Source organism: Anguilla anguilla, chromosome 14 (assembly GCF_013347855.1).
Source record: "Anguilla anguilla isolate fAngAng1 chromosome 14, fAngAng1.pri, whole genome shotgun sequence".
Classification (NCBI taxonomy): domain Eukaryota; kingdom Metazoa; phylum Chordata; class Actinopteri; order Anguilliformes; family Anguillidae; genus Anguilla; species Anguilla anguilla.
This window is the reverse complement of record NC_049214.1, coordinates 746,242-818,330: the sequence shown is the minus strand read 5'-3', so window position 1 is coordinate 818,330 and position 72,089 is coordinate 746,242. Positions and strand designations below refer to the sequence as shown.

General features: G+C 48.7%; 1 protein-coding gene across 1 annotated transcript; it reads right to left on the bottom strand.

Annotated features, from left to right (window-relative positions):
* Positions 1-15,310: 15,310 nt before the first annotated feature.
* Positions 15,311-64,261, bottom strand: rai14 (retinoic acid induced 14). Its single transcript, XM_035392267.1, has 18 exons — positions 63,984-64,261; positions 62,833-62,904; positions 33,726-33,856; positions 30,810-30,898; positions 29,782-29,846; positions 28,124-28,181; positions 27,094-27,164; positions 23,358-23,464; positions 23,025-23,212; positions 22,072-22,097; positions 21,500-21,586; positions 20,225-20,323; positions 19,552-19,686; positions 18,853-18,954; positions 17,131-18,402; positions 16,570-16,710; positions 16,222-16,287; positions 15,311-16,041 (listed from the first exon to the last, which is right to left on the bottom strand). The coding sequence occupies exons 2-18, from the start codon at positions 62,866-62,868 to the stop codon at positions 15,964-15,966; spliced, it is 2,751 nt and encodes a 916-aa protein (XP_035248158.1). The 5' UTR covers positions 62,869-62,904; positions 63,984-64,261; the 3' UTR covers positions 15,311-15,963.
* Between the last annotated feature and the right edge of the window lie 7,828 nt (positions 64,262-72,089).

Sequence of the window (72,089 nt, the reverse complement as noted above, 5' to 3'; positions counted from 1 at the left end):
CACTTCCTCTAAATCCTGCTTTCCAAGCTCACTTCCTCTAACTCCTCCTTTACAAGCTCACTTCCTCTAAATCCTGCTTTCCAAGCTCACTTCCTCTAACTCCTCCTTTACAAGCTCACTTCCTCTAAATCCTGTTGCGCACGATCGAATGGATTTAGAGACGTGAGAGTCTCTGCATTCACTGAGAGCCAAGCAAGACTAGAGGAGGTCTGTTCACCATAAAAACAGGCCTGCTGTAACACAGGCACATATCAGTATTTCTTTACTCCTTCAGTACCTTTGGTGCCACTACCAATCTTTGCTGGCTACAGTATTAGTGCTAGACGTAAACACCATGTAGATAGTAATTGCAAAACTACATTCTGGCAGTGCTGTTATTATTTATGGCTGGTATTACTCTGATGGGGAAATCTGCTTTGAGTTATTACTGCTGTTGTCATCCCTGCTGTAATTACAACCTCAGACATGAGCACAATGTGTTAGCTTGGGTTTGTAATTAAGAGGTCTCAATTAAAACCAGTCTCCAGAGAGGGAGGGTGAGGGGAAAGCCAAGCTGTACAGCAGCATTAATCTGCCTCTAATTGCTTTCAGATTGCCGTGGAAAGGATCATATTAATAACACTGAACAGAGAGGTGATCCCATGGGGAATTAGAGAGTGAGAGAATATAAATAAAACAATGCATATAAAACAATCTGCTGTGGCATGGATTAAATCTGCTCTATTTGTCAGAAAGGGCTGAAAGTGTTCTCTTAGCTTTAGCATGCACTGAATGTGTTCTCTTAGCTTTAGCATGCGCTGAATGAGGTATATTAGCTTTAGCATGCGCTGAAAGTGTTCTCTTAGCTTTAGCATGCGCTGAATGTGTTCTCTTAGCTTTAGCATGCGCTGAATGAGGTATATTAGCTTTAGCATGCGCTGAATGTGTTCTCTTAGCTTTAGCATGCGCTGAATGTGTTCTCTTAGCTTTAGCATGCGCTGAATGTGTTCTCTTAGCTTTAGCATGTGCTGAATGAGGTATATTAGCTTCAGCATGCGCTGAATGTGTTCTCTTAGCTTTAGCATGTGCTGAAAGTGTTCTCTTAGCTTTAGCATGCGCTCAATGTGTTCTCTTAGCTTTAGCATGCGCTGAATGAGGTATATTAGCTTTAGCATGCGCTGAATGTGTTCTCTTAGCTTTAGCATGTGCTGAATGAGGTATATTAGCTTTAGCATGCGCTCAATGTGTTCTCTTAGCTTTAGAATGTTCTGAATGTGGTATATTAACTTTAGCATGTGCCAAATGTGTTGTATTAGCTGTAGATGCACAAGTTAGTTATATTTTTCACATTAACATTTGACCAGATGACCTCAGTTAAATGTAGTTAAATATAAAATGGATACCCATATCCCCGTATTACTTACATACTGCAGTTCCAAAAAAAGAGTCATTCTTCTGCATTTCCCCTTACCATTTCAACTCAGAGTTACATAATTCTATTTTAATCTTATTACTTTCTTTTTTATTACAGTGGGTGGTCTAAATCTCTTGAAGATTTTGACATGTAGGCCAAACAGAATTTCTTTGGGTTACAAATGTGTACCTCCTGAGTGTAACCAAGCGGTAACCGTATCTAGGGCAACATGGAAGGAAGGACTGCAAAACACTGAAAATGCAGGGGGGAGGGGCCTCAATAGAAGCCTAACACAGCAGCCAATCAGGAGGGCGTTAGGTTACCCTGTCAAAATGGATAAGGGGTTTGCTCTAAAATGGCAGCCTTGATTGCTGGCACTGATTTTGTATTTAGCTTGTGTGCCATTGAATATTTCCCAGGCAAGTTCACAACTTGATGTCAGTGTGATATTTTAGTACACTGTATGTTCATACATTCAGAATAACAGTCGCAATAATAACAAGACATTTATGCGTATAGCAACATGTACAAAGACTTTTGGATCAGCATTCTTCACAGTGTGAATGAAATTAAAATAGAATGTTCAAAATACAACATAATGGAAGTAAAAATAAAAGCAAGAAAAAAAATAGAAAAACGTAATTCAAAAAATGAAGAAAACTTTGCTAATCATGAGCGAGCTTCAGCTAAGCTACAGTTAGTGAAACTGTTAAGGCTTGGATAAATATCACTGAAGAGATGAGGAAGCTATTAGGATAATCAAATGTCTTTTTTTCATACTTTTCATTTTATATATTGTATTGTCTCTTCTATCGGACATATTTGACAGCCCAGTGATGCCAATATATTCAATAAAAATTTGTTCACAAAAAATGAGAACATGAACCATTAGAACAAACTCAGAATAAAACAGTTATGAACAGAGCCACACATCTGGACATGATGGTGTGATAGAATAACTACCCAAACTATACAAAAATACAGTTACATCCAGTTACATAAATACCCACACATCAGAATACAGAATACAGTTCTGTTCGACCACATCTGAAAAATCCTTCACATTTTTATTCACATTATTTTGACTTTAGTCAAAAATGGATCATTCCAGAATCATTCTATATGACTGAACGAAACATGCTCTACCTTACAGAGTATTCACATAACTGCTCAGCATTCATTATGTTATGCACTGTTGCATCAATGGCAGTATAGCTGTGTATGAGTCAATTCATACATTATACAAATAAAATGTATTATTATTATTATTATTATTTTTATTTAAAGATTCTTTAGAAGAAGGTTATTGATGTTTCCATTAAAGTTGCGTGATAGATTTAGTTATGTCCAAAAGCACAGAAACCATGTTCAACGCCCTCTTAAGCAGTGTAATGGGACACCAATGTTCTCACTGTGAAAAGGGGGTGGGGGGGACGGCCAGAGAAACACGATTAAAGGTGAAACACAGATTAACTTTTCAGAAAAATACCTGCCTGAATGATGGCAGAATAGTGCTGTTTTTTCTCAATTTTGTTCCCACCTTTTCTTCCACATTGTTGCTGCGTTGTAATCTCGTGAAAACTCTGAGGGATTACGTTTTTTTTGTTTGCGATCTCTCTTAATCCAACAACAAGCAGCTACTGTACCTGCTCATTACACACATTGCATGGTTAGACACTGTATTCTGATACACACATTCTCAAGAGGGTTAGAAATGTTGGGAAATGCATAATAGAAATTCCACAGAAACTGCAGGTGGAACAAAGTCTCTGTACTTTCTCATGAATGTGAGCCATTAATTCCCATGTAACCCTTGTAAAAGTATAAAGGAGTTTAGCCAGCAAAAAATGTCAAACCAAATGCCTCAACACATCAAAAAGAAAAAGGTGTTTTCGAGACCGCAAACAAATGACTAAAGTGTACTATTGACACTTTGCCAAAAAAGGGAGTTTATAGATAAAGAAGTTTAATCAGATTCAGTTGGGTATAGTGCCAGGGAAAGGAGTGCCTCTCATTTATATAATTAAGGAAAGAAGTTTAGCAGCCAGATTTAAAAGACTAGGACGTCTGCTCTGTTGAGCCTGGCCATGAGCTAGCATAGCTCTCCCTGCACTGTTGTGAGGTGCATTTTATTTAGTCTCCTTTTTCAGAATAAAACATCTGGCAAATTTGCTGTGGAATCCACATCTGCTTGTGTGTCATGCTGAATTACTGCACACATCATCCGCACCATGTCCTGTTGCTGGGTTACATATGGTGGAGAACGCCGGCAGCAAGCCCAGGTAAAGATGGAGGTGCTGCAACAGCTGGTACAGGTGACATCACAGGTGAACATCATGCAGCGTCAGATAAACCACAAACTAAGCAAAGACCAGAATGCATTTCTTCATCAGGAGGTCCAGATATTTTACAGCTAAGGCAAGAGAAAGGAAAACTATGACGATTTCTGGACCTAACCCTGACCAAGTCCCGCCCAAAATGACAGAAGAGGACACTGAAGTTTGAGGTAGTTGCCACAAGGCATTACATTACATTACATTTATTTGGCAGATGCTTTTATCCAAAGCGACGTACAAAAAGTGCATTTCATGGTCATAGACAACTACTAAACACAGGTTCAGTAAGATACAATACTTATTTTGTACAGCTATTTCTAGCCAAGAACACAGTTTAGTTCACACTATTCAGACCTAACCTCTGCAAAGCCAACTAGGCAGAAGAATAAGCTACAGATGGCATGGGGGGCATGGGGGGCAAGGCGGGGGGGGGGGGGGGGGGGGGGGGGGGGGGGAGGTGGGTTGGTAGAGTCTGTCTAGGTGACTAGGCACAACGTTTGACTCTTCTTAAAGGCTAAGAGATTTCCCACTGCGTAACCACATCCCAAGCCAAATATTATCGCCTTGTGTAAAAAAAATATATATTCTGGTCCATTATGCCTGCAGTCATCAAACTTGGCCCCCAAAGTGTCTTCCCTGCCCAGCTCCATAGAGGGGAAAGTCTGTTCACTGAGGCACTACCACCAGCTAGCAACTGCTGCTTTCACTGAGTGTTCTGGAATAATTTAATTTTCCTTCTTTTTCAAAATAAAAGCACTGTTGAACTGGCTGTGCGCGCCACATCTGCGTGTGCTGTTCTAAATTGTGTCTCCCCTCCCCTATGGCACCCGTTATTGCTAGGTTACAAGATTATCAAATTAACTTTGGATGGAACAAAACATTTATTTTGTCCTATTTTTATGCGACAATTTCAGCAGTAAACGGGCCAATCTGTTGAAACGTTTTCCCCAAGGTTATCCGGGCAGCTGAGGAACAAGTTTAATGTGCGTGTGAATCAGTTTCCCAGTGGTATGAAAATAGCGCAGGAGCTAATTTGATATTAATATTTACCGTCAGGTCGACTGAATTAGGTGTGTAATACGAACCATGTACCGTGTTAGACAGCTGTACTGCACCTTGCATGCTGGCAGACCTGCAGCAGACTCACTGTGCAGAGGAGGCCCACTATATAACTGCCTGCTTTCCTGAAGGAGCTGAATAGGAGCAGAGGACACTCAGTCGTTAGCATGACATAGCACCTTCATAAGCATTACATTAGCATCTATACATCCTTATGTCAATAACCAGTGTGTTTCCATCCCCACTGCAGCCAATCAACAAACAGCCGTCCACACGACCAGCTGTTTAAGCAGATAGTCATTTAACCAGGTGTTACTCCAGCCATCCACATAACCAGGTGTATTCCTGCCATCGGACCCCAAGCCAAAAAATATATTTTCCCTGCAAGATACTTCTTCATGAATTAAGGCCCTCAATTGAAATGTTTGTATTCTTCTAGCTACTGAATAGGTACTGCACTTAAAAATGCTCAGCTGGGGAGGACCATTAGCATAACGTAGCACTTTCATAAGCATTACATAAGCATTCATAAAGCATTGTCAATAATACAGTGCGTTCCCATCACTGCTATTCTGTATTATGCTTGTTTAAAAAGTTACTCTGGTGCTAAGGAACACTGTAAGGCACTGTACATGCAGATCTGGCAGGAAGTGCAGGCATTTCTTCTTCCTCCTCCTCCTCCTCCTCAGCAGTAACTGTCCAGCCCGTTTATGTTATCATTTCCAAAAACCTGGGAATCAAAACTGAAGTGTTCCAGATATTAAATTTGCTACAGGTCAGAGGGAATGGACAGATATCAAAACTCCAGCAGCTGATGTTTATTGAATTTTGTTTTGGTACAAGAATTGACTCATTTCTGGATTCAAATCAGATAAAAGGACTTCTACTACAAGTCTTTTTTTTTCTTTTTTCTCTGTTGGCTATTTGCAGCGATGCGAAGCAGCGGCTGGTCAGCCATGTTGCGCTCATGTGGAGCCAATCAGGCGGGGAGGTGGGTACTGAGCCCCCAGCCATGGGCCTGCTCCTGTCCCCTTTATTACCCCCCCGCAGCAGCACCCCCGTGCAGCTGCACACAGACACAGCCGCCAAGTAACCCTCACAAACTCGCCGATAACTCGGGCGAAACAGTCTGCTGCTAAAACCTAAACACGCTTGGGCCTGAAATCGCGTCCTCGTGGAACACGTTTCAGACGAGAGCGCACTTACTACTGGGAAAAAATAAAATATCAATACGCCTTCCCGGAGACATACACCTCTCTGTGAGAGCAGATCACTCAGACGCGCAGACTGAGATGTGAGGGCAGCAGCAGATGCGCAGACTGAGATGTGAGAGCAGCAGCAGATGCGCAGACTGAGATGTGAGAGCAGCAGCAGATGCGCAGACAGAGATGTGAGAGCAGCAGACTGAGATGTGAGAGCAGCAGCAGATGCGCAGACAGAGATGTGAGAGCAGCAGCGGATGCGCAGACTGAGATGTGAGAGCAGCAGCAGATGCGCAGACTGAGATGTGAGAGCAGCAGCAGATGCGCAGACTGAGATGTGAGAGCAGCAGCAGATGCGCAGACTGAGATGTGAGAGCAGCAGATCATTTAGATGCGCAGACTGAAATGTGAGAGCAGCAGCAGATGCGCAGACTGAGATGTGAGAGCAGCAGCAGATGCGCAGACTGAGATGCGAGAGCAGCAGCAGATGCGCAGACTGAGATGTGAGAGCAGCAGCGGATGCGCAGACTGAGATGTGAGAGCAGCAGCAGATGCGCAGACTGAGATGTGAGAGCAGCAGCAGATGCGCAGACTGAGATGCGAGAGCAGCAGCAGATGCGCAGACTGAGATGTGAGAGCAGCAGCGGATGCGCAGACTGAGATGTGCGTCTGCGCGGTTGTGAAGGCGGGGGGCCTGGGATCGTCAGCGGCGATGTGGGCCGAACTCCTCCTGCAGGGAATGTTTAGTCTGCTCCGGGGAGACCATCTGCTCCACAGCTGGCCGTTTAATTGGAGAAAATGTTAATGTCTAATTACACGCACAACATTAAGGGCAGATCAGAGCCGAGCGGGGGCAGGGGAGGTCCTGCGGGGGGGGGGGGGAAATCAATACTCAGGTATTACGCAGGAGTTCTGCAGGGGAGCTCAGTGCCAGGTCAACGTGCTGTAAACAAAGCGATCAAATCAAATCAGCCTTATGTGCGTAGCGCTCTCTACGGAAAATCATCACAAAGACACAGTGCTACAGGGTGGCAGAAAAGAGCAAGAGCAGAGCGATCAGTTTCATCTCTGCAAGGGTGGACTGCTCAGATCTCTGAGATCTCTGTGTCAGAAAACTGTTCTAGAACTAGAACTCAAACTATTTAATTGTTTATAAAAACACTGCACATCACCTTTGGGCGGTGGAACTATTCAGGTCCACAGGTCCAGCAGCCTTGGGTTCAGACAGGCAAGCTAAGGCCCCGCCCACGTCAGCTATTGGTTCAGACAGGCTGACCGTGGCCCCGCCCACGTCAGCTATTGGTTCAGACAGGCTGACCATGGCACCGCCCACACAAGCTATTGGTTCAGACAGGCTGACCATGGCCTCGCCCACACAAGCTCTGGGTTCAAACAGGATGGCCCTGCCCACTCCAGGAACACCCTGCCAGGGACCCTTTCACACGCGGCTGACGGTTTTCCTCCGGCGCGGCCGGGCCGTTTGAAGTGACTTTAAGAGCGCAGTTACTCCCCGCTCCAGACAGTACACTCACTTCTCACCTTGTTAATGAGCCGCTCAGACGAGCGCTCGGGTGCTCCCCCCCCCCTCCCCTTTTCCTGCCCCCCCAAAGTGCCCGAGTGCTCTGTGTCTGTGTCACAGGCTGGCGATGGCCACAGGCCCCTCCCCCTGCCCCCCCGGCACCTCTCAGCCTCATTCTGAATCACTGCTAATGACACTTCCTCCCCTTTCATGCTGAGTGAGTCAGGTGTGACTGCGCGCGTAAAGGGACAGCGCACCTTTATTTAGGCCCCGGGTGCGCTGAGCCGCTCACCGCTAATCATGTGATAAATTGGGGGACGCGTCGAGCTCAAAGCCCTCCTGCCTCGCGCATAGCTCACTCCCGGTTAGCCCTTAGCTTTGTTAGCCACATTGATTTAGTGGGGCAGCGAAGCCCCACCTGGCAGCCATTAAACTAAGACATTATTAACAGAGACGCTCTCTCTCTATGGGATAAACTTGCTTGCTTGCACAAATACTTCTTGTAATCAAAATGTGCCAGCATAGCCCAAGAAACAGTATTGTTAGTCACTGCAGTTTTAAAAACACACACGTTGAAAGCAGCCACATCACAGAAGCATTTAAGAGCAGCAGTACCTGGCAGCTGAGGGGGGTCACCAGGAGGACAGCGCTGGGCCGGGCCGGGCTGAGTGGGTACTCCCTCCAGGCTGGGCTGAGTGGGTCAGGCTGAGTGGATTCTCCCTCCAGGCTGGGCTGAGTGGGTTCTCCCTCCAGGCTGGGCTGAGTGGGTCGGGCTGAGTGGGTTCTCCCTCTAGGCTGGGCTGAGTAGGTCGGACTGAGTGGATTCTCCCTCTAGGCTGGGCTGAGTGGATTCTTCCTCTAGGCTGGGCTGAGTGGATTCTCCCTCTAGGCTGGGCTGAGTGGGTCGGGCTGAGTGGGTTCTCCCTCTAGGCTGGGCTGAGTGGATTCTTCCTCCAGGCCGGGCTGAGTGGATTCTCCCTCTAGGCTGGGCTGAGTGGATTCTCCCTCCGGGCTGGGCTGAGTGGGTTCTCCCTCTAGGCTGGGCTGAGTGGGTCGGGCTGAGTGGGTTCTCCCTCCAGGCTGGGCTGAGTGGATTCTCACTCCAGGCTGGGCTGAGTGGGTCGGGCTGAGTGGGTTCTCCCTCCAGGCTGGGCTGAGTGGATTCTCACTCCAGGCTGGGCTGAGTGGGTCGGGCTGAGTGGGTTCTCCCTCCAGGCTGAGCTGAGGGGGTCGGGCTGAGTGGATTCTCCCTCCAGGCTGAGCTGAGTGGATTCTCCCTCCAGGCTGGGCTGAGTGGATTCTCCCTCCAGGCTGGGCTGAGTGTGTCGGGCTGAGTGGATTCTCCCTCTAGGCTGGGCTGAGTGGGTTCTCCCTCCAGGCTGGGCTGAGTGGGTCGGGCTGAGTGGATTCTCCCTCCAGGCTGAGCTGAGGGGGTCGGGCTGAGTGGATTCTCCCTCCAGGCCGGGCTGAGTGGGCTCTCCCTCTAGGCTGGGCTGAGTGGATTCTCACTCCAGGCTGAGCTGAGGGGTACCTGTGTTGGGCTGAGTGGATTCTCCCTCCAGGCTGGGCTGAGTGGGTTCTCACTCCAGGCTGGGCTGAGTGGGTCGGGCTGAGTGGATTCTCCCTCTAGGCTGGGCTGAGTGGGTTCTCCCTCCAGGCTGGGCTGAGTGGGTCGGGCTGAGTGGATTCTCCCTCCAGGCTGAGCTGAGGGGGTCGGGCTGAGTGGATTCTCCCTCCAGGCTGGGCTGAGTGGGTTCTCCCTCCAGGCTGGGCTGAGTGGATTCTCCCTCTAGGCTGGGCTGAGTGGGTCGGGCTGAGTGGATTCTCACTCCAGGCTGGGCTGAGTGGGTTCTCCCTCCGGGCTGGGCTGAGTGGGTCGGGCTGAGTGGTTTCTCACTCCAGGCTGGGCTGAGGGGTACCTGTGTTGGGCTTTCTCATGCTTGTTCTGCAGAGTTTCTCCCCGGGCTGAAGTCCCGTGTCATTAATACTACAAATCCATCTGTTTGGAAATGCAGCCACTGCATGTGTTTCAGTTTAGACTCATCAGAACCTGATGTGGAACGATGACTGCCTTAGAGCAACCTGAACGTGCTGACGCAAATGTCCCATTGAGAAACAACTATGCATGTACACACCAAACACAACAACATACACACCAAACAGTCACTTACATACACACACAAAACACAGTCACCCACAAATACACACTAAACACAGTCACCTACATATACACACTAAACACAGTCACCTACATATACACACCAAACACCACAACATACACACCAAACAGTCACTTACATATGCACACCAAACACAACAACATACACACCAAACAGTCACTTACATATACACACCAAACACAACAACATACACACCAAACAGTCACTTACATACACACACAAAACACAGTCACCCACAAACACACACTAAACACAGTCACCTACATATACACACCAAACACCACAACATACAAACCAACACAGTCACCCACTAAACACAGTCACCTACATATACACACTAAACAGTCACCCACATATACACACCAAACACCACAACATACACACCAAACAGTCAGTACATACACACACAAAACACCACAACATACACACCAAACATAGTCATCTACATACACACACCAAACACAATCATCTACATACACACACCAAACACCACAACATACACACCAAACACAGTCACTTACATATACACACACCAAACAGTCCCCTGTACATAAACAGAAAATGCAGTCATCTGCGTACAGTATACACACTATGGTGTAGGTGCTATAATTTTGTAGAGTGTGGATGCATCACTCCCAGGTCTGATCATTCCTCACGATTACATCATTCCCATGTGACCTCCCAGCCCGGTAGCACATTTGGGATGCAGGATGGTGCGCTGGAACACCTGCGGAATTCAGGCAGGTCTTCCCAAGCTCGAGAGATCGCACTCAGTGACGCAACGGTTTCCATGAGGCCAGACATCTTGCAGCAATTCAGCTGCATATGTGCCCCATACAGTGAACACATTAATCAGATATCACTGTAGCTGCTTCTGTCCCAAACCGTGAACACATTACTCAGATATCACTGTAGCTGCTAGTGCCCCAAACAGTGAACACATTAATCAGATATCACTGTAGCTGCCTCTGTCCCAAACCGTGAACACATTAATCAGACATGGTGCCTTCAGAAAGTTCACCCCCTCCCCCCCATTAATTATTGATCTTGAAAAGTAAAATTAAAATATAAATCCAAGGGATTTCTCGTCACTCCTATATAAGTAACTCTACAATGTTGAAATGAAAGTATTTAGATGTCTTCAGAATTATATTAAAGGATTGCCTTGAGGATTCAATGACCCAAAGAGCATGACAGGAATGGCAGAGAAGCACTGGCTAAACACAAAAAGGTCAGTATTCTGGAAAATACCCCAAACTTAAATTCCATTAAATCTGTGATATCACTGCATTCAAACTTATTAGGTGTAAGGACAGATTGTAAAAAGTTTGAGATGGGTGAATACTTTCTGAAGACTCTGTTGGTTTAACTACATATGTGTGTGTGTGTCTTTTTTTTCAGATTCAGCTGTACACAATAAAATGTTCAGTGTTAAACTCTTACAGAGTGTGCACGGGTTCACTACGGCCAGAGTGGACTCATATAAACTCTGTTAGAGTTAAATGAACACTAGAGAGTTTACTGTGTATTTTCCCCATAGGGTGATATTTTAGCCTGATAGATTTAGCTGCATATGCCCCATATAGGGAATACATTAATCAGATATTTCCCAGCATGCACTCTGCATTAATCAGATATATATTCAGCTGCACCTGCCCTGAACAGTGAATGCATTCATCAAATGTAGATTTAGCTGCACGGGCCCTGTACAGCCAGTTCATTCATCAGGTATGCGTTTAGCAGTACGTTTCCCATACAGCGAACACATTAATCAGACATGGTTTTCTGGGGGTGTACAATTCCCATTTCCTGTTTTGTGGTACGGAGGCGAAGCATTTTGCACACAGGATATGACATAAGGATCAAAGACCTGAAACGCAGGTGTGGAAACGCTATAAACCTACGGCTCATTATGAGGTTAGCGGAGCTCAGCTGGCTCCCCCTACCCTCGAGTCCGAGGCTCGCCTCGGTTCTGGAGCCTGTGAGACAGAACCGGCTCCGTGCTCATTACAGGGGGAAGAACACAGTAAAGGGGCTGTTTGGGTTTGAAGCTGCTAGCTGCAGTATTGCTTTGATCCATTTAGCCTGTTAGCCACTTCAGGTCAGTTTTCCACACACACCTTGCAGTAAAAGAGCAGGCAGAAGGAACAGTAAAATACCAGAATTCTATGTTAGGACTTAAAGGCACACAGACTCTCTTAAACATTTTTTTTCTTTTATTGCGCATGTTCTAAAAAGCAGGTTTGACTTACAGGACAGACAGGAGTTTTGGAAGAAAGAAACTCTGTTGGGTTTAGTTTTAGTTTAGTCTATACTGCCACCTAGCTGTGGGCGAGGGTACTACTCACACACTTGCTGTCCGATCCAACAAACTCCAATTTACTGAGGGGAATGGATAAAAAGTGTGTTTAAGTCTGTGTTTGTGTGTGTGTGTGTGCATGTGCATGAGTGCGAGTGTGTGTGGATGAGTGTGTGTTCAGCATCCAATAGCCTGAATGTTCATGCTCATTTTAAATCCCAGAGATCAGTGAGTATCTGCAAGAGGCGAGGGTGCTTTTGGGAGCGAGTTTCAGAGGACTCCTATAAACCTCGGGATTGTGATTTATCTTCGCATATGATGGGTTTCAAACTTAGAGACTAATTCTGGGGGTGTTTGGGGGTTTACTGTCCTTACAGGGGTGACAAACGGTCCCTCTGAAGAGGGTCCCTCAACGTTAAGGGGGGAACACCGAGGTCCCCATCAAGCCTCCAGCCCAGCAGCACTGGGCCATGCTACACACACAATGCTGCGACAGCACTCCAATAATGAAAAATGTTTTCTTTTTTTTTTTACTTTCTTTTGGGCTATTTTGCAGAAATTTCAAACTAGCTCCGAATTCCCCAAAACAGGAACATCCATAGGTGGCCAGTGAGTCATATTAAATCTACTGTACCTGTTCAGAGTTCTTAAATGTTTCTTTCTTCTCCTGTGTTCAACAGCAGTGACAGACACAAAACCAGAGTTCTATAACAGTTTTATTAATTCAGAAATGCTTGTATAGTTGGGGGGAAAAAATTGGCAAACAGAAACATTTTTTTTCTATTTCATTAAAAAAGGTAGCACTCAAAAAATCCCTTCTTTCAAAATACTTGTACAGCCTAGACAGTTCAGCCTCAACATAAATCCACCCCTCCCCCCACCCCACCCCACCCAATTCCTCATCCCCCCTCCATTGCCATTTCCTGTTACAAAAATTACGCAAGCAAAGCCTGATGGGAAATGCACCTGGGTCACAGTACAACTTCACTCATTCATCAATGCGTTCACCCGTTCATCACCTTGTGCTGAGTGTCGCTTAAGGCAGAGGATCCGTGCTGCGCGGAGTGAGGACAATCTGTCCGCCTTCGGGAGATTTAAACATGGCGAACAGGCAGTCAATAGGAAAATAACACATTCCTCCCATTACACTAACCCAGGCACTGCACACAGCGAGCCCTGCACAGCATGCACAAGCATCTGCACTAACCCAGGCACTGCGCACAGCGACCCAGGCACTACGCACAGCGACCCAGGCACTACGCACAGCGACCTGTGCACAGCATGCACAAGCATCTGCTTTTAACTGCAGCAGGTGCATGTGAGGTCCTAACCCTGCACTGTGGACTCGTGTTAAAGATGACTGCAGTGTGCGTCACTGCTACTGTACAACACACGGGACATCCAGCACGATCGCCTGCGCTCCAGAGGTGCGTTCAACAACATTCATCTTCCAGTACAAACCTGCTCAGAAAAAAAACTGAACATTTCAACACTAAAGAAGGTTCATAAGGCCATTTAAGCCAACACCGACATGTTATTCTTGTAATGTTATGGTTTTGAGGAAGTGAAGTGAATAATTGTTTCCAGGTAACACACTTTGTCTGTAGTTGAACACACCCACTCTGCTGTCAAACCACTCTTTGAAAATGTAAAACAAGCGTAGATACATTAGCTCATGTTAGCTACACTGTTAGTTAATGTAATATGTGTTATTATGAAGTAAACGTAATTCATGCTGAACTGCTTGTTGAACAGTCAATATTTGTTCAACCATAACGCAAGGCCTACAGATTGCTGTTTACACAAGGCTGAAGAGCTGCACATCCCTCTGTGCCAAGCAGGGCTCTAGTGCAGGACGGCCTAAACGGCAATAATCTGCAATGGCACATGAACACATGCAACTGTTTGTGCTGAAGCTGATTAACTATTTACCAAAGCTGAAAAGTGAAGCTGTTTTTACTGAAGCTCATAAATGAAGTGGTTTTATTGAAGCTCATAAATGAAGTTGTTTTTATTGAAGCTGATGAATGAAGCTGTTTTTACTGAAGCTGATGAATGAAGCTGTTTTTATTGAAGCTGATGAATGAAGCTGTTTATACTGAAGTTGATGAATGAAGCTGTTTATACTGAAGCAGATGAATGAAGATGTTTATACTGAAGCAGATGAATGAAGCTGTTTATACTGAAGTTGATAAATGAAGCTGTTTATACTGAAGCAGATGAGTGAAGCTGTATTTGAAGGAAATGGCTGAGTTGCAGTACCTGACTCAGCTGCTAAACAACAAGACCCACAGAACCCTAAACCCCAACCAGCACTGCGCTTAGTGTGCAGGTACCCTGTGTGTGTGTGTGTGTGTGTGTGTGTGCGTGCGTAAATGGACTGCATTTATATAGCGCTTTTATCCAAAGCGCTTTACAATTGATGCCTCGCATTCACCAGAGCAGTTAGGGGTTAGGTGTCTTGCTCAGGGACACTTCGACACGCCCGGGGTGGGGATCGAACCGGCAACCCTCCGACTGCCAGACAACCGCTCTTACCTCTTACCTCCTGAGCTATGTCGCCCCATGTGTGTGCGTGCGTGCGTGCGCACGTGTGTTCACGTGCATGTGGGCGAGTGTGTGTGTGTAGTGTGTGTGTGCGTGCGTGCGTACGTACGTGTGTTCACGTGCATGTGGGCGAGTGTGTGTGTGTGTGCACGCAGTAATGTTTATAACACACTAATCATTCCTCTTTCCCTCTAACAATATTGCAAGTAAAAAAATCAGCCTACAGAGAATACTGACATGTTTTTTCCCTCAGTACACGTGTGACGGGCAGCGTGGGCGACGCTGTGCAGACACGGGCACACGCTACTGCACACAGCTGCACACGCTACTGCACACGCTACTGCACACGCTACAGTACACGCTACTGCACACGCTACAGTACACGGCTGAACACGCTACTGCACACGCTACTGCACACGCCTGCGCTGGTGGCCACCGTGCAGCCAGGACCTCCGCGGTTGCCATGCCAACGTTTTTACGGTTCTGCCCTCTGAGGGCTTCCGGAACTTCTAAACCACATCTTTCAAGTACTTGACCGCTAAATAAATACCAGCGTTAATACAGCCTGGGGCGTTCGGCTGAGAAAAGGGCTCTAGAGAGTTAACACTACTCAGTTCTGAAGGTGTTACAAAGGGGCGCACTACGGAAAGGTGTTGGGGTGCCAACCTTCCACCACGTTCCTCCATCAGACTACAAAATCTGGGCTCAATATTACGCCCAACACACAACCGCTTTATTCAAAATGCAAAAACGCACAAACTAAGGAATATTATAAAAATACAACTACACTCTACACAACTACACTCTTTCCTCGTCTGAATGTCAAAAAAGTATGAGTAGCTACAAAACAGGCATACTCTGTAAAATATTGATTTTTATATAAATGTACATGCTAATAGGAAAATGTTAATAGAAAAAGCATAAAAACCATGCATTTTCAGAGGTCTGAGGAACTTCTCATACATTGAATGTGCTTTTTTTAAATTTTTGAAATGCATAACTGCACTTTTTCAACAATCAAAAAATAAATAACTTCTTTTTTAAATTTTTTTGAAAATACGTATTAAAATATTTTAAATGTGAATTTTAACCACGTAATCACCCAATTAACATGTCAAGCACACCCAGGGGTCTGTCGGTGAGCTGCAGGGACTACATCTCCCATGATTCTCTGCTTCAGAGCTGCTGCACACAGAAGGGTTGATTCGGTGCTACCGTTCCAGTTCTGTGGGCTGAGGGTCTCTGTTGGGGACAGCCCCAGTCAGGGACATTTAAGGACGGCCCCAGGACTGTCCGACACGCCTGCTGTTCAGCGGGGCTCAGTCCTGCGGTTCTTGCGGGATGGGGTCAGTGCACGGGTACGTTTTGGGCAGAGAGACAGCACGCTCCGTCTGCCTCAGGCAGTATGTAAACTTTAACTCCGCAGTCTCACTTGGCTTCTGTGGGCACCTTGCACATCATCAGTATCTGTTTCAAAGCCTTCTGCACGTCTTCATCCATCTGGCCCTGCATAAACACATTAATACAATTACATTTATACATGACGGCGCTGGGCAGATTCAGAATGTGGGTGCACGGGCTCACACAGGAAGCGGGCACGAGGCAGAATGAGGAGGAAGTGGGCACGAGGCAGAATGAGGAGGAAGGGGTCGCGGGCAGGGTCAGAATGCGGGCACGCGGGCTCACCTGGACGGCGTAGAGCAGGTGCATTCTGTAGACCGACACGATCTCATGGTGCTGCTTCTTAGATTCCTGCGGAGAAAGAGGAGCGAGGTCATCACCGGCCAACTTCCTGCCACAGCCACAGCACCACAGAGCAAAAGGCAAACAACACAAAAGCGATCCCCAGTCTGCTGAAGCTCTTTTATAAATCTTCCTCCTTGGGTTTTAAGCTGTCTGAGGAGCAGAACAGGAAAGGCCCCTGAGCCAATCACAGAGCGTTAAACACCGCCCAAATGACCGTGGGGAGAGTAAAGCGAGACGTGGTTGGCTGACAGTGACCGTGGCAACAGTGTTTTTGGGCACGCGACTCACCGTCAGCTGGTACTGCAGCTGTTTGACCTGCTGCTGCAGGGTCTCCACCTGGGAGGTCTGCCTCTTGGGGGCGTAGGAGAGCTGCGAGAGGCTGTTCAGCGCCTCCTTCAGCCGACTCACCTCCTTATTCAGCTCCTCGATCTGCAGGCATGAGTCAACTTTAACCCAACCCAGCATCTGCTCCTTTTGCCCAGCATCTACCCGTCTTGCCCAGCATCGACCCGTCCAACCCAGCATCCACCCGTCCAACCCAGCATCTACCCGTCCAGCCAAACATCCGCCCGTCCACTTCTATTAAAGAGTTCATCAATTAAATCATTAACATTCTAAATTGCTTGCTCCTAATGTCTAACCCAAGCAATGTGTATAAAAAAAAGGAAGAGCAGAGGTCCTAATGCTGACCCGTGGGGCACTCCACCTCCCATAATACCAACATAATACTCATGCTAATTTTTCAGTCCTACCCTGGACTACATTTTAAATCTTCATTGAGACGCCACATCTCATTTCTGCTGGTTTCAGTTAAGGTTGTAAGGAGAGGCGTGTCTCAGCCTAACTGACCTTCTTCTTCTTGTCCTGCTCAGAGGACAGGAGGGCCTCTGCTCTGGAGCGCATGTCAGCGACGGTCTCCTGAGCGGCTCGGCTCCTGCTGTTGAGCTGGGCCCTCTCCCGCTCGCTGGCCTCCAGCTGCTCCCTCAGCGCCTCCCTCTCGCTCCTCCCGTCCCGCGCCTCCTGCCAGGCCGCCGCCGTCTCCAGGGCCATCTCGTCCTGCTTGCGCAGCGCGTCCTGCAGCAGCAGGGTGAGCTGGGACACCTGGGCCTCCAGGGCCTCCTGCATCTGCTGGTGCTCCAGGCGGGACACCGAGTCGTCGGGCGTGGCGTCCTTCTCCACCGTCAGCCGCTCCTTCAGCGCCTCCACCTGCAGCGTCCGCTCCGCCAGACGCTCCTTCAGCTCCTCCTCCCGAGACTCCGCCTCCTTCAGCGCGCCCCCCAGCGACGCCACCACCTGGGTGTGGTCAGCCAGCGCCACGGTGGCCTGGGCCTGCGCTTCCGCCTCCCGCCTGAGGAGGGCGATCTCCTCCTGCGCCTCCTCGGCCTGGCGCCGCAGCGCCTGCAGCTCCGGGTCGGGCGTGGCGCGGGCCTCCAGCTGGGAGCGGGCGGAGTTCAGCTCGCCCTGGGCCTCGCTGTACGACTGCGACAGCTCCAGCAGCCTCTTCTGCAGCCCGTCAATCACCCGCCCAAGCTCCACCTTCATCTCCTCAAAGTCCCGGGCGGCGGCCTCCACGGGGACGGCCCCCTGCAGCGCCTCCTGCAGCATCTTCACCTCCTCCTGCGCCTCCTTGTAGCTGCTGGCCAGCTGGGCCTTCTCCAGCGTCAGGCTCTCCACCAGCATGGTGTAGGAGGTCTTTAACTGCTCCACCTCCTCAGAGCTCACACGGTCGGCCCCGCCCTCCAGCTGAGCCTGCAGGGCTCCCATTCGCTGGCCGTCCCGCTCCTGCTCCTCCCGCGCCCGCTCCAGCTGCTCCCGCAGCTCCTGCACCTCCTGCTCCAGCGCCTCCTTCAGCCTCAGCTCCTCCTGCAGGGCCTGCGCCTCCTGCAGGGTGCGGTTCTCCTGCTGGGACTCCTGCAGCTTGGCCTGGAGGCTCCCCAGCGCCTCCCTCAGGTGCCGGATCTCCTCCTCGCTCCCTCCCTTCCCCTCCTCCTCAGCCTTTTTTGGGGAGAACTCTTTGTCCTGGCTGGGGGGCTCAAATTCGGCGTTGGTGGAGTGGTAGGAGGCGTTGGAGTCGATGCTGTTGGGTCGGGAGTGGTCCTGGACCTCGTCCCCCTGGCGTTTCTGTGTGAGAGAGAGAGACATGGGGTGGGGGGGACATTCACAAAAAATACCCCCTCAATCCCAACATCACACTCTCACAAAAATACCCCCTCAATCCCAACATCACACTCTCACAAAAATACCCCTTCAGTCTCAACATCTCAACACTGTCCTCTGAGCTGTGGCCATGACAGTGACAACATCAAGTCAAGCTTGCTCACATCCTGCAAGCTCTGAGATGTGAGCAAGCTGCTGGTTTTCCAGAGAGAGACCGCTCTGAGACTGACTGACCTTCAGGATGTGAGCAAACTGCTGGTTTTCCAGAGAGAGACCGCTCTGAGACTGACTGACCTTCAGGATGTGAGCAAGCTGCTGGTTTTCCAGAGAGAGACCGCTCTGAGACTGACTGACCTTCAGGATGTGAGCAAGCTGCTGGTTTTCCAGAGAGAGACCGCTCTGAGACTGACTGACCTTCAGGATGTGAGCAAGCTGCTGGTTTTCCAGAGAGAGGGCAGCAACCTTCGCCTGCAGCGTCGCTACCAAGGACGGCTCATCACTCCCACAATTCCCTGCCTGAACGAACGAACAAACAAACAAACAAACAAACAAACTTCACTCAGAGATGGTCTCTCTGTACAGGAGCTAAAACAGAGAATGTCATTAAACAGCAACTCCGGCACATAAACCTCCAAGTGCACAGTGTCCCTGATGTGTCTGCCTGGCAGGTTTCCCAGACAGAGCAGAGGTTCTTCAACAATCCAATTCCTATTTTTCTATAACAAAGAAAACTCAGAAGAAAATACTTTTGATAAGCCTGAAAAGATCAATAACCTGAAGTCTTTCCTGATAGCCTTTACAGATCAAACATGGAACATACTTAGCCTTCTCACTCTAAACCTTCATCACTATTATCTAACATACGCGAGAGACACACACACACACACACACACACACAGACACACAGACACACAGACACACAGACACACACACACTCACACTCACACTCACACTCACACTCACACTCACACACACACACACACACACACACACACACACACAGACACACAGACACACACACACACACACACACACACACACACACACACACACACACACACACAGACACACAGACACACAGACACACACACACACACACACACACACACACACCTTGGGCTGCGTTTGCTCTACGATCTGCTTCAGGTCCTCGATGGTCTCCAGCAGCATGCTCTTCTCCTCCTGCAACTTCTCGATCTCCTCCTTCAGCACCTCGCTCTTCAGCACCTCGCTCTTCAGCTCGTCCTCCTGCCACAGCGACCAAAGACCATCTTTCTTTACATTACATTACATTACATTACATTACATTACAGGCATTTAGCAGACGCTCTTATCCAGAGCGACTTACACAACTTTTACATAGCATTTTACATTGTATCCATTTATACAGCTGGATATACCTATGCACTTGTTGTACGTCGCTCTGGATAAGAGCGTCTGCTAAATGCCTATAATGTAATAATGTAATGTAATGATATATACTGAAGCAATTCCGGTTAAGTACCTTGCTCAAGGGTACAACGGCAGTGCCCAACCCGGGAATCGAACCTGCGACCTTTCGGTTACAAGCCCAGTTCCTTACCCACTGTGCTACACTCCATCTTTCTCACAGAGAACAAAGTTTAAAAAACCTCCTTATTCAGAGACCAACATTAAAACAACCTCCTTTCTCACAGAAAGAGTCAAACATTACAAAACCGTTGGTCACAGAGCGAGAGGCCAATGTTAGAAAAATTCACACAGAAAGACCAACACCAGAATAAGCTCCACAGGGAGAGACCGTTACCTGGTAATTAAACTTCCTGGGCGTGACGTTCGTACTCGATGTTGGGGTTTGGCTCGGGGTCAGGTAAGGGGGAGACGCCATTTCAGACAGCTGAGGACTCTGGGAAAACAATATACTCATTTAATATATAAGTGATATAATATACATCACTTATTTACTGTTTTACTCCTGCAAATCCTTCACCACACACACACTCACGTGCGCTTACACACACACCTGCACAGACACACTCACGTGCGCTTACACACACACACCTGCACAGACACACTCACGTGCGCTTACACACACACACCTGCACAGACACACTCATGCGTGCTTACACACACACACCTGCACAGACACACTCACGCGTGCTTACACACACACCTGCACACGCACGCAAATATCCCTCCCACCCCCCCCCCCACCCCACCCCCACCCCCCACATACACACACAGAATAGACTGTACAATAGCAAAAGCATACCAAAACTGGGTAAGTCCAGGTCAATTCAACACATATCTGGACTCCAAAGTCACAGATTTTAATGAGATTTGGCTTATTTGCCCAGGATCCTTATTATAAGAGAAATGGGCTAACAAAGTTTGGGCAAATTAGCAAAACCCCATAACTTTCGACTTGTCACATGTACATTACTATAGGTCACAGAGAAAAGGTTCTTATATCATTTTAGGGTTCTTATCCAGCTCTATCTTTTACATACATTACGTTCTATGTTGACCCCAAAATTTAAGGTAACCGAGTTACGTGAGATTATAATAATGACAGTTGGTCTGTGAAATGCAGGTGTTTTCATGGAGTAGCGCTAATCTGACCTGTGTTAGCCCATATCTCCCTTAATAAGGATTCTGGGTAATTTCAGTCCCAAGGGTTTCTTATCAGACCAAACCAGCCAAATCTCATCAAAATCTGCGATGAGACAGTCGAAAAAAATGGGCAGAAGTGACCCAGACTTATCAAAGTCCAGGAGACAGATGCACATCTCAAACAAACACGTGACAAATACGCAGACAATTAATGACCCATCACGGATTCATAACGCACACTTCCTACCCATGTACACGGCATCACATTTTCAAACACAATATCGATTATATTCTGAGATTTGAGTCTGGAAAGCATTTCAGTAGATAAACAGAAGTGAGTTACTGGCAGGAGACAGAGAGCACACAGGCATTTAAACAGAGAGGGCAAAGGCCCAGGATCCTTCCACACAGACGGAAAGACAGACAGATGGACGGACAGGTGCACAGACGAACAGGTGCATGCCTTTACCTGAATGGGGCTAAAAGGAGGGGGCGGGGCTTTCCGCTTTTTGGGAGTGGTGCTCCTGTCTCCGTCCCCCAGAGCCAGCGAATCATGCTGAGAGTGAGTGAGAGAGTGAGAGTGAGAGAGCGAGAGTGCGGAGAGGAGAAATCAGCGAGTCAGCGTTTTAGTCCGGTTAGTGAAAAGAGTACAAGAGTCACTCAGATGGGCATCGACCGTGCCAGGGGCAGTGTTTATGTGTTTATTTATGTGTTTATTTATGTGTTTATTTCTGAGTTTATTCTGGAAGAGGGAGGTTTCAGGCCGTCCGTAGCGCGGAGGAGTTAGACACATGCTCATGCTGAGGCCGCGGGATTTGAGCTCAGTTCAGGAAGCGGGGGGATTTTTGGCGGGAAGATCTTTGCCGCGTCTCCGTACGCTACGAGCGCGCGCGGGGAGACGGGAACGCCGCCTCGGGGGGCCGAAAGGGCGTGGCCGCTCGGCAACCGATACCCTGCTCTTCTGATTTGCTGAGAGCAGGTCAGCTGACACAGGCCAGCTCAGCGTGTCCGGCAGAGCAACACAATAAACCGTTTCCTTACCTGGAGTGGTTTTGGCGACATCGTATCTGTATCAACAAAGAGAAAAAGAACATTAAAAGCTAGTCAGTTCATTTAATGAGAACAATTAATCAGCACATTAAATCAGTGTACCACCACTTCTAGAATTAACACACTATTAAAAACACATTTTTCAACACCACAGTAAACATGAACACAACAAACAAACGCAGCGCCTGCTCCTGTGCTGTAAATGACGCGAGTGCTTTTGAGTGGGCTTGGAAACAAAATTTAATATCCTTATTTCTCAAGCTGAAAATTCAGAAGACTCTAAATGGAACCCAAAATTTAAAGATCTCCAACTCCACTCCTGTCTGGCTGCAACACCTGCAGTTCCCTCCACAGAGTGGGCAGGTCAGGCCTCAGGATTATGGACTTAAAGCACTTAAATGCATGAACACACAACACCCAGAAAAAGGTGGCCCTCTAGGCTTTGAGTTTGACATCCCACCTCTAAAGACTAGAATTAGGATGTCATTATTAACCATTAGGCTGATGTCATAATCATGAACTAAAAATCTCACTGTGCTCACCGAATGGCTGGAGTTGGTGCTAGCCTTCCACCAGCCAGCAGGTGGCAGTGTTTCATTGAAAAAGGGTGGAATAGAATGCACTCACATCTTACACTGCAACAGCGCAACTCCCGCTATCTCACGAGCCGGTGTCCAACCCTCACCAAAAAAGAGACACTCACTGAGATACAGAGAAAAGCCTCCAGCCCAGAGCACTAACCACAGCCTGGCCGCTTCCCAAGGAGCACAGGCGGTCTGCCACAGTCTGTCACCGTTACGTGCTAACGTGCTAATTCACGTGTCTAAACTTGGCAATTCCAAAATTCTTATCCCATCATTCCGAGCCAGGAAGAGAGAGTTCTGCTCTTCCTAAAAGGCAGAGGGGGGCTGAAGCGGAACCACAGGAGGTGGGGGAGGCCTTACCGGAGTCCTTTCTGAGGCGCTGTAGTGCACTGGAGAGGAGAGCTTTGATCTGGGAGCTGCCCGAGAGCTTAGCGTAGTGCAGGACATCGTGGCCCAGAGAGTCCACCATCAACAGGCCTGCTCCCCTCTGCACCAGCATCTCCACCGCAGCGACACTGCTGCTCTCACTGGCCAACATCACCGCAGTCCTGAGAGATACACACACACACAGGGTTTATTAACTAACCCCACACACACACACACACACAGGCAGACACACACACACACACACAGGCAGACACACACACACACAGGGTTTATTATTAACCACAGAATCACAGGCAGTGCTGCTACCTGCCACTCTTGTCACAGGCGTTCACATCGGCTCCCCAGTCCATCAGGGTCCGGCACACGTCCGCATGGGCATGGCGAGCAGACAACAGCAACGGAGTGCAGCCCTCCTGCAGGACACACACACACACATTAACCCCTACTGCAGAACACACACACACACACACATTAACCCCTCCTGTAGGACACACACACACACACACACACACACATTAACCCCTACTGCAGAACACACACACACACACACACACACACACACACACATTAACCCCTACTGCAGAACACACACACACACACACACATTAACCCCTACTGCAGAACACACACACACACACGCACATTAACCCCTCCTGTAGGACACACACACACACACATTAACCCCTCCTGTAGGACACACAAACACACACACACACACACGCACGCACATTAACCCCTCCTGGCAGGACACACACACAAAACACTGCTGTTTTTCTGCTTTGAAATGAGTTGCTGTAAAATATCACCACAGTTGTGTTACAGTGCATTCAGCTTCAGCACAGAAGCCCTTTACAGTGAGTGCAGCTTCAGAAGAGAAGCCCTTTACAGTGAGTGCAGCTTCAGAAGAGAAGCCCTTTACAGTGAGCGCTGCTTCAGAAGAGAAGCTTGGTGTAATTGAGTCTATTAGAAGAACAGAAGCTCTGTGCTGACAGTCTGAACAAAAAGTAAAGTTTGGGAGATTCTCAACACAACGCCGCAGATTGTGCACAGTCTCACACACTGTCTCTCTGCTCTACACTGGAATAAATGTCCAGACCACCGATCAGAAAGCCTCTGCAAGAGTTTGCAAACTTGCATCAAATGATGGAAGGTTGGAAACTAGCCGCGAACTTTGCGATGTGCTAAAAATGCGAGACAATTACATCAGCCTGTACGGCGTTTACCTCGCCCCCCCCCACCCCCCCAGTCTGCCCCTCGCTGTCTTATCAACCCCGGCGAGAGCAGCCTCAGCTCACATTACATCAGGGAGCGCGAATGTTTTCACAGCGCTGCGTTTCAGCACGGGGGGGATGGGGGGGGGCAATAGGACTCAAATAGAGTTCAGTACAGGGAGGGCCGGCGGGCATCGTTACCGCGACAGCGCGCTCTGCCAGAGTGACTCACGCGCCAGTTAAAGGGGTTAGCAGCGCTAGCGCTAGCGCCGCGCGCTCCAGAGAGGGCCATTATTAACATCCAAACTAACACTGCGCACTACGCCTGTCAGATTCATACTCCACACATTCCTGGAATAGGGGGGGATTATGCTTTTTGGCACATGTGCACACTGAAAATCCAGCGGGGTCTGTGATTTGATTATCGGTTGTTCTCCGGTTGCACACATTTAATCTAATTAATAAGGCCAAACTGAGTCAGAAATAGGCTCTGCGTGCCATGAAGAATACGTGCCCCATATTCACATCCCGCCATTTTAACCAGTCAGATCAACCATCGCTAGGACTTTCTGTAACGTGCCATATGCCACAGGATCCCTTAAAAAAGGTTCCATTGAACAGTGAAATTTGTGGGGACCGAACAGAAAGTAGACAGTCCGTCACTGAAACTAAAACATTTCTCTAAAACTGAGGTCAGATGGAAAGAAAAATTTGAAGTAAAAAATACTGAAAGAGTTTAAATAAATTAAACTGATCAAGAGCCCAGCATAAAAAACTGAATAAATAAATCACAGCAGAGGCACAGAAGTGAATCTGACACGCCCTGCATTAGAAACCCAGGAGATGTCAAAATGAATGGAATGAGCGGAGTTTCTGAACACAGACAGGTGGGGGGGGGGGGATGACAGGCCAAACACAAATCGAGCTTCGCCCCAGCGCACTGCAGCAGAGGGCGCTCTCTTTGGGACTCAAAGGTCTGTTAGCAGCACCTGGACCCAGACCCTGACTCTGTAACAAACACTCAGCTCTGACAAGAGCAGAGATCTGGACCCAGACCCTGACTCTGTAACAAACACTCAGCTCTGACAAGCACAGAGATCTGGACCCAGACCCTGACTCTGTAACAAACACTCAGCTCTGCCGAGACCAGAGATCTGGACTCAGACCCTGACTCTGTAACAAACACTCAGCTCTGAGAAGAGCAGAGATTTAACCTCTATCTGACACACAGCCAAAGATGTGAATGCAAACCTCCCTCAATCAGCCAATAGGCCAGCTATAACTGGGGCTATGTAGTCCTACGCACCCACGCACGCACGCATGCACAAACCCACAAGCGCACACACAAACACACACATACACACACACACACGCTCGCATGCATGCACCTACCCACCCACGCACACACAAACACACGCTCGCACCCACCCACCCATGCACACACAAACACACGCTCGCACCCACCCACCCACACACACACAGGTCGCAGCCAATCCCGCGCAGGTTCTCCATAAATAGCATGCGCGCCCAGACATAACAGCACAGAAACCGACACTGGTAAAGTGGGATCCAAACAGATTGGATTATAAAAAAATAATAAAATAAATGCGTTTTAATGCTCTGAAAAAAACAGGACAAACTGCCAACAGGGTGCTCTACATCGTATGAAACAAAACAAGAGAGCTAGTGATCAACATTCTGTCTCCTTTATAAAGTGTAGATAATTTGTGATATTTTTGTAAGAAAGACTGACAGATGGCGTGCTTCTATCTCCTTCAGTAAAGAGCCAAAGAGAACTGGGTCCATATACACACATACACTCAAGCTGAGACAACCTGGTTCAGAACAATGAGCTAACCAATCAATGACCTCGCTTTGCTCTGAGCTAACCGATAACTGAGCTCGCTGTGCTGTGAGATAACTGATCCCAGAGATTCTGATCTCATCACTGATAAATGTATTAGGATGAATATGATCACATTCTACAGTTTACAAATGGGTTTGACAAACTAAGTGCAATTTCTGTAACACAACTACTTAAAAAAACATGTTGGGAGGGTCCGTGCCACTGCTGCTCATGTAACGCAGGAGGATGTAGTTATGTTCTGTCACCCTAAGTGCCTCTGGTTCAGAGAATCAGCTGAACGAACGCAGTTCTGTGCAGCTTTAAATTGCGAAATGACGAGCTGGTGCGCTGAGAGGAAACTCCTACACTTCCTGCACGGAAGGGAGTCCGTTCGGGGAGTACCAGGCCTGACAGACACGTCAGATGGATGAAGACGCATGCGGCCGTCTTCACGCAAGATTAAGATGAATGAGTCTGAACTCTACATGAGACTCCCCCCCGCACCCATGACAGTTTCCTCTCAGCATAAAATCTGCCTGAGAATCAGCAGTTATTTTAGTCTTATTTTAGTCATTGTGCGATATGTTATTTGTATTGCTCCCTTTCACATGAATTCAGATGACACAGCAGTGAGAGAGCAGCTCACTGTATGCATGTTTATGAATGCCTATGCGTGTGCATGCGTGTTTATGAATGTTTATGCCTGTATATGAATGGTTATGCATGTGTATGCGTGTGTATGAATGTTTATGTGTGTGTATGCGTGTGAATGCATGTTTATGCGTGTGTATGCATATTTATGCGTGTGTATGCGTGTGAATGCATGTTTATGCATGTGTATGAGTGTGAATGCATGTTTATGCGCATGTATGCCTGTTTATGCGTGTGTATGCGCATTTACGCGCATGCATGCGTGTATATGCGCGTGTATGCGCGTGTATGATGCTGGAGCGTATTCAGTGCGATCAGTGGCTCCCATACGTACCGCATCCTTCAGGTTCACAGGACTCTTGTGCTCACAGAGCAGCTGGGCAATAAGGACACTCCCACTGGCCGCTGCATATGAGACAAACAACAGCACTGAGTGCACAAAGCCCCGCCCCCAACACAGAGTCCCACCCACGACACAGAGTCCCACCCACAACACAGAGTCCCACCCACGACACAGAGTCCCACCCCCGACACGGAGCCCCGCCCCCAACACAGAGTCCCGCCCCCGACAGAGCCGTGCCCAAAACTCAGAGCCCTGCCCCAGACCTAAAGTCCTGCCCCCTGCAAGTCCCACCCCAACACCGAGCCCCATCCCCAAACCCAGTCCCGCCCCAAAACCCAGAGTCCCACCCCCAAACCCTAAGTCCCGCCCCAAAACCCAGAGTCCCACCCCCAAACCCTAAGTCCCGCCCCAAAACCCAGAGTCCTACCCCCAAACCCTAAGTCCCGCCCCTGTCACAAAGCAGCACAGACACGCATTACACACCAGCAGCTGCAGCCGGGCTGCGCACAGTAAAGGAAACGAGGAGTGACACTTCGCCCCAAGCGATCACTGCCCCACTTTCCCATAAAGAGACAGGGGAACGGCCACGACCGCACGCACACGCCTGCTGCACGGAATCCTGGGTAATGTGGTACTGTAGTGTAACGGGTAAGGAACAGGGCTTGTAAACTACAAAGACAGCAGGTTCTAATCCCAGGTAGAGCACTGTCATTGTACCCTTGAGCAAGGTACTTAACCTGCATTGCTTCAGTATATATCTATAGCTGTGTAAAGTTGCGTGTGTAAGAGTCTGTTAAATGGCAACATTGCAATGTAAGGTAATGTAATGTCAGGTAATGTAAGGTAATGTAATGTAATGTCAGGTAATGTAAGGTAATGTAATGTAATGTCAGGTAATGTAAGGTAATGTAATGTAATGTAAGGTAATGTAATGTCAGATAAGGTAATGTAATGTAATGTCGGGTAATGTAAGGTAAGGTAATGTAATGTCAGGTAATGTAATGTCAGGTAATGGTCTTACCCGCGTGATGAAGAGCGGTCTTCCCTGAGCTGTCCAGCATGTCAATGACACATTTACCCTACGGGAAGGAGAGCAAACGGATTTTACACAAGGTATAATCATACTTTGTTTTGTTTTTCAACAGACAAAAAAGTTTGCTTTTCACCAGTTATAAATGTCCCCCTTTTCACCAATCATAAAGCAATCTTGTTTTTCGCCAGTTATAATGATGAAAACAGTGTGTCAGTGTGTTTTCTTCCAGAGGAACAGACTGCTTTTAAAAATGGAGCACATTGGTCAAAAAAACACCCACATGCTCGTTATAAAAGAGCAAGAAAGACAAACTGCACATGCTCAGACAGGCAGACGCCCTCCTCCACTACAGCCGTCAAATGTGGTGCCTAGTAGGAGGGATGCAGACCTGGATCCGGTCACACTGAGAACAGAACTAAAGAGCGGTTTATAGGGTCACACTGAGCACAGAACTAAAGAGCGGTTTATACGGTCACACTGAGCACAGAACTAAAGAGCGGTTTATAGGGTCACACTGAGAACAGAACTAAAGAGCGGTTTATAGGGTCACACTGAGCACAGAACGAAAGAGCGGTTTATAGGGTCACACTGAGCACAGAACTAAAGAGCGGTCAGCCATGCCACCAGAGGGCAGTGTGAAATACACACAGTATGGCAGATCAGCTCAGGTCACAAAATTTCACAAATGAGATTAAAGACGTGAACTAAACAATATCTCTCAGGCGAACTTTGGTGTCAGTGCTGAATATATTCTTGCGTTCCATATGGGCTGAATGGACTGTTCTTATTGCAGCACATTTATATGCCCTGTCACAGTAATACCATGTCAGGTAGATCACCTGACTGGCTACAGGGCAGCAACCCCAAATTCGCCAGTCATGTGATCAGACAGGCGTCCTCTCCTCTCCTCGTCACATGACCCTCCCAGCCCCACCTCTCTTCAGAAAATACAAAAAAATCTCACGCAATGCCCTGAAGCACCCCTGTGAAATTTCTATTTTGAAGAAATAAAAGCAGAAATAAATCCAGACCTGTAGCCTGGCAACAGTTTTGATGGTGATGTGTCAAAGAACTGGGTTATGCTAATGGGGTAAATTACCATTACATTCCTGCCGCATGCAGTTTTAAATTCTGATAAAAGTAGTTTTGAAAAGAACTGAACCTGCTGCGAACTTGTCATTATGTGTCATGTTCAATTAGTCACCACATTTTTAGTCCATGTCCAGACAAATCAGATTAAGCAGTTAATTCATTAAAGCAGAACCAGAGATACGTGAGCATTAAGAGTCTGAGTCCTGAGGTGCCCTGCACAAACACTACCCCACCCCCCAGAGCCCTGTATTTACCGCCCCCCCCCCCCCCCCCACAGAGCTCTGCTTTTACCCCACCACACCCCCCACAAAGCCCCACATTTACCCCAAACCCCCACTCACAAAGCCCTGCTTTTACCCCACCACACCCCCCACAAAGCCCCACATTTACCCCAAACTCCCACTCACAAAGCCCTGCTTTTACCCCCACCACACCCCCCACAAAGCCCCACATTTACCCCAAACCCCCACTCACAAAGCCCCCCCACCCCCCCCAGAGCCCAGTTTTCTTTAAATGCTGGATTCTTATTGGTTGAATGATCTCATGGCTCTTACCTGGATCAGCCTCTTGGCACACTCCTGGTGGTTATTTTTGGCAGCAAGGTGTAAAGCACTGAAACCTGAGGACAGTAAAAATGAAGTGATAGACTGACCCATGAGGGCAGTAGAGCGACTGTACTGAACCCTGAGGGCAGTAGAGGGCAGTAAAGAGACTGTACTGAACCCTGGGGGCAGTAGAGAGACTGCACTGAACCCTGGGGGCAGTAGAGGGCAGTAGAGAGACTGTACTGAACCCCAAGGGCAGGAGAGGGCAATAGAGAGACTGTACTGAACCCTGGGGGCAGTACAGAGACTGTACTGAACCCCAAGGGCAGGAGAGGGCAGTAGAGAGACTGTACTGAACCCCAAGGGCAGGAGAGGGCAGTAGAGAGACTGTACTGAACCCTGAGTGCAGTAGAACCCATGTACAATATAAAACACATGTTAATGCAATGTTTGACACAATAAAGGAGACATTGCTTCATTAAGAGTGTCAGAAGCAGTTTGTTGAGCCATGTAGTAAGAAGCCGCCTTTCTATTGGCCAATCGCTGCTTTCCTGTAAATATTCCTTCACTGAAGCTGTTTTTCCAAAGTCCTGCCCAAGCATGTTTTTATCTGATGCTTTTCTTAGTCAACAGCTTTTTATTTCCCTGAAACACACACACACACACACACGCACACACACACCTCACTAACCCACACACACACACACCTCACTAACCCACACACACACACACCTCACTAACCCACACAAACACACACACCTCACTAACCCACACACACACACACACACCTCACTAACCCACACACACACGCACACACACACCTCACTAACCCACACAAACACACACACACTCTCACATTTAAATTCTCAGTTTGTAGCGTGTTGGGTACAGAGTGAAAGATTGGCGTGAGGGCGGGGCAGTGATGGGCGTGAGGGCGGGGCAGTGATTGGCGTGAGGGCGGGGCAGTGATTGGCGTGAGGGCGGGGCAGTGATTGCCGTGTGGGCGGGGCAGTGATTGGCGTGAGGGCGGGGCTCACCGGAACCGTCCGTCAGCGAAGCGTCGACTCCGTGCGCCAGAATCAGCGCCAGGCATTCCGTCTGTCCCCGCGTGGCCGCCACGTGCAGACTGGCAGGAGAGAAAACCGCCAATCAGACCTCAGACCCAACAACACAGCCTTTTCATTTCACACTGCTAACATCAATCAGCGCCAACAATACAGCCTTTTCATTTCACACTGTGTACATCAATCAGACCCAACAATAAAGCCTTTTCATTTCACACTGCTAACATCAATCAGCACCAACAATAAAGCCTTTTCATTTCACACTGCTAACATCAATCAGACCCAACAATAAAGCCTTTTCATTTCACACTGCTAACATCAATCAGACCCAACAATAAAGCCTTTTCATTTCACACTGTGTACATCAATCAGACCCAACAATACAGCCTTTTCATTTCACACTGTGTACATCAATCAGACCCAACAATAAAGCCTTTTCATTTCACACTGCTAACATCAATCAGACCCAACAATACAGCCTTTTCATTTCACACTAACATCAATCAGACCCAACAATAAAGCCTTTTCATTTCACACTGCTAACATCAATCAGACCCAACGATAAAGCCTTTTCATTTCACACTAACATCAATCAGACCCAACAATAAAGCCTTTTCATTTCACACTGCTAACATCAATCAGACCCAACAATACAGCCTTTTCATTTCACACTGTGTACATCAATCAGACCCAACAATAAAGCCTTTTCATTTCACACTAACATCAATCAGACCCAACAATACAGCCTTTTCATTTCACACTGCTAACATCAATCAGACCCAACAATAAAGCCTTTTCATTTCACACTGCTAACATCAATCAGACCCAACAATACAGCCTTTTCATTTCACACTGTGTACATCAATCAGACCCAACAATACAGCCTTTTCATTTCACACTGCTAACATCAATCAGCGCCAACAATAAAGCCTTTTCATTTCACACTGTGTACATCAATCAGACCCAACAATACAGCCTTTTCATTTCACACTGTGTACATCAATCAGACCCAACAATAAAGCCTTTTCATTTCACACTGCTAACATCAATCAGACCCAACAATACAGCCTTTTCATTTCACACTAACATCAATCAGACCCAACAATACAGCCTTTTCATTTCACACTGCTAACATCAATCAGACCCAACAATAAAGCCTTTTCATTTCACACTAACATCAATCAGACCCAACAATACAGCCTTTTCATTTCACACTGCTAACATCAATCAGACCCAACAATAAAGCCTTTTCATTTCACACTGCTAACATCAATCAGACCCAACAATAAAGCCTTTTCATTTCACACTGTGTACATCAATCAGACCCAACAATACAGCCTTTTCATTTCACACTGCTAACATCAATCAGCGCCAACAATACAGCCTTTTCATTTCACACTGTGTACATCAATCAGACCCAACAATACAGCCTTTTCATTTCACACTGTGTACATCAATCAGACCCAACAATAAAGCCTTTTCATTTCACACTAACATCAATCAGACCCAACACTTTTTCCATCAAACCCCCCAGCCTCAGAACACACACCCCCAGCCCAGGACCCCCCCATACTACCCACCCCCCCCCCCCCACCCAGCACTGCCCACCCTGCCGACTGCACCTCGAAGCTCGGGCGACAGATTTGCACGCCCACACGTGCTCAAGTGAGGGGGGCGGAGGAACAGACGGCAGATTGCGCTGGAACATCTACGGGCCGAACGTGGGCGTGTCCCGCTGAGCTCAGGTGTGAAATGTTTACGCCCCCCCCACCGCCCCACCCCGGTCCCAGTCCCCCCCCCCCACCGCCCCCTCCCTGCCTGTCCCAGTCCCAGAGACGGGAAACACAGCTCAAAGTTTCATGGCAGCATATTTCATTTGATTGCTGATTTAAATTATGACTGGCTTTCACATGCAGAATGCGCAGGGTCACATGCAGATGCGCAGGTTCACTGCAGATGCACAGGGTCACATGCAGATGCGCAGGTTCACTGCAGATGCGCAGGGTCACATGCAGCAGTTGCACCACAGCATCGTTAGGATCACAGCTCGGTCTTTTCAGGTCTGCAAACGTGGCCACAAACAGCTTTCAGATGGATGTGCACATTCACAACCCAAAGAAAGCCGACTGAGACCCACTCAAGAGAATATCTTGAGTCACACGAGTCAGACATACAGCGGATGGAGAAGGAACGCGGGCTGAACTGCATGCAGTAACGAGCCCAATCTGATCTAACGTTCGCTCTGACATCTCAGAATGACAGGCATCTCTCAAAATGACTGACAGCATCAGGAGGAACAGCTGGGAAGTGATAAGAGTTGGGATGCGAGTGGCGATTAAAAGACTAATTAGCTTCATTAAATCAGCGCAACAGCAGTGAGTGGTGTGGCTATTTTTAGCGAGCAGGCTGGCAAACAGAAGTCATACAGCAGCTGCTAGTTTTTTAAATGTATTTTTTCTTTTTTCTAAGAGGCCAGACAGCGGTCTTCAGCGGCCGGACAGAGAGCCGTTGTGCCGGACAGAGAGTCTCACACACGCGGAGCGCTCAGACTGCCCTGCACTCCATTAACCGCCAGCGGCTGCGTCTGCTCCCCGAGCTGCGCAGTCTGCTCCCCGAGCTGCGCAGTCTGCTCACGATGCGCAGAGGAGGGGGCGAGCCTACAAAGACCAGCTCAGAGACCTGGGCCTGAGGACATGTCTCAGAGCTCTGATACAGCGTGTCATACTCACACACAGCGGCGCAGACGTACCCAGATCTGCGCAGTCGTAGCGATACTCACGCAGACGTGGCAGTACTCACGCAGACGTAGCGATACTCACACACAGCTGCACAGACGTAGTTGTACTCACGCAGCCGTACACAGATGTGCGCAGACGCATTGATACTCACGCTGATTTTCCGTCCCCGTCCAGCTTGGTGGCGCTGGCGCCCTTCTTGGCCAGCAGGGCGGAGACCTTGTCTGCTTCTCCATGCTCCACTGCCGCCAGCAACCGCTCGTCGTTCTTACTCCACTCGTGAGCCTGGGGGGGGGGGGGAGGCGGGGGGGGGCACATCAATCACTGCTCACTCACAGCCCAGTTACGCAGCTGTCATTAACCCTTCGCACACAGACAGCAGGAGTAACCCCAAAAGGCATCACCCCCCCCCCCACCACCCCCACCAGAGGGCGCTGAAGCATGTGATGAACTGCATGTGTCCAAGCGACAGGATCAGGCCCCTGACTGAGGCATCACGCGTCTGAAGAGCTGGATTTCCTCACTGGGGGGGCAGGACTAAATAAAAATAAAAATCACATGCCTGGCCGCCTGACCCACGGATTGAACACATGCTTATTTTCCAAAACAAAACTGCTTGGATGGGGTACTGTTGAAATTAAAATGACAGTTTAGAAGCAGAGTAAACGCACAGGGAGCTTTCTCCCGCCATCCAATAAAAAAGGAACTTTCTGCCACAACCTGAGCATGGAGGGGCCCAATCAAATCACAGTACTGAAATCCCAGCATGCACTGCTCTATATGTACTACAGTCTGGCCTCGCTTCGGCTCCCTAGAGGAGGGAAGTATTTCAGATTCTTACGGTCATGCCAAATTTCCAACAATGCGCAAGCGGGCTCAAACACTAATGGATGTATTTATGCACACAGATTCGACACATTCCTCCTGCCACTGCAGTCCGCACGCCCTCTGAGAACCCATCTGTCAGGAGGGGCGGTGTTTTTGTAAGATTTCTGAGCGGATAGGCCCCACACAGTGTTATTTCAGGGACTGGATGGATTTGTGCCCTGCAGTCAGTAATGGGCCTCATTAATAACCTGGTGCTGGTGACAGGGCTGTGCTCCAGTGACCTCAGGCCTCAGTCATCACACCGCCCAACCCAACCCAGCTCTGCCCCTCAACCAGGCTCCACCCCAATGACCGACTCTCCAGCTCCGCCCCTAAATCAGGCTCCGCCCCAATGATCGACTCTCCAGCTCTGCCCCTCAATCAGGCTCCGCCCCACTGACCGACTCTCCAGCTCCGCCCCTCAACCAGGCTCCACCCCACTGACCGACTCTCCAGCCCCGCCCCTCAATCAGGCTCCGCCCCACTGACCAACTCTCCAGCTCCGCCCCTCAACCAGGCTCCACCCCACTGACCTGTACTCCAGCTCCGCCCCTAAATCAGGCTCCGCCCCAATGACCGACTCTCCAGCTCCGCCCCTCAATCAGGCTCCGCCCCACTGACCGACTCTCCAGCTCCGCCCCTCAATCAGGCTCCACCCCTCTATCCAGCTAAACCCCTCATCCGGCTTTGACCCTCTGCTCCACACTACTGCTCCACACCCAGCTCTGCCCCTCCCTCCAGCTCCACCATTCTGGCCCCACCCCTTCCTCAGGCTCCGCCCCTCTGGCCAGCACAACCATATTCATGACAAAACCACTCAGCTGGTTGTTTGGGATTTTTCCAGAAAAACTGAACCAGTATGCACAGCCTGCATGCTCCTGAACTACAGAACTGAAACACATACACTTCCTGCATGACTCAGAACTACAGAACTGAAACACACACACTTCCTGCATTTCCCAAAACGACAACAGTGTTAGTCTTGCAGTTCCCAAGAATCTCTGAGTCTCATCTTTTAGGTTTGTTTGCCTTCTATATTTTCATTGACACCACATGCGCACACACACACACATATACATACACACACACACACACACACACACAGGGGCATCATCAGCTCCTGATAGCCAGCAGTGGGTAATTTATTTGGATCTGAAAAAGTCTATAGCCATTTAAAAACTAATTTAGGCTAATTACACATTTAATCAAAACAGCACTGACCACCATCTGCAGTACAGAGCCGCACAAATCTGATCCGTCTGAAACCCAATCCGTTTCCTTCAAGGGTCGGAGGCCAGAGCCTCCATAACAGCCCACATTAATTATTAAACCCTGATTCACAGGCTCACCGTACGCTCCCCCTGAATCTCAGGAGGTAAACCCTGATTCACAGGCTCATTGTGCGCTCCCCCTGAATCTCAGGAGGTAAACCCTGATTCACAGGCTCAGGACCCTGCAGTGAGGCGTTTAAGGGGTGAGGCATCGTACCCCCACAGTTCTCAGAACAGAGCTACAGAAACGGGGATCTGTCAGAACCCCAGTCACGCAGCCTGGCCTAGCGACGCAGACGCAGTTCACCCGAACACGCCGACACAGCACGTCCATGTCTACACTGCTGCTCGGAACTCAAACACCGTGTACTCCTCTTAAATAAGAGCAGAATCCTGGGGGGGGGGGGTGGGGTGGGACGGGACGGTGGGGGCTGGGGGGGTAACGCTCTCTCTGACCCCCCTGCTGTAAAGGCACCAGGGCAGCAGGGTGGGAACGCTCATATTTCACAGTCTGGAGTTTTCACCCACGCAGACGGGACGGGGCCTGGGGTCCTCTGCACCGGGGGTGGGGGGCTCTGCACCGGGGGTGGGGGGCTCTGCCCCGGGGGTGGGGGGCTCTGCCCCGGGGGTGGGGGGCTCTGCAGCAGAGCGGACTGACTTCTTACTGTGAGGGGCGATTTTCCTCCTCACTGGGAAATGGGACAAACGGGCAAACTACAAATAAGCTTGGCGGTTGACACAATTTCAAAATGTAAATATGCAAAACTGAATTCTAGCAGTAGAACAAACCATTCTGTTCCCACGTTTTTCCTGTTTTCACAGCGATGTGAACACACACTCAATCATGTCTGTCAGGGGAGGTCTGACAGTCCCAGCATGCACCCTGAGCGAAAGTAGGAACGCACCGTTAGTGCACCCGCGCGTAAACGCTGGTGCTGCGCCAGAATCCCGGTCTCCATTAGAGACGGACATCAGCGTCTCAGCGTGTGCATGCCACGGGCGGTGGGCAGCGGGGAGTGGGCAGCAGGGAGCAGGCGGTGGGTGGTGGGCAGCGGGGAGTGGGGAGTGGGCAGCAGGGAGTGGGCGGTGGGCGGTGGGTGGTGGGCAGCGGGCGGTGGGCAGTGGGCAATGGGTGGGCAGCGGGCAGTCCCCTGGAGGGCTGGCTGTACTGCAGTGTGGCAGAGCGGGGTCAGGCTGAAAGGCTGAGGTGGGCAGAGAGCAGCTCTATTTGCGGAAGGTGCTGGAACCCGACACAGTTATCCCAGCCCCCTGCTGAGCCTAGCAGCTGAACCTGCGAAAGCAGATCATAAAAAACACACACACACACACACGCTCACTCGCACACACACAGACGCACACGCACACAGACACACACACGCTCGCTTGCACACACACACACAGACGCACACGCACACACACACACACGCACACGTGCATGCACGCTCGCTCGCGCACACACACACGCTCGCACGCACACGCTCGCTTGCACACACACACACACACACAGACACACACACACACACACACACACACGCACTCACTCACACACGCACACACTCTCTCACACACACGCACGTACACACACACGCACGCACACACTCGCACACACACTCACACTCACACACACTCACTCGCACACGCACAGACACACACACACTCACACAGACACAGACACACACACACACACGCACACACGCACACACTCTCTCACACACACGCACGTACACACACACACGCACGCACACACTCGCACACACACTCACACTCACACACACTCACTCGCACACGCACAGACACACACACACTCACACAGACACAGACACACACACACACACGCATACAGACACACTCACGCGCGCACGCACACACTCGCACACGCACACACACACACACTACGGTGCTGGAAGCCCACAGTGCTTCAGTTACCCCCCCATCCCCGCAGCTCAAGATGACGCTGAAGGTGACGAAGACCTCCTCACTAACCCAACCCCCTCTCAGCCACGCCCCTCTTCTGAGGAGCAGAAGCACGGCTTCAGCAGGTCTCAGAACGGAACCGGACCCCCTGGGAGGGATCGGGCCACACCAGGACCCAAACGCACAGACAGACAGACAGACTGCGTTGCCCTGACACAGCCTTTGATGTGAGGACACGCCCGTATAAACGCTCCCCACAATGTGACCCTTTCAGAAACCAGCTCAACTTTCAGCAAACTCAATCAGGAACAAGCGCTCCCAGCAACACCCTGAGGGGGGCGCTGTCTCATCTGACTGCAGACGCTGCCCGTGTGTAATGACAGCTGCATTCGCTTAAGGAAACCATCGCCATTCCAGGACCCCCCTGTCCTGGCCCCCCCTGTCCTGGCCCCTCTGTCCCAGAACCCCCCCGTCCCAGGATCCCCGCTCTGCCAGAACCCCCCCGTCCCAGGACCCCCGCTCTGCCAGAACCCCCGGACACGACAGCCCCCCTCTGAGTTACTGCGGCCCCTCTGAGCGATCAAATTTACTCCAGACCCCGATCCTGCCGGACGGGCGAGGAACACGGCAGAACAAGGGGCCGCACGGACAGACCCACGCACGACCCACTCAGCCTCATTTATTATCAGGAACTAATCTGGAATAGAAACGCCCACCCAAAACAGACATATTACACCTCATGTTATCCAGCGTACTCCAAGGAAATGAAAGAGTGTAAAGTGTTAATGAACCAATCCCCAAACAGAACCAGCACAGAGCCATGTGGTCAGAACAGAAATGCCTAAACACAGATCGGGCTGCGCTCCACTTCCTGGCCTGTTTATTTGTCAGCTGATTTTGTACTTGTTACTCAGTGGAGGGGCACATTATTTGTTGCTAGTATTACCCGCCTGGTGTGAAGCAAATGGAGCCAGGAGATTGTCTGCGAGGTGCTACACAAATATAAACCTTATTGTTTATTAATGCTATTTTTGAAACCCCAAATCTCAGACAGAAAAACGGCTGTGATTGCGCTTACTTGCAAAGACCAAAATGTAGACCTATAATCTGCACATCTCAGTCCAAACCCCCCCTATTTTAACTATTCAGTTGTGTGTGTTATGAAATGAACGTGTTTGGAGGTTTAGCCATCCCCCCATGCACAGCGCTGTAGTACAAGCCTGCTGAATGACATGCAGGATCTCCTCAGACATGTTCAGACTCACGGACTGCTGCAGGCACGACTTTAACCACAGAGATTACTCAACTCCTACACCCAACGCTGGCTTTGCCTCGGCTTCTTCAGGCTCCCAGTTCAAATCCAGAGATTACTCAACTCTTACACCAAACTCTTACACCAAGCTCTTACACCAAGCTCTTACACCAAGCTCTTACACCAAGCTCTTACACCAAGCTCTTACACAGGGCTCTTATCCCGAACGCTGGCTTTGTCTCGGCTTCTTCAGGCTCCGAGCTCAAATCCAGAGATTACTCAACTCTCACACTAAACTCTCACACCAAACTCTTACACCAAGCTCTTACACAGAGCTCTTACACCAAGCTCTTACACAGAGCTCTTACCCCGAACGCTGGCTTTGTCTCGGCTTCATCAGGCTCCGAGTTCAAATACAGAGATTTCAAACACATGTGCAGCGGTCAGTGCTCGCGACTGTGCAAATATGACCCCAATCTTCATAAACAATCGCACACAACACAATACTGACAGCACTGACAGGCTCTGTAAGACTTTAAATCAGGGCCCTGCTTAACCCAGTGGTGCCCAATCCAGAGTCTGCACATGGGATTTAACTTTCACCTTCAGTTCACTTCAGACCCAGGAAACCAGGTGAGGCGATTTGATGAGAGAAAAAGTGCTTCAGCTGATCGATAAAGAGCTGAACAACAACAGAGCCCAGGAGGAACCAGACGAGAGACTTTCAGCTCAATATGACAACACCCTGTGATTCACTAACCCTAACCCTAACCCAACACCCTGTGATTCACTAACCCTAACCCTCCTGCTGGGTGTGCAGTCATGAGATTGCAGCAGAGAACAGCAGGCCTCTCCAGCCCCACAGACACTCCCTAAAAGCAAACAGACGGTGATCAACAGCAGCAGATACAAGAGCCAAACAAAGGCCTCTTAATGCCAGAGATTATCACCCATTTACTGGAGAACAGAGCGCAGATTTACACACACACACACACACACACACATGCACAAACACACCTACACACACACACACACAGATACAAATACACACACACATGCACACACACACAGATACACACACAGATACACATGCACAAACACACACACATGCACAAACACACGCACACACACACACACACGCACACACACACAATAAAATAAAACAAAAGTAACTAATCCACAGCTCAAAAGGTGCTTTTGAGCTGTGGCCAGCCCAGTGCCAGCCCAGTGCCAGCCCAGTGCCAGCCCAGTGCCAGCCCAGTGCCAGCCCAGCCCTGAGACAGCCCATGACTGACAGGTGGTAACTCCACCCCCTCAGACAGGACATAGACGCTTCAGGCCCCAGAGGATGCTGGGTACAGCACAAGCACAAACACAGCAAGAGCTCTTTCAGCAGGAGAGACCAGCACCAAGAGCAGCCTTAGACATGGACCGAGGGCGGAGTGACTGATTGGCCAATGGGTGATAAGGCGGAGTGACTCATTGGCTGATGGGCGGTAAGGCAGAGTGACTGATTGGCTGATGGGCGGTAAGGCAGAGTGACTGATTGGCTGATGGGCGGTAAGGCAGAGTGACTGATTGGCTGATGGGCGGTAAGGCAGAGTGACTGATTGGCTGATGGCCGGTAAGGCAGTGACTGATTGGCTGATGGGCGATAAGGCAGTGACTGATTGGCTGATGGGAGATAAGGCAGTGACTGATTGGCTGATGGGCGATAAGGCAGAGTGACTGATTGGCTGATGGGCGATAAGGCAGAGTGACTGATTGTCTGATGGGCGATAAGGCAGAGTGACTGATTGGCTGATGGGCGGTAAGGCAGTGACTGATTGGCTGAGCCACAGGGGACTGGGAGGGACTGCAGACTGCAGTCAGTGCCCGTGTTTAGATTTGAGCAGAGGAACGGGCAGGGCGGCCCCTGGAAAAACAGGAAACACTTAAGCATTATCTAGAAGGGCCCGCGTGAATTTATGAGCGTCCCAGCACAGACAGAGCCCAGCACAAGCCCCGCTGGCCAAGACCAAACTCTCAGCACTTATCTGATCCGGGTCTGCCGCTGCAGAAACAGGAAACGAACAAAACGCAGAGAAATAGCATCAGAACACGGACAAGCTGGACTCCAGGGGAACGTCCACTACAGGAACACACTCCCAGTAAAGAAACACGCCGTGACTTCTACTACTTGTAGAGAAACACAATTTCTATTACTAAGAAGGACACACTGTTTAACTTTCATTACATGAAAACCCTTACTTATACGGACACACTTTGTAAGTTCCATTACATAAAAACACTAACTTCCATAACAGGAAAAGGTCAGAGAGAGAACACTGGCCTGACTTCTGCAATCCTTTCTACAACCACCCTTGAAAAATGTCTAAAATATTCCAACATTCGGTTCACTTCATTCAAGCGTACAAGTTTATTTATTTCAAGGATAGGGTTACCAGTTGGCTCTTTTGTGATGAGTTCATTTTTGAAATTTCTAAACGAGTATTCACACTGCTTTGTGAATTCACAGAAGAGGCTTACGCTGGTCTTATGTAGGTCAGAAAGTATGTGCCACACAGACGCAGATACCACACAGCGTTTGGCTGATTAAAAACACACCAAGGCCACGTGTTTCCACCCACAGAGTCAGGACATATCCCATCAAACCCGGCGCACTCTCAGAAGCTTCCTCTCTTCCTCTGGCTGCTCCTGACCCCGCTCCGGGACTCTGGAGACGGGCAGGACTAATGACCACAGGTGGGAATGGTTCATTTGGGATTTTTCACTCCGTTTAGGAGCCAGTGGTTCAAAGCTCCGCTGAGAGACTCATCTCTGAGGAGTCTGGCTGTCCCGAGCAGGCCGGCCCGGCCTTCCTGTTGTCTTTGAGAGGCAGCGTGTTATTCTTCCACAGCCGAGCCGCTGAGTGAAACCCGCAGCTCCTGCAGACTCCGGCGCGCTTTAAAAATAGACGGGGAACTTATCAGCTTCCTGCGAGAGGACGGCGGGTCGAGGGGGCGCGCGGTCAGGACGGAGGGGGGGACCACGTGCCCTTAAACACGGGACGGAGCGCCGAAAAAACACGCAGCGCTGAGAACACGCAGCGTGAAAACACGCAGCGCTGAGAACACGCAACGCTGAGAACACGTAGTGCTGAGAACACGCAGCGCTGAGAACACGCAGAGCTGAAAACACGCAGCGCTGAGAACACGCAGCGCTGAAAACACGCAGAGAGCCACACGGACATGTTCTGGTTTCCACAGCAACACTGCGGCCTCCGTATGAAAGCCAGTCTGTAAAAACCCGAGAGAACTGAAGGTGGTTTAGTAGACCAGTGAAGGCTGAGGGTGCGCGGAGTTAGCCGAGGCTAACAGAGAGAACGCCAGAATTCAAGTAGCAGAAACTATCACAATGTTTAAGTAAACGACAGCCCATCATCAATGGTCAGTCACTGATCTTGGCATCAGTGACTGACCATAGCCTGAGGGCTATTCAAGCAGATCTGTGCAATCAGAGCAGTGAGGGTTAACACTACTGCTTACCCAGGATCATTTCACATATTTGGACCTTGAGATGCGGTGCTCTATAAAAAGTACACATTCAGGCAAACTGAGTGATGTGGCTTTCACCATGACTGCAGAAACAGGATAAATGCTTTTGCTTTGGGTGGATGCTGTCATCAAAATGCTAGTGCCAGTGTGGCACATTCAAGGGAATTAAAATATGCCAGAAAATCCCTGCTTTACTAAAGCACAGCACAGCAAAGAGATTCAGTGCAGTAAAGCAAGTCTGTTTCAGCACAGTAAAGAGTCTCAGTGCAGCAGCCTTAGTGCAGCAGTCACAATGCAGCAGTCTTAGAGCAGTAGTCTCAGTGCAGTAGAGTCTTAGTGCAGTAGTCTCAGTGCAGTGGAGGCTCAGTGCAGTAGTATCAGTACAGTGGAGGCTCAGTGCAGTACAGTCTTAGTGCAGTAGTCTCAGTGAAGTAGAGTCTCAATGCAGTAGAGTCTTAGTGCAGTAGTCTCATTGCAGTAGAGGCTCAGTGCAGTAGAGTCTCAGTGCAGCAGTGTCTCAGTGCAGTAGAGTCTCAGTGCAGTAGTCTCATTGCAGTAGAGGCTCAGTGCAGTAGAGTCTTAGTGCAGCAGTGTCTCAGTGCAGTAGTCTCATTGCAGTAGAGTCTCAGTGCAGTAGAGGCTCAGTGCAGTAGAGTCTTAGTGCAGCAGTAGTCTCAGTGCAGCAGTAGTCTCAGTGCAGTAGTCTCATTGCAGTAGAGGCTCAGTGCAGTAGAGTCTTAGTGCAGCAGTGTCTAAGTGCAGCAGTAGTCTCAGTGCAGCAGTAGTCTCAGTGCAGTAGTCTCATTGCAGTAGAGGCTCAGTGCAGTAGAGTCTTAGTGCAGCAGTGTCTAAGTGCAGTAGAGTCTCAGTGCAGTAGAGTCTCAGTGCAGTAGAGTCTTAGTGCAGTAGAGTCTCAGTGCAGTAGAGTCTGTGCTGTAGAGTCTCAGTGCAGTAGTCTCAGTGCTGAACCCTCTCACACACGCATGCCCTTACAGCTCTCCTGAGCACTGACTGCCAAATCCACACACCTCTCAACGGGGACTTCAGAGACCAAAGCACATACATCATCATTCCTTTGGTAATTTTGTAATTTTATTTTCTACTGAAACACAACGTAGAAACTTTAAACGCAGTTAAAATGTAAAACAAATGTTCCTGGACAGGTCCAGGGCCAGGCCACTTCCTCTGAAAGCGTTCTCATCGCTGCGCGCCCCGGACCCAGACTGTTCTCCTCAGAGGGACGGGTTCATTCGGGTCCACGCTGATTTAACATCTCTCTGCGGAATGCTCTGCGGCCTCAATCCGCCCAGCAGAGCCACAACGGGCTCTCAGTAAACAGCGCAGTCCTGTGCGCTCAATGCGCTGCACACAAGATAATGACACTGTTACAGACAGTGATGACTGCCATTCAGAGGAACCCTGTCCCACAGGAACAAACATCAACCGCAGCTTATCAACTGAACTGTGTTCACAAGTTAACTAGCACATTTAAACCATTTAAATATTCAAAATACCTTTAAAATTTGATGAATGCACTATTTAATACCATAATGCCAGACCAGTAAGCAGTTTAATTAGAATTTTTTTTTTTTTTAAAGGCCAATTGTTGAAGCGAGCAGAAAAACAATGTCCTGTTTTCCACACAGTTCTGGATGCGATCCCGCAAACCCTCCATACACCCTCAGCACTCTTACGCAAGCACTCGCGTGCTCCTCTCGAGAAAGGGCCCCCGCCTCAGGGGGGGGGGGCAGCGCCAGGGAGTTCCACCCCCAGCCCGTAATGATGCCAGCACTCTTCCCCGAGCAGAACCACACCACCTATGGAGACCCCAGCAGGGCCCCGCCCCACCGTGCACCTGCCCCCCTGTAGGCCAAACACAGTACTACAGAAGAGCCAGTGACTATTTTACCTGCTACATATTTCCATATTAGCCTGTATTTAATGTATCAGGCAGCAATACCTAACAAGCCTCTAGGGATAAGAATACCCACCAAATGAATGGATAATGATCTAGCCAATTCTAAACAGATATTAAACAGACAAGATTGAAATTTGCAGCTCTATCAAAACCAGCTAAAAGCTCAGCTGGGATAAACAGTACACAGAGAGAGGTGCTTCAGGGGGCTAGCATTACAAAACTCTGCCTTAAACCAAAGGAGGACAGGGGTACATCTAAGCCACAAGCTTCAGCAGAAACACACGCAGCTGTGGTTCCAGAAGCCGCATCTGTCCGATGAATATGACGAGGCCTGACTACAAGAGGACAGTTGTTTCAGGAAGTGAGGCACGCTGGGACATCTCTGCGATTGCGCATTCAGGGTGTGTGAGGATCGGACTGGCACGGCTGCAGGAGGGTTGCCCAACATGGAGCCCGAATCCTGGCGTCGCCTCTCAGACGCCCACCTCTGGAGAAACAGGTTCCAGAGTCACAGCCAGGGGAGCTCAGAGCCGCGAGAGGAAACCCGCAGCACAGCGTTCAGGCTTCTGAGCGCTAACCAGGCCTCTGACCCTGGGAGAGGAACCTTACACACTCAGCAAGGCTGCACCTCACAAGACTGAAGCCAAGCAGCTCCCTTCCAACAACAGGTATTCCTGTACTGTCTGAGTTCATCTACACACAAGAACACCAGTGCCTGTAGTGTATCGGTGTTGATTAATGAACACACACACTCACTCACACACAGACACACACACACACAGACACACACACACACACACACACACACACACACACACACACACACACACACACACACACACACACACACACACACACGCGCGCACACACACACACACACTCACTCGCACGCACGAACGCATGCATGCAGACACACACACACGCACACACACACGCGCACACACACGCACACACACACGCACACACACACGCACACACACACGCACACACACACACACACCTGTTCCTGTGCCCTGCTGGTAATTTGCGAGCACACGCACACCTAAGGGGTAAAGCAAGCTGAGACTAATCTCCCTCAATCTCATTAACATATTTTCAGCAGAGTAATGTCCACAGTGTGTGCACAATGTGTAAAGCGTGTTTGTGTGTGAGGGAGCGTGTGCGTGTGTGTGAGAGCGCATGTGCAGTGTGTGTATGTGCGTGTGTGCGCACAGTGTGTGTGTGTGTGTGTGTGTGAGAGCGCGTGTGTGCACAGTGTGTGCATGTGAGAGCGCGTGTGTGCATGCATGTATGCAAGTGTGTGTGTAAGAATGCACAAGTGCACACGTATTCACTATGTGCTGCAGTAAAGATCTTCAGGAACACACTCTTATTGAATCTCCTGCAGATGCCTGGGTATCCTCTGGACTTGCTAAAGCTTTGAAATTCTGTTTTCTTCAGACATGTGAAATCCCAACTCATACCTGGTCTTACTCTCTCAGCAGGGCTCAGAGAACCCGCCCGTCTTCTCAAACTCTATTTCCACAGGGCCTGAAACCAACAACCACCTGGGTGCTGCCTGATCATTACTCTACCGTCAGATTTGGGTCAAATCCCTATTTTATGCAATTTAACCCTTTACATGTGATCTGCAGGACTCTGCATACATGATTATGTACAGATACACATTCTGATTAGTCATGTGAGGAATCTGCAGGCTTCGCTCTCAAACCCAGCCTGCGCGTAAAGAGTTAAAGTATTTAAAATGCACATCTGAAGCAGGTCTGTCCACTACTGGTCGTATGATACAGTATAACTCAAACATGACAGGCAACTATGTGGACTGGAGATAAACTACCTACCCCTCCTCGAGCCAGAGTCTACAGCCCTACAGGAACTGCATTTACGAGAGTTCCTGTACTGGACTCATAGCACCAGCAGTTCCCACGTTCTGTACTGGTGTGTGTTTCCAGGGACAGAGACACAGTAATGAATCCCAAGAACAGAAAAACCCAATATTACAGAGAGCCAGGACCAGATCAGATTACACAGACAGGACCAACCCGGAGATTATACACAGGATATTCTGTGACTCCTGTCCAAATATGACATGATTCCTGACCCTCCCACAATCCTGAACTTAACCCAATCACAGCTGACCTTTCCACAATCCTGAATATCACCCAATCACGGGTGGGGGCGACATAGTTCAGGAGGTAAGAGCGGTTGTCTGGCGGTCGGAGGGTTGCCGGTTCAATCCCCCGCCCTGGGCGTGTCGAAGTGTCCCTGAGCAAGACACCTAACCCCTAATTGCTCCCAACGAGCATGGCAGCCTTTCACCGTTGGTGTGTGAGTGTGTGTGTGAATGGGTGAATGAGAGGCATCAATTGTAAAGCGCTTTGGATGAAAGCGCTATATAAATGCAGTCCATTTACCATTTACCAATCACAGTTGACCCTCCCACAATCCTGGTTAATATTAACCACCATACCAGCTATCAATACATCAAGACACTTTTCAACTAGGCCAAGTGTCAAACTGAATTATTCTTCCGTATTTGTATAAGAAATGAAATATGACAAAGTCATAAAGAAATTAAAGGTGAACAAAGCACAACACAACAGCTACCAAAAGAAAACTACCACACCACACAATACAATAAACACTATTGAACAGCTACCAAAGAAAAACAGGAACACACCACACACCAAATGCAGCATCTCCTTTTCCAGTCGCCTTTACTAAAATCATCAGATAATCAGACGTCACATCACAGCGCTGTCTGATGAGTGTGACGTGCATTCTGCGATCATGACCAACGACTCAGCTCATGACCTCGGCCTCTAAAGCATACAGGAAAAATAACCCTTTAGTGCACTTCCTGTAACACAAATAGCCTTTCCTGTTCTATAAATAGATGACCTTTGGCTTCAGTGCCCCCGTTCCGGAGCCCTGCGTGGCTGTGGCACAGGGCTAGCCTGAGCGAAAACGCCTTCGTCACACCCTGTGAGGCACAGGGAACACACACACTAAGCGCGCTGCGATGAAGCGCAGGACGGACATGCTTACACACGCTCTCCCGAGAGAGGGAACAGGGCGCCACACTGCTCCCATTTAACGAGTACTTGTTGTGATGCACTAGTGCGGTCCTAAATTTTTACACTTAGGAGCACATGCCCTCCTTGGGGGAAAAAAAAAAAAATCAGCATAGAGGCCTGGAGCATTGCATTGAAATGTTAAAAAAAAAAAAAACACACAGGATACCCAAAAAAAAAAAAACTTTCTATTTTATTCACCCAAAACAACTTACACTTTCACATCCTCCCTTTACAAAGCTGGATTTCTTGAGCCAATCCAGCCTAAGAACCTTGCCCAAGAACACAGAGGCTGTGCCCCAAACTGGGACTTGAACCAGGAACCACCCCAGAGCACTAAGACAGACAGCACACAGCTCAGAGCACTAAGACAGACAGCACACAGCTCAGAGCACTAAGACAGACAGCACACAGCTCAGAGCACTAAGACAGACAGCACACAGCTCAGAGCACTAAGACAGACAGCACACAGCTCAGAGCACTAAGACAGACAGCACACAGCTCAGAGCACTAAGACAGACAGCACACAGCTCAGAGCACTAAGACAGACAGCACACAGCACAGAGCACTAAGACAGACAGCACACAGCTCAGAGCACTAAGACAGACAGCACACAGCTCAGAGCACTAAGACAGACAGCACAGCACAGAGCACTAAGACAGACAGCACACAGCACAGAGCACTAAGACAGACAGCACACAGCTCAGAGCACTAAGACAGACAGCACACAGCTCAGAGCACTAAGACAGACAGCACACAGCACAGAGCACTAAGACAGACAGCACACAGCTCAGAGCACTAAGACAGACAGCACACAGCTCAGAGCACTAAGACAGACAGCACACAGCTCAGAGCACTAAGACAGACAGCACACAGCTCAGAGCACTAAGACAGACAGCACACAGCACAGAGCACTCTACAGCAGTTTCCACTGTAAGCAGGGGGGTCAGTCTGGAAATGCAACACAGACGACTTCCTCCACTCAAACGTGCCAATGCTGCTCGGCCCGGCACAGCTGCACATGCTTACAGCAGCGCAGATAGAATCAGGCTGGGGGGGGGACGTTTCCCCGAAACACTGACCAGCGAGGGGAAACCCTATCCCGCACAGAGCAGAGGGGCCGTCTGGCTCGCTTCAGGACCCCCCCTCCCCCGCGTTTCGGTGTCGCCGTCTCTCCCCTGACCCCGGGCGACGGCCGTTCTGATTCCTACATGCATTGGGGGGGGGGGGGGGGGGGGTGAGAGGGCCTGATATACGGCCGCCATTTTTCATACTTAACAATACGGCTGGAGTCTGAACCGGGTTATCACGCAGCCAATCACAGCACAGCGCACTCAAACACGGCACATCTGTGTGGCCACAGCCACTGTCCTAAAGAACCCTAAACGCACTCAGACGCTGTACTCTACACAGAACTGAGAGAGTCCGTTTGGGACACGGGCCGCTGGAATCTCTGGGCGGTTCTGACTGCTTTGCGGTTCGATCCGACCCGTCCGGGAAGGAGCTCAGCGAGGCGGAACCTCACAGGAGGAGAAGCCAATTTAAAAAGCGTCAGTTCAAAGTCCTGCTGAAAGAAATCCTCAAAACCAAAAGCAAGTTTCAAAGATGACTCAAAGGGACAGTTCAGTTCCGGGGGGTGGGGGGGTTATTCAGTTTCACTGCCTGTTCTCCTTCCTCTAATTGTTTGGGTGTGAAATACAGGACAGTTTTCGCATACAGTCAGATAATACTCTGGCTTTAGAAGCTGGCAGAGGGACATTCAGGGGTTCAAGCTTACAGTCAGGCTTCACTCATACAAACAGGTTCATTTTATGTCGTACATTCACAAGCGTAAACATATTATATTATTATTACATAAATGCCAGTTTCACTAACAGGCCGGGTCTTCGTTCCTCTAGTGCAGCAGATACCACAGAGAGTAGCAGGAATAGGCCAGACCAAAGATGAGATTAAACTGCATTTTCAGAAGGATAGTCAGGGTAAATGCACAAACATGCGAACTCTGGAGACGTCCCATCAGGCACGAGCAGGGCTGGAGGCACTTTAAGTGTGTTTTCTCGCTTTAGACCACAAACCCCCAAAATGCATCTGTAACGGCAAGGCACCTCAAAGGCACAGCCTCTCTGGCGCAGGGAAGTTGCGTCGTCGTATCGAGCCCATTTTTATTCCATCAGCCATAACGGCTCGATATTACCGCGCACCGCAACCCGTAAGCGTGTGAAATATCCCTCACTGCGCAGTAAAACTGCTGGGTTCTGTTTCTTTAGAGCAATAAAACGCAGGAAGTGAGAGGCGCGTTTAAAGAGGCTGTCAGTCGATGGCTGTGGTTCTAAAGGGAGCAGCATGGCTGGATCCAGCCAGGAGGGTGATGAGTAATCTGGCACACAGGAATTAGACGCATGGCGGAGGGCGGGGGGCGGGGGGGGGGGGGGGGGGGATGGGCTGGCTGCCCATAATCCCTCCATGCAGGGCAGCCGGGGGGGTAAAGCCCTGCTGTGCCACCGCTCATCCGCTTTGCTGCCCGGCTGCCAGTTTGACTCCCATTGGTCCCCGCCTCACAGGCTCATCCCTGATTAGTCACCCACACGCTTTGCTCCATGACTAACCGGCTTCCGATTGGCTGCCAGGAGTGGATGGATGCAGGGCCAAAAGCAGGGCCTAACACAGGGCCTAACGCAGGCCTAACTCAGGGCCTAACACAGGCCTAACACAGGCCTAATGCAGGGCCTAAAGCAGGGCCTAACACAGGGCCTAACGCAGGCCTAACGCAGGCCTAACTCAGGGCCTAACTCAGGCCTAATGCAGGGCCTAAAGCAGGGCCTAACACAGGGCCTAACGCAGGCCTAACTCAGGGCCTAACACAGGCCTAACGCAGGTCTAATGCAGGGCCTAAAGCAGGGCCTAACTCAGGGCCTAACACAGGGCCTAACGCAGGCCTAACACAGGGCCTAACGCAGGCCTAACTCAGGGCCTAAAGCAGGGCCTAAAGCAGGGCCTAACGCAGGGCCTAACACAGGGCCTAACACAGGGCCTAACTCAGAGCCTAAAGCAGGGCCTGACTCAGGGTCTAATGCAGGGCTAACACAGCGTCTAAAGCAGGGCCTAACGCAGGGCTAACACAGGGTCTAATGCAGGGCCAAATGCAGGGCCTAACGCAGGGCTAACACAGGGTCTAATGCAGGGCCTAACACAGGGACTAACGCAGGGTCTAATGCAGGGCCTAACACAGGCCTAACGCAGGGCCTGTTCAGCAGCAGTCTTGTTTGCTCAACACAAACATAAATGTTGTGGTGACTCTGCACAATGCCGCACGGCCAGAGAGGCCAGCCTGCGCCAGAAAAGCAACAAATCACAGCGCAGGAGACAGAAGACTGGCGGGAGACCACGCCCCTCAAAGCGTGCTGAGAGCAGGGCTATTGTCCCGCTCGCAGTGTGCGCTGAGTGAGAGAGGCATCAGGGTGAGAGACGAAGCCGTTACTCAGTGTGACACAAACGCAGCGGAGGCCTGGGACCCGGGCCAGACATCACTGCCTTATTATCCCAGCATGCACCAGGGAAAACGCCCCATCCACACAGCTCCCCGGGCAGCGCGTATCAGAATGAAGCACTACGCCTCAGTGCGTAACTGCACATTATACCACCACTAAATCCCACAGATCTGATTCTCAGCCCTGTTAGCGGATAAAAACAAGAGTTTTCTTTTCTCAACCAGTGAAACTCGATTCCCGTCTTTCTAGCGCACAAATCTGCACGTGTGCATTTATTCTGTGGAAAAGGAAGTTCTGTCGGTAATCAGTTTTCCATGCCTCATACACAGTAAAGTCCTTACTCAACAGCACTGCAAAAAATTACAAAAACCTACAAAATACTGCTAATAACTACAAGAAACCACACCAAACTGCCAAAAACTACAAAAACCTACAAAACACTGCAAAAAAACTACAAAAAAATCACATCAAACTGCACAATCCTGCACAATACTGTAAACCACTGAAAAATATCCCTCTGAAAATCTTCACCTCAGACGCAAACTGAATTTCAGGACCCAAAGAAGACAAGCGTGGACAGCGCGTGGGGAAACAGATTTAGAAAATCACCAAGTGCACCATGGGAAGCATATGTTTAATAGCTGCAGGTGACAGATGTCTTTAGCAAAGGAGTCACACATTTGGCCATTCCTAACACAGAGTGTTAGAGTAAGACATTACCACTTTGACTCAAACCCGTTCCGTTACAAGCCTCCTGACACCTACAAACATCGTCTACCTTCGACATGGCCACTCCCAGTGTGGACTGGCCTCAACCAATCAGATGGCAGAAACGGCATGGGTCACAGCCAATGACTTTTACCCTCAGAATATTGTAAGGTGCCTCAGAGGTGAGGTTTAAAAGACCAGCCCCCTTCCCCACCCTGAGCTGGTTCTGCCCCCCCCCCCCATATGAGCTGGTTATGGGGTCCAAATAAGAACCAGAGGAGTCAGACTAGGACTGGGGGGGGGGGGGGTCGCAGTGAATTTGGATAGCAGCACGGGAACACGCACCTGGTGGGGGTGGGGGGGGGGTAGCAGCTGGGTCCTGTTCTGTAGTCAAATCTAAATTTAGAAGGGGTGTAAAACAGCCTTCGCTGGCTCGCACGAGACCCCCATCAATTAGGCTGCAGTAGGCCCTGCAGACAGAGGGTCTGACTCGCCTTTCAGAAACATGAGTCACTACCCCCCCCCCCCCCACACACCCCCCCGGCCCGGACTGGCACGGGTCTCCAACCCGCTACCCCCCCACTGCTGCCATATCTCCCGAGTGAGGTCAGAGAGCTTCTCAGACACAAGCCTGAAAATGTGTGTATCACAGCCCCGGCAACACCGACACCCCAGCAACACACACACACACCCTCCACATCTCACTATGAACACAAAACCCTCGTTTCACGTACATCTCTGGGCTTTTGAAGTCCCGCAATCTGTACAGGTTTGGACAGCAGTCTGGCTCTGGGCTGAGATTTATGCAGCCTGTTAAAGTCACAGCGAAACCCAGGAGGGTCTGAAACAGACAGACCCTATTTCCTGTCTGCGGGGGGGGGTGATGCATTACACTCAATCACATCCACAGCCCTAACCTGCATAGAGATGCATTACACTCAATCACATCCACAGCCCTAACCTGCATAGAGATGCATTAAACTCAATCACATCCACAGCCCTAACCTGCATAGAGATGCATTAAGCTCAATCACATCCACAGCCATAACCTGCATAGAGATGCATTAAACTCAATCACATCCATAGCCATAACCTGCATAGAGATGCATTAAACTCAATCACATCACATCCACAGCCCTAACCTGCATAGAGATGCATTAAACTCAATCACATCACATCCACAGCCCTAACCTGCATAGAGATGCATTAAACTCAATCACATCACATCCACAGCCCTAACCTGCATAGAGATGCATTAAACTCAATCACATCCACAGCCATAACCTGCATAGAGATGCATTAAACTCAATCACATCCACAGCTGTAACCTGCAGAGAGATGCATTAAACTCAATCACATCCACAGCTGTAACCTGCAGAGAGATGCATTAAACTCAATCACATCCACAGCCCTAACCTGCATAGAGATGCATTAAACTCAATCACATCCACAGCTCTAGAGATGCATTAAACTCAATCACATCCACAGCTCTAGAGATGCATTAAACTCAATCACATCCACAGCTCTAGAGATGCATTAAACTCAATCACATCACATCCACAGCTCTAACCTGCATAGAGATGCATTAAACTCAATCACATCCACAGCCCTAACCTGCATAGAGATGCATTAAACTCAATCACATCCACAGCTGTAACCTGCAGAGAGACGCATTAAACTCGGTGCAGCTGGATCTGAACTGGCACCCGCTGTGATCCAGGCTTCACCTCCTCATGCCAGTATGGCTTTAACGCCAGAAACTTCCCGTTGGTACGACGCACTTGGCAAGACACCTGTTGGCCCCTTTCAGCTGGGTCTGAGCCTGTTTCCCAGCAGAAATCCAGCATCTGCTTTTCTTTCTCTGTCTCTTTTCCAAGACAACCTGAGACACCAACCACACACTCCGTCTGTAAAAGTCATTTAGCCGCTGAGCCGATCTCCCCCAGAGCGCCGGACGCTAATGTCTGTGAAAGTAGTTTAACACGACTCGGAACGGAGCACTAGGCTTTGGCACAAGGGGCCGTGAAACTGTGGTCCTCACAGGGAGCAGGCGAGTGTGGTTCAGTACGCTGTGAGCTGTGAGCTAACACTGTGAGCAAACGCTGTGAGCTAACACAGAGCTAACACCGTGAGCTAACACTGTGAGCTAACACAGAGCTAACACAGAGCTAACACTGTGAGCAAACACTGTGAGCTAACACAGAGCTAACACAGAGCTAACACCGTGAGCTAACACTGTGAGCAAATGCTGTGAGCTAACGCTGTGAGCTAACACAGAGCTAACTCTGTGAGCTAACACACAACTAACACTGTGAGCTAACACTGTGAGCAAACGCTGTGAGCTAACACAGAGCTAACACCATGAGCTAACACTGTGAGCAAATGCTGTGAGCTAACGCTGTGAGCTAACACAGAGCTAAAGCTGTGAGCTAACACAGAGTTAACACTGTGAGCTAACACACAACTAACACTGTGAGCTAACACAGAGCTAACACAGAGCTAACGCTGTGAGCTAACACTGTGAGCAAATGCTGTGAGCTAACGCTGTGAGCTAACACAGAGCTAAAGCTGTGAGCTAACACAGAGCTAAAGCTATGAGCTAACACAGAGCTAACTCTGTGAGCTGCGAGCTAACACTGTGAGCTGTGAGCTAACGCTGAGCGCTAAAGCTGTGAGCTAACAAGCTAACGCTGTGAGTTAACACTGAGCTAACACTTTTTCTCAGTTCTCCCCAGCACTGAGCCTGTCTGTCTGTCAATGGCTCATCACGTCAGTCTCCCTGAGCAGGCTTACGCAACGACCGCAAAAGTAACGAATCACGCATGACATCATGATGAAGTGATTCAGATACAGGACGACCAAGCACAGACATGCCACAAGACTGTGCACTGGAGCCAACACGAACTTGTAAAATAGAATGAGACTTACTTCCTCAAATAACATCATTTGTGAGAAATCAGCTTAATTACCCCAACAAGAGATCTAGGTTGCCGTGAAATTGGATCAAGCAATTATTTCACGTATACATTGCCAAGTACACAGTACATTTAGAAATCTGGCTGAAGTTGGCCATTTAGTTTCAGACGATTAGTTGTAAAATTAGATTCAGCCTCAGCTATGAGATTTCTCTGCTTGGAAGCCCACAGGACCGCCACATAGATCCATTACAAGGTTCAACTCAGGTGTGGACCGTCGCATAACTTTAAACACAAACACCACTTTGAAAGATCCTGGAACTAACGCAAACCCCCATTCCTTGACTCTGGGACGGACTTCAAAATCAAGACGGGATGAAGACGAAGATGTAGGCTCAGACAAAATTACGACTGGAGCACAAAGAACATGACAGAGACGGATCAAACACGGAGACGCTCGGCGAAAGCGAACGTCTTTACCATCGCAGGGATGGTTTGGAAAGCGGCCGGCTCTGCAGAGCTATTTTCTCTGGCATTCCAGCTCACCAGGCCTCCTGAAGTATGGAGGTCTGGCGCGAGCACAAATACCAGCGCAATTTCAGCCGACCGCGCGCCAGCGCTCAACCCAAAATAGAAAAAGAGGATATTTTCTTTCTCTCGCGCTCCCCTACCCCTTCAGAAAAAGAATGTCCCAGTAAGACTAAAGCACAGTTTCGCTGAGAAACTCGATAACCCAACCCAATCCCGCCCCCCCCCCCCCACCCGGCCAAACGCTGGGGTTCAGAAAAAGTAGACAGGAAATCCAAAGTCAGGAGGAGACAGGAATCGATAGAGACAGAGAGGACCTTCATGTTCGGACACCATCTAACACCAAACTGCTGGACTGTTCAAATCTATGCAAATACAAATGCAAAGTGGTCTAAAGAACAGGACCAGGCCAAGGTCCGGCCTAATCACCGGGAGGCCATGTTTACCTTTAAAACCACTCAGAGTGCTTTTGTTTGGTTTTCAGATTTCTTCCATGAATTATCTTTTTCTAGCAAGAAAAGTGTGTGTGTGTGTGTGGGGGGGGGGGGGTTACTAAAAGGTCACTTCCTGTCTGTGTTAAGCTTCTGCTGGCGCCTGGAAACAGAGAAATCCACACTGAGCCTCTTAAAGGGCTCGACCCAATCAACAGCTTCTACACCCCATCAACAGCTCTACAGCCTTCTACACCCCAACAACAGCTCTACAGCCTTCTACACCCCAACAACAGCTCTACAGCCTTCTACACCCCAACAACAGCTCTACAGCCTTCTACACCAAATCAACAGCTCTACAGCGTTCTACACCAAATCAACAGCTCTACAGCCTTCTACACCCCAACAACAGCTCTACAACCTTCTACACCCCAACAACAGCTCTACAGCTTTCTACACCCAATCAACAGCTCTACAGTCTTCTACACCCCAACAACAGCTCTACAGCCTTTTACACCCAATCAACAGCTCTACAGACTTCTACACCCAATCAACAGCTCTACAGCCTTCTATACCCCAACAGCTCTACAGCCTTCTACACCCAATCAGCCACACTAAAGCCATCTACATCCAATCAACAGCTCTACAGCCTTCTACACCCCATCAGCCACACTATAGCCTTCTACATCCAATCAACAGCTCTACATTCTTCTACACCCAATCAACAGCTCTACATTCTTCTACACCCAATCAATAGCTCTACAGCCTTCTACACCCCAACAACAGCTCTACAGCCTTCTACATCCAATCAACAGCTCTACAGCCTTCTACATCCAATCAACAGCTCTATAGCCTTCTACACCCCAACAACAGCTCTACAGCCTTCTACACCCGAACAACAGCTCTACAGCCTTCTACACCCCAACAACAGCTCTATAGCCTTCTATGCCCAATCGACTGCTCTACAACCTTCTACACCCCAACATTCTAATGCTGATATCACAATCACTACTGGTAACAGAAAGCAGTGGGGTTCTAGAACACCGGCTTAGAATTCTGAAAAAAGCACGCAAAGAAACCAACTCTTCAAAGGTTTAAAGGAGCATTCCGATTGGCCCGACTGTTAATGTGGAATTCAGCCTGATTGGCCACAGCATGGTCATGCCTCATTCCATGGCAAAACCCCGCCAATACGCAGCATGCGGCACCACTGTTAAAATACTAAGTACCATTCTCGCCAACCTCCTTTTGACCTGCCCAGGTATTCATGCCCATTAAACACAGAATGGCCATTCACACACCACCTCATTACTTACACACAACAGTCAAGTGCCCGCAGGCAGAATTCCACAGATACATCCCTAATCCATTCCATGTCTGATTACGCAATCGATGCGCTAGTTACCCGCGACCCTAAGGCACTCTCCCCCCGCCCCCCCGCCCCCCCGCCCTCCGCCAGCGGATGAGGAGCGCAGGGCCTGAGGAAGACAGCGTAATGGCCGACGCCACGTCCTGCTGTGATAGCGCCATGAGACCAGTCACTAACGAGGAATGAGCGACTGGTCAGCCCACATTGGTCAGGCCGGTATGCTCAGCACCGCCACAGCTGGGTGGAGCTGCTCGTTTTAACAGGCCACGCTCTCACAGCACAAGGCCCACACCTCTGCTTCAGCACCAGCTTCACGCGGCTACTCAGCAAACGGAGGCTGGAAGCCGCTGGACTGCCAGGCCTTCAGCAGTCAGAGAGCGTGAAGTGACCAGCGTTAAACCACATCCACGCAGCACAAACCAAGGGAAGAAAAACACACAAAAAACACATAAAGCCCTCAACTTCCTGGTGCCAGAACTTGGTCGGTCTGTGGGCAGATTTATTCATAAGGAGATGGCTTAGCATTGTTGCTAAGTAACCAAGCTGAGAAATACACTCATTATTCCAATGAAGTGAAAAACACTGTAGGCAGTGTTGGGTTTCAGGGACCCAGATGAAAAAAAAAAAAAAAAAAAAAAAAAAAACACAGATAGCAATCTGTCCAAAGAAGTTAGATTATTATTTCTCCCATTAGTTGCCTGATATATCAGTCATCAGATGACAAAGTAGAAGATCATAAATCTTACTGAAAGAATGACCCCTGCACATGACCACAGGGAGAGGATAAAGTTTTTTTTACAGCGCCTTTTCAAGAGGACAGTCCTACCAGTGTGTTTGACTTTATGCTCATTGATTTAGCAGGACGTGTTTGTGGGGACAGTCCTCTCTCTGTATGAGTGTGTATAAGTGTGTATGCTCATTGATTTAGCAGGACGTGTTTGTGGGGACAGTCCTCTCTCTGTAGGAGTGTGTTTGAGTGTGTATGCTCATTGATTTGAGGACGTGCTTGTGAGGACAGTCCTCTCTCTGTATATCAGTGTGTTTGACTGCATGCTCATTGAGTCCTGCAGACCAAGCGAGGCCTGCTCCAGGAGACCAGCGTGCCTGGAGGGGCGGTTTTGGAGAACAGTGCGTGAGGTTTAGCCTAATGCATCCAAGCTGTCCGCCTCCCCCAAATCGCCCACAGAACGCTGGCAGAGCCACGAGAAGGCCGCAGCTAGCAGTTTCCACACAAACACTCGCACACCAAAACCCGCCTCAGGGCACCCACACACACCCCCTTCATTTGCCTATGACTAAAGCAGGGAGAGAGGGAGGGAGAGAGAGAGGGAGGGAGGGAGGGAGAGGGAGTGATAGAGAGAGGGAGAGGGAGTCTGGAGAATGAACACGAATGCAACTTGTCAGTTTTGTTTGATGTTAACACTTGGCAAACAAGACCTGACCAAACCAGACTTTTTAAGTAACACACACAGAAATACTAATTCCAACTAAAAGAAATCTTACCTGTCAAAACAACATTTTTCTGCATATGTCATCAAAAAATTGCACCAGTCACTATTTTTGTTAGATGACAAACCAGAATGCATATGATCAGGAAGCTATCAAACTCACTCATTCCTACACAATCAGCAGTGAAGAAATTACTAAGCGCTACATCTTCAGATTAAAAAAAAAAAAAAAGAATAATATTGATTCAGTGCTGCAAATCTGCAACTGGGTATTTTATCCAAGTGGAGTGAAGCCATTCCTCCACTGTTGGAGCCAACTGTCAATAACAGAATCCCCGTCACCCACTTTAATCAGCTCCCAGAATTCACTGGCACATTTCGCCAAACACGTTTCTTTAGGCAGCACCAGGAGTTACTCTGAGAGGGGTCGATGAGCAGGTGTTACCAGCTATATGTCTATTAAGTTATTTTACGTGCATTTTGAAGTTTCAAAAAAGAAAAACTGAATGGAAATGCCAAATTTAAAAAAAATAAATAAATAAATAAATAAATAAAACAAATATCACCCAAAAGTTTTTATTCTCAGTAGAGGTGGATTTTGAGGTTCCATGAAAAAGGTTATTCGATAGAGATGGAAATGGAATTTGTGAATAAATGATGATGAAGGGGATGGAATTTGTGAATAAATGATGAGGTAGGGGGTGAACTTGTGTTTTCGAAGAAATGGCCTGATAATGCTGCACAAGAGGTGGATCATCATTTCGGACAGCCTGAAGTTTCGCACCCAAAGACTGAACTTCCTGACCTCCATGACCTCCCAGAACTGTCTTACAGTTTCCTTCTCAGGCATACGGCACCTAGGGGGTCAAATGGCCAATGCCTCTGATGTTAAAATGTAGGCCATCGCACTTCAAAGCCATCGCCACCGAGAAACAGGAGACATGGCCACCGATAGCTGGAATGATAGAGTCAGGACTTATGGTAGATGTAGGTGTTACTGTAGAGGCAGGTATTACTGTATAGGCAGGAGTTACTGTAGATGTAGGTGTTACTGTAGAGGCAGGTATTACTGTATAGGCAGGAGTTACTGTAGATGTTGGTGTTACTGTAGAGGCAGGTATTACTGTATAGGCAGGAGTTACTGTAGAGGCAGGTATTACTGTAGAGGCAGGTGTTACTGTAGATGTAGATGTTACGGTAGAGGCAGGTATTACTGTAGAGGCAGGGGTTACTGCGGAAGCAGGTGTTATGGTAGATGTAGGAGTTACTGTAGATGTTGGTGTTACTGTAGAGGCAGGTGTTACTGTAGAGGCAGGTATTACGGTAGAGGCAGGTATTACTGTAGAGGCAGGGGTTACTGCGGAAGCAGGTGTTATGGTAGATGTAGGTGTTACTGGAGAGGCAGGGGTTATGATGGAGTCAGGACTTATGGTAGATGTAGGTATTACGGTAGAGGCAGGGGTTCCTATAGAGGCAGTGGTTACTGTAGAGGCAGGTGTAAAGAGGCACAGCTGACTGAAGATTAGTATTATAGTTTTGCAAGTGGGTGCTAATCCAGAGGCCAGACTGGCTCTCTCCTGTGGCAGGCAAAAGGAACATTCCAGACCGAGCCATGGACAAGTTTTTTGCTTGTAGGAAGTAGTCAGTCATGTAGTCTTTTTTTTTTGGTGGTAGGGTCAAGGGGCATGTCTGAAACGGACCAGAATGCGATCTCAGCGGCTTCTGTCAGACGGAGATTTATGGAGGTCATCGGAGGCAGGAGCAGAGCAGGCTAGCCATGTCGGACAGACGACAGGAGAAATTTACTGCGGCACGGTACCACCACAGTCATGAAAGAAACGCGCCTGACTTTTATTTGGCTTAGCAGGGGTGCTTCTAAAAGTAATTAGCCTACATAAACGCACCGAGCGGCAAAGCTGCTTAAACGCTCTGGCACACGCGGTGACATTTCGGGCCAGCGGACAGAGCACGGACAATCTGGACTGTGAGAGGTCAGCTCTCATCTGAAATCTGAAACCAAGGGGGGGGGGGGGGGGGGGGGGCGGGGTCGAAATGACCAAATCGTGCAGTTTCAGGTCATCCATCATCTTATCCAGTATCTACAGTATGAAAGCTCATGTGTTTTCAAAATGCCCCCCTCCAGGACATCTTTGTTCTCTCCCTCTCCACCTTCGCTAATGTGTGGTGAGCGTTCTGGCGCAAATTGGCTGCCGTGCATCACCCAGGTGGGTGCTACACATTGGTGGTGGGTGAGGTGAGTTCCCCTTCACTGTAAAGCACTTTGAGCATTTGGAAAAGTGCTATATAAATGTAATTAATAATAATCATAATAATAATAATCTGTAATTTAATTTTAAGTTTTTTTTTTTTTTTAAACTGTCTGTAATCTCTGATTCCAACAATACCTCCAGCTAGCATCAATAATAGCAGCCCAGTCAACGCTCTTGCGCCTGATCTACAGTTAACAGCTTTTTCCATGATGGTTAAAAAAAAAAAAAAAAAGAATGCATGCTTTAAAATCTTTCAAGCATTTCAGACCAGCGTTGACAAACGGCACCCCGTAGTTAATATGGACTTAGCATCATTTCCCTCCCGCCTTGTTATGGTCTCGCCCCAGAACGGTGAGAGATACTCAGAGAGTGCGGAAACTCACCGCACGTTAATCACCCAGCGCCACTGTTCCGTGCGACGGGTCCGACTGCTTTCCCCCACTGCCCCGTGGAGGCTAATGAATATCTGTGTGGCAGGTGTTGAAGTCTGCGCAGCAGCTAGTGCACAGAGGCACTAAAAACACCTCAGCCTGGGAGTAGACCTGCAACGTGTTCAAATGCGTTTCCACTCCCGCCTGAAAGCCACTGTTCCCTGGGTGTGTCCATCACAGCCACGAAGGCTGGACTCACACCCCGGCCACAGCATTTCAGCCTCAGCGCTGCCAACCGCTCTGTCCAGCCTGCAGGCCTACTGAAACGCGTTACTCGCTGCCACTCTGTCCTGCTGAAACGCATTACCCGCTGCCACTCTGTCCTACTGAAACGCGTTACTCGCTGCCACTCTGTCCAGCTTAAACGCGTTACCCGCTGCCACTCTGTCCTACTGAAACACATTACCCGCTGCCACTCTGTCCTACTGAAACGCATTACCCGCTGCCACTTTGTCCTACTGAAACGCATTACCCACTGCCACTCTGTCCCACTGAAACGCATTACCCGCTGCCACTCTGTCCTGCTCTGTCCTGCTGCAACACGTTATGTCTGCAGAGATGACTGCTGAGTCACTCGCGGTGGACGCCGGTCACTTCCTGTGGAGTTTTTGTGGAAAAGTCACTCCCATGCATGACTCAAACCCAGGCCCCAGTGAGACGGGCTTTCTGGGCCGTTTTCTGCATAGTTTGTGGGCAGTGGATGCGTACCAGTCCACATCAGCACAAGACTGCAGTCTGGGCTAAGATGGGACGCTGCTAACCAGCCAGGCCTGGACATGAGCTTTTAACAAAAGGAAAAAATTGCAGGAATCATTTCATATACTTTGAATTATACAGCAATTAAAAACTAAAAATACTAATAAAACTAAACAAATGCCAGGTGACAGACTTCTTGCAATGACGCAAAATCTTCTTAAAAACAAAATGGCAGTTAATAATCATGCAACCAAAGCACAACGCGGCAGGACTTCCATTGAAATTCTCAGAAGTAAAATCTCCATAAATGTAATTGTTCAATGACTACCCAGAACCAATCGCAGAAAACACCCATTTTTCAACTGAATAAATGAAGCAAAAATAAGTAACATTCCTCCAGTTCTGCACTTGTATTTCATATTTATATTTCGCAGTATTCATTTAAATCCATTAGGAGCCACGGTATCTCAGGCCTATGGGAGTGGAGGGGGGGGTTCAGGCAGACTCCCCAGTTTGACTAATCACTTTGATGCATCATCAAAGTTCACATTTTTTTAAGAAAACTTTTTATTCTTTATTAAAGGCACCACTGTACATAAATGCAACACCAGTTCACTGACCGGGATCATTTCCACACTGCGCAAGAACCAGGTGTGATTTCACAGCTTAACGCAGTCTTTACTACATTTGAAGAGATAATGAAACCAGGTGTTCTTTGAACTCCAAGAGAATTTAGCTTATCTCACGCAAAAGACAAGTGGTGACGAATATTCTAAGTGGCTCTGGATGAGACAGTCTGCTAAATAATGTAATGCAAAGAGCAGACCTACTTGACACTGACAGAAGTAAATCTCTAGGGAGTACATTAGCTTTAATTCAGTGTACAGTTCATGTCCCTTTTTTTATTATTCTCAGATACACAGTTTATGGAAGCATAAAAGGTGAGTGAAATTAGTAAGTGTGACTTTCATAAAGGTTAAACCACTTTCCAAATAATAAAGACAGACAAAGACGATGTAACAACGCAATGAAAATAAGGTCGTAAAAAAATGGTAATGAAATAAAACCAAAAGTTTAAAAGGATGTGGCAAAGTACATGCCGTTAGTGGCCCAAAATCCCAAACACACTAAGACGCTGCACTTACATCGCTTTTCCGGAACTTCGCTTTAAGACTCTTCATCGCAGCCCATACAGCTTCCACACGTCCCGGTAAAACCTGCGTGGTAGTGTTGAGATGAAGTTCACACCCGAACAAATATCACCACAACTGAAACCTAACAAAATTAGAACAACTTAATTAAAATATGAAATACAAAATGTTACTTCATCAACATTAGCATTAACACCCCTTCAATATCTCTGAAAACTGTTTTGTTAAGACCCATCAGTGCGAGTTCTAAGGTAGTGCTTAGTCCCTGCCGAAACTAACTTTTTCTAGTAGCAACTTGTTCCTTTCAATGAGTGCGACATGTCATGATCGTTACTTTGCTCAATTTTTTTTTTTTAATGAAGTTAGTTTTGCACAATTTTGCATAATTGCAAAGAGTAGATTGACAAGACACCAGCATGAGGACCAAGAGCGCGCCGCACAAGGTCAATTCACCCGACTTTCACGCAAGCTCGGCAAGTGTCTGCCAGGATACTGTCGGCGCACATTCGGCTAAACCAGTCAGCTATAGGTACTGTTCATTCCCAGGTTGTGCGGCAAAAAAACCAAAACAAACAAACAACAAAAAAAAAACCATCCCAGCCGGAATCTCCGCCAGAAACTAGTTGGGAGAGTCCTGGTATAGTACGCTTTGGATGAATTTAGTAACTCCCCGCGTTTGCTGGAAGACGCTACCTGTGTATCCAGCTTGCTAACAAAAGATTGCAATTACTAACTAACGTTAGCTTACTTGATTTTATCTGAAGTCCGGAATGTGCTCTTTAAAAACTCGCCATGGTGCTGTAACTAGAATAATTCAACTTTGGGGGTCTGACACAACTGATCAAAGCTAGCGTCTTGCTAACTGTGATAGCTAGCTACAAATGTCAAACAAATCAATCCTAATCGCAGAAACACAGCCAGCAATCCGAATAGATAATTTGTTAATGCAAGCAAGATTACTTATTTGTGAGCTAGCATGTTAGCTGCATTCTTTTATCCGAAGTATGCTGCCCCACTGCAGAAATGAAACAAACACCCTATTCATTCCTGCCGGGATCTGTTCCTTTCATTCGGCGTCTGGCTAGCCAGCGAGCTAGCTGCATGTACAAAAATGTGAACTCTTGAGAACAACCAGGAGAACTTACCCACTTCACAAAAGTTGAATGAAACGAAGACTGGTGTCGATAAACCTGATTTATAAATTCTACGCTCTACGTGACCAGAGGAAAACAAAGTAGGAGGGACAAATCAACAGGAAAATAAATGATTGCTAGGTGAATTTGAAAGTCGGCAGCGCCGCGGCGGTGGCTTGGCTATGCTGAACGTATTACAGCTCCAGGACCATTTGGCTCCAGAACGCTCTGATTGTTCCCTGGGTCGGAAGGCTGACGTCACCTCTCCTTTGCCCTCGTGACCGCCGAGCTCGCAGTGTGCCCGCGGAGTTGGGCTGCATGTAATTGTTGTGTTAACTGGGACAGTCCCACGCGTGACTCTTATCTCCCTCACGCGCGCACACAACACACGAAGTGCCAGGCATGTAGTTTTACATTTCTGACGTGAGTTTACGTTAGGGAATTAGTCAGGAGTGAGTGTGAGCAGTTCTGGGAAACTGGGGAAATGTTTTAAGGATGATGGTCACTTTTGCAACTTTTCTTCTCTTTTTGGTGTGAATAACAGTGCCTTTTTTGGTACTGTTCTATTTAAACTTTTCAGGACAGACCTGGCCAAGAGGTGTATTTGACTCTGTATTTGCAACCAAAAGCATTTCAGTCTGCAACATAGCATTCATGCAAACACATTCAAATGCATGCTCTCTCTCTCTCTCTCTCTCTCTTTTCAGCCTTGAATTAAGTATGTATATGTTTATAAAAGTAAAAGAATAGAAGAAAAAAGCACAGTACTCAATTGCTCTTGTACTCTCTTCAATTAAAATAATCACTACAAAACATGCCCTTTTTTTATCTGGCGACATAACCCTGGATTTAAAGAGAATTTATATAATCTCTCAGGTAAACAAACACAGGAAACACTTCTTCTAGATTAGTTAAACCCTAGATTAGAGTCAGTCAAATGTTACGTTATTGCTCTGCCTGGCATAATGCTACATCAGTGACCAAAATGTTTATATATCTGGCCACTGGTCAGAATCTCAACTAATGTGGTCCTTAGTTTAATGTTAGGACAGCAATGTAATTTTTAATCCATTCACCCTATATACTTACTGTGTGATATAACCAGATTGAGCATATGCAATCAACTTCTCAAACAAACATTGAGCAATGAAATCAGTAGCAGTCTTGGTTTTGCTGGAATTAACACCATTTTAAATTGGCCCTAGTTATTCTCAGTAAACCTCCAAATCTGGCCTTTGGAGAGTATCTAGGGCTGGTAGTTTAACTGACAACGTTTTCATTATGCATTTATTGTAGCAGGTAAATCTTTTCTGAAAAATATCTGTATGTCTTTTTTTTTTCCACATGTACCCCTGGAAAGTGTTTAAGTGGATGTTCCGTGTACGTGCTCACTGAAGCGACCTTATGTGGGGGGTTCACGAACCCTTTCGCCTCCTAGTCGATGTGCAGGTTGCATTACAACTGTGAACAGCAAGTGAAGACAAGAGAACAGTTTTCACGTCCATTAACATCTTTTAGCCGCACGGAAATGGGCTCCTCTACACATGACCTACCATGCAGTGAGACTGGCAGTCTGTTATAAGTGAACACAGTCTGTACAGCTACGGGATGAAACATGCAGACTAATTAATCTCTTCACCCAAATTACTCACAACAGAAAACTCAGTTTATGGTTTCAGCGAAAAAGGTACGGAATATAAAAAGGTAAGAATCCTGTGGAAAAACGGTTTCTTCTTCATCCTCCTCATTATACTCCTCATAACAGAAAGAGAATTAAAAAGTGACCGATGTAAAGCGATGTAGCGTAGAAGTACAGACTTCATTGGGATGCTGTGGACAGTAAAGCCAGTGGTGCTCATTGGCTGACAGGCCAAGCCTGCAGTCAGGATGCAGGATTCTGATAGGCTGGCATCCTGCCCCAAAGCCAGGCTAGCAGCATGCTACCACCTTCCAGAGCTTCGCCAGCTGAACCAATCAGCCGCTGACATGTCCCTGTGCCCCACACTGCCCCAGAGGATGCCCTGCAGGATGCCCTGTCTGACTCCTGTGGAGGGAGATGGAGTCTGAAGAATTGTTTCATCGTTATTTTATTTGACAGGAACAATGCATATCAATAACATCTCTGTGAACGTGCCAGAGTTAGCCAGGGAGGCTAATGTTCGTCTGTAGTCCCCTGCGCTGCTTGTTCTGGCTCAGAGCCTGCTGCCCCAGGCTGCAGCAGGAGTGGCTATCAGCGGGCACTGTGTCACTCCCATTAATACGCTCCTACAACCCAGCAATTCATTTCTGTCCCCTGTAGGGGACATGAGCCTCTGGCCCAAACTTCAGGAATCATACATTCTACTATGTTGCATCTACACTACAAGAGACATTTAAAAAAAATAAAATTAATAATGCTGTAGCGCCCCTAGGAAATTCTCCTCTATTGGTATGTAGTTCCACTAAGCGTGGCTGTCCTGTCTGTCACGTTTGCGGGGTCAGCCTGTCAGTCAACCTGCTGTCTGTCAGTCACGGGAGTGCCTGGGCTGTTTGAGTGGCAGGTGTTTCGTGTGGTTGTTCATGTCACATTAATAACAATTAAATGATAATTAATTGTTAAACTGCTGACAATAGCGATGTTTTTAATACCAAAAAGCTAAATGAAAGGCCCAAGTCACTGAAATCACAGACAGCATAGTCAAATTAGCATAATTTAAGGCTTGAAGAATAGTATGGGTAAATTGCTCAAAGTTGCCAGGCAGAAAACAATAGGATAAAACAAAACATTTTTTCTTATTCAAGTTACAGTCATTGCCAGTGAGTTTCTTTTTAATGGGAGGTATCCATTTTCTTGTGGGAAATTAAACAAATCTCTAATGCTAATATTTCAATATACTGCTAATATTTCAAAACAGCCGATATTTAAATATGTTATTTTACAGATTTTTTAAAATGTCGAAAGCACATACAGACCGGATTTCAATCATTAGCTGAAACATTTAACTAATCTCATGTTTTATGAGCAATAAGCAAGTTAATTAGGTAGAATCTTGTGCAGTGCAGGAGGAATGACACACCCGTCAGCATTAAAACAGGCCTTTACGTGATTATATGATACCCTGTCAAATGCAAACAATAAAACTGTGTTTCCATGCTTTATTTTTCCTATTCAGCATTTATTCATAAAGAATAAAATTGATGAATACTAATAACCTAATCAAGCAGGCCTAATTGCATTGCGTTGTAAGCTACACAATATCACAATCAAACAGATATCCCCCGCGACCAAAGTTTGGCTGGCTGACCCACAGTTTATGCGCCATTGGCCTAAATGTGAATTTACTAGCCAAGCAAGAGCGTCAAGGACAATTATTACAAGCAGTTTGGCAGAGCAGGAATTATGTGAGTTGCCTCTCAATCCACTGAAAAAAAAAAAGACTTCTTGTAAGAGCGCCGCGGGAATGCTGCGTATGGTTTAAATCCAGGGTAACTTACAATGATTTCACAACTCAATAGATATCTCCCCACAGTTTATGCACTGCTGCTGTAGAGAGAAAGATAAAATATGAAAAAAACAAGTTGTGGGGAATTATCTCCCCCTGCAGGACACCAGGGAATTAACAAGCTGAAAATTCCACACCTACAGTACACCTGAGATCAAACGAACTGATATTGAAAGTGTTTTAGTGTTGACTACCAGAAGTGTTGCATTACGCACAGTGTGAAAAGCAGTGATAAGGGAAGATAGATTACAGCGAGGGTTTTGCAACTGAGGGAATCCCAGCTCAGGCACTGCTGATGTGCCCATGAGAATGTCTTTACCCTGAGTAGCTTTAATGCGCATCGATGCACAGCTCTGCAAAGTGCACTGAGAAAGGGAGTTTGGAAGCAAAGCACTGCAGAGTAAAATAACAAAAGTTCCTGCAGAGTGAGCGTGCACAGATTAGAGTGAGCGTGCACAGATTAGAGGGCGCATTTGTGGGGTAGGTGCATCGTAGGGTAGGTGCTTTGTAGGGTATGTATATTGTTGAGTAGTTGCATTGTGGGGTATGTGCACTGTGGGGTAGGTGTATTGTGGGGTAGGTGCATTGTGGGACATGTGCATTGTGGGGTAGGTGTATTGTGGGGTATGTGCATTGTAGGGTAGGTGTATTGTGGGGTAGGTGCATTGTGGGGTAGGTGCATTGTGGAGTAGGTGCATTGTGGGGTAGGTGCATTGTGAAGTAGGTGCATTGTGGGGTAGGTGTATTGTGGGGTAGGTGCATTGTGGGGCAGGTGTAGTGTGGGGTAGGTGCATTGTGGGGCAGGTGTAGTGTGGAGTAGGTGCATTGTGGGGTATGTGCATTGTGGGGTAGGTGCATTGTGGGGCAGGTGTAGTGTTGGGTAGGTGCATTGTGGGGCAGGTGTAGTGTGGGGTAGGTACATTGTGGGGTATGTGCATTGTGGGGTAGGTGTAGTGTGGGGTAGGTGCATTGTGGGGTAGGTGTAGTGTGGGGTAGGTGCATTGTGGGGTAGGTGCATTGTGGGGTATGTGGTCTACTCCTGAATTTCACCTCACTCCTGTAGTCCAGATCTACAACATCTCCATGTTCTCCTGAGGCAGAATCTCACTTGTGGGCTCTGGGTACTCAATATGTTCGTCCTCATGTTTGTCCAGTAGGTGGCAGTACTGCTCTGTAATGTTCTGGTGTAAATCTTATCAGTGATTTTATAATTGACTCCGTGGTGATATGAGTAGTAAGCTGTGCCTAAATCTTTCAAGGCTGGCAGGATCTTTTATCTTAAAAGTATGAGATTGGCTGAACTGTGGGCCAGCTTCAATATCTCAATCCATTAACCTTAAGACTGCGCTTTTCACTGAAAGGCTTGCTCACACTCTGAAGACCTTAGTATACTTAGCATGATGAAAATCTTCCCAGATTTCTGTTTGGCTGGGATCACACTGAGATGCATCTGAGGACAAGCCCATTACCAGGTTAAGCACACAGTAAACTGCAGTATAAATAATGCGCATGTTGCAGTCTCTCCTGTGAGCTGCAGTTCAAGGTCATGTGCATGGCGCAGTCTCTCCTGTGAGCTGCAGTTTAAGGTCATGTGCATGGCGCAGTCTCTCTTGTTTCCTGCATGGGCTCACTGCTAAGGTGGTGAACTTGTAAAAGTGTTCAGGAGCAGAAGCTCTGCAGACAGGGCAGTGTTCAGGATCAGAAGCTCTGCAGTGTTCAGGAGCAGACGCTCTGCAGGCAGGGCAGTGTTCAGGAGCAGAAGCTCTGCAGGCAGGGCAGTGTTCAGGAGCAGAAGCTCTGCAGACAGGGCAGTGTTCAGGAGCAGAAGCTCTGCAGACAGGGCAGTGTTCAGGAGCAGAAGCTCTGCAGACAGGTCAGTGTTCAGGAGCAGAAGCTCTGCAGACAGGGCAGTGTTCAGGAGCAGAAGCTCTGCAGTGCTCAGGAGCAGAAGCTCTGCAGACAGGGCAGTGTTCAGGATCAGAAGCTCTGCAGTGTTCAGGAGCAGACGCTCTGCAGGCAGGGCAGTGTTCAGGAGCAGAAGCTCTGCAGGCAGGGCAGTGTTCAGGAGCAGAAGCTCTGCAGACAGGGCAGTGTTCAGGAGCAGAAGCTCTGCAGACAGGGCAGTGTTCAGGAGCAGAAGCTCTGCAGACAGGTCAGTGTTCAGGAGCAGAAGCTCTGCAGACAGGGCAGTGTTCAGGAGCAGAAGCTCTGCAGTGTTCAGGAGCAGAAGCTCTGCAGACAGGGCAGTGTTCAGGAGCAGAAGCTCTGCAGTGCTCAGGAGCAGAAGCTCTGCAGACAGGGCAGTGCAGGAAGACCTTTCAGGCCCTCGCATTTCAAGTGAAAATGCGTTCAGGCAAATTCCTGAACCACCGTCAGAAACAGAGCCCTCATCCCGCTGGGAGGGGGCGAGAGGAAACCGGCCATTTCGGCTCTCCTTCTGTGAAACTGCACTTGATTTGTTGAGCCGTCAGGATTCTCAGGAGAAGCACATCAACTAGGTCAGAAGCAAAGCTTCAGCACGAAAAACAAAACAAATCAAAGACAGGGAGAGTTTAATCATTAGATTAATTAGATTATGGTTGAAAGAAAATAATTTTACTTAATTAAGTGGTCAGACTTTGAGGGCCTGTTCCTAAAATTAGAAAAAAGTTTTAATGAATATGTAATTATATAATTTAGAGTTATCACACAATATGGTAAATAAATAACAAGTACATGACAAATCTATAAAAGGATTTATATTTTCTATGAGAATAGGATGCAGCCATTTCCCATGACTGTGCTGGGATAAAATGGATATTCCCCATGGATCTACTGGAATGCCAGGGGATATTCCCCATGGATCTACTGGAATACCAGGGGATATTCCCCATGGATCTACTGGAATACCAGGGGATATTCCCCATGGATCTACTGGAATACCAGGGGATATTCCCCATGGTGCATGATAGAAATGCAGACACATAAAAAGCAGAAAGACTGAAGAATACACAGACACAGATGAATTAGCAGATCTGCACACTGCAGCAGAGGACTGTAGAGACCTGGCACAGGCGAAACAGGGGGAGGCTGAGGGGAGGAAGACCATGAATAACGAAAGCGAAAGGGGGAGAGGCTGGGGTAGGACCGTAAGCATAGGGGGGAGAGGCTGGGGTAGGACCGTAAGCATAGGGGGGAGAGGCTGGGGTAGGACTGTAAGCATAGGGGGGAGAGGCTGGGGTAGGACTGTAAGCATAGGGGGGAGAGGCTGGGGTAGGACTGTAAGCATAGGGGGGAGAGGCTGGGGTAGGACTGTAAGCATAGGGGGGAGAGGCTGGGGTAGGACTGTAAGCATAGGGGGGAGAGGCTGGGGTAGGACTGTAAGCATAGGGGGGAGAGGCTGGGGTAGGACTGTAAGCATAGGGGGGAGAGGCTGGGGTAGGACTGTAAGCATAGGGGGGAGAGGCTGGGGTAGGACTGTAAGCATAGGGGGGAGAGGCTGGGGTAGGACCGTAAGCATAGGGGGGAGAGGCTGGGGTAGGACTGTAAGCATAGGGGGGAGAGGCTGGGGTAGGACCGTAAGCATAGGGGGGAGAGGCTGGGGTAGGACCATAAGCATAGGGGGGAGAGGCTGGGGTAGGAGTGTAAGCATAGGGGGGAGAGGCTGGGGTAGAACCGTAAGCATAGGGGGGAGAGGCTGGGGTAGGAGTGTAAGCATAGGGGGGAGAGGCTGGGGTAGGACTGTGAGCATAGGGGGGAGAGGCTGGGGTAGGACCGTAGGCATAGGGGGGAGAGGCTGGGGTAGGAGTGTAAGCATAGGGGGGAGAGGCTGGGGTAGGACCGTAAGCATAGGGGGGAGAGGCTGGGGTAGGACTGTAAGCATAGGGGGGAGAGGCTGGGGTAGGACCGTAAGCACGGAGGGGAGAGGCTGGGGTAGGACCGTAAGCATAGGGGGGAGAGGCTGGGGTAGGACTGTAAGCACGGAGGGGAGAGGCTGGGGTAGGACCATAAGCACGGGGGGGTGGGGGGGTGCGGGAGGGAGGGGAGGGGAGGGGAGGGCATGCCAGGGCCCCCCCCCACCCACCCACCACCACCCCCCACCCAGGCCGAGGGAGGGTCAGGCTTTGCTTGCAGCTGTTAAGGAAAACAGGACAGGCTAGAGAGTGCCTGCCTCCCCCTCACCCAAAAAAAAAAAAAAAAACACCCACTCCACCTGAAACTGAGACTGAAGGCCTTTTGTTGGGAGGCAGCCAATCATCTGTTTGGGCTTCAGGTGTTCTTCTGGCTTGCAGATAATTGGCTGCCTGATTCAGTAATTGGCCCTCAGAGCGCTGTCCAGCCCTGAGTGGGGCGCGGGGGTGCTGGAGTTGCCCCAGGCCCCACCGGCGCTGTCCACGGTGCTGAACTCGTCCGGGTTGGGAAAGGACTGTGGGAGTGAGGCCTGGGGCAGGGACTCCAATCCCCACACTACAGCGCTAATGAAAACATAAACACTTTAGTACAAAAGAAAATGCGAATAAAAATGCATAAACGCATTCAAGAATGACAGCATATGCACATACAAATACACAAACACATTCAAGAATGACAGCATATGCACATACAAATACACAAACACATTCAAGAATGCCAGCACATGCACATACAAATTCACGAA

Coding starts and splice junctions, on each gene's coding strand:
- rai14 (XM_035392267.1), bottom strand. CDS start 62,868: ATGAAGAGTCTTAAAGCGAAGTTCCGGAAAAGCGAT. Junction 21,587..22,071: donor TGTCGCCAAAACCACTCCAG/GTAAGGAAACGG, acceptor ACTCACTCTCAG/CATGATTCGCTGGCTCTGGG. Junction 18,403..18,852: donor AGCTTGCTCACATCCTGAAG/GTCAGTCAGTCT, acceptor TCTCTCACACAG/AAACGCCAGGGGGACGAGGT.